The sequence below is a fragment of the Peromyscus maniculatus genome, chromosome 10 (genome assembly GCF_049852395.1).
Source record: "Peromyscus maniculatus bairdii isolate BWxNUB_F1_BW_parent chromosome 10, HU_Pman_BW_mat_3.1, whole genome shotgun sequence".
NCBI classification, from domain to species: Eukaryota; Metazoa; Chordata; class Mammalia; order Rodentia; family Cricetidae; genus Peromyscus; species Peromyscus maniculatus.
The window spans coordinates 36,629,191-36,701,279 of record NC_134861.1 but is presented as its reverse complement, the minus strand read 5'-3'; the positions used below and the strand labels follow the sequence as shown (position 1 = coordinate 36,701,279).

At 42.0% G+C, this 72,089-nt stretch overlaps 2 protein-coding genes across 3 annotated transcripts; one reads left to right on the top strand and one right to left on the bottom strand.

Moving 5' to 3' along the window:
• Nucleotides 1–16,119: 16,119 nt before the first annotated feature.
• LOC143267590 (uncharacterized) lies at nucleotides 16,120–22,118 on the bottom strand. The gene is made up of 2 exons (XM_076546195.1): nucleotides 21,070–22,118; nucleotides 16,120–18,317 (listed from the first exon to the last, which is right to left on the bottom strand). Exon 1 carries the CDS (start codon nucleotides 22,116–22,118, stop codon nucleotides 21,660–21,662), a length of 459 nt encoding a protein of 152 aa, XP_076402310.1. The 3' UTR covers nucleotides 16,120–18,317; nucleotides 21,070–21,659.
• Nucleotides 22,038–53,100, top strand: Hs3st1 (heparan sulfate-glucosamine 3-sulfotransferase 1). 2 transcript variants are annotated; one of them, XM_006992258.4, is made up of 2 exons: nucleotides 22,038–22,176; nucleotides 51,102–53,100. In XM_006992258.4, exon 2 carries the CDS (start codon nucleotides 51,208–51,210, stop codon nucleotides 52,141–52,143), a length of 936 nt encoding a protein of 311 aa, XP_006992320.1. In that variant the 5' UTR covers nucleotides 22,038–22,176; nucleotides 51,102–51,207; the 3' UTR covers nucleotides 52,144–53,100. The 2 variants fall into 2 exon arrangements, with proteins under 2 accessions (XP_006992320.1, XP_015841364.1); XM_015985878.3 differs by lacking the exon at nucleotides 22,038–22,176 and adding an exon at nucleotides 22,242–22,725.
• Nucleotides 53,101–72,089: the final 18,989 nt, after the last annotated feature.

The window sequence follows — 72,089 nt, the reverse complement described above, 5'->3', positions numbered from 1 at the left end:
ATGTGTTGAAGATTTGGTCCAAAATGCCATTTTCACAGGTGGGGTTTGGAGACAATGATTCAATCATGAGCACTCTAATTTCCTCAATAAGTTGATCCATTGATAGATTCCTAATTTTATGACAAGTATCAGGGGGTAGGTACTAGGAAGAAGTTGTGTCCTGAGAATGTACCATTGAAAGATATAACTCTTCTCCTAACCCTACCTCATCATCGACATCTTTTCCTTCCTCCATCCCATCTTCCTCTTCCTTCTTTTCTTCTTCCTCATTTTCTTCTTTCTTTTTCTTCCTGGCTCTTAGGAGGCAAGCGGTCACTGTCAGGTGATTCCATAGCCGTGATGCTCACTCAGCCTTATCTCAGCAACAATGGGTCTAGCCAATCTTAGAATAAAATCCAGTTAAGTCTATCCTCCTTTTCAACCGTTTTCTTTCTGGTATTGTTACTGTGATGAGCAATGGACACAATGGTAAGCCATGGAGATCTGATAAAGGGAAGTTTTGCCTAGGGCCTTGAATGAATTGTAAACAAAAATTAGTCAGTGGGAAAAACACCAGATTCTGAACCTCTGACCTCATTTTTCAAATCCCCCTCTCCTGTGTGTCCCCAGACTCCTTTATAGCCACCTGCCGTCCTAATGGCCTCAGAGTATAATAATCCTCAACGTTTCCAGCCAGACAAAAAATACTTTTCACTTAACTCCCCACTGTACAGCTGAGGTGAGGCTGGAATTAAAAATAATGAAAATCAATAGGCCTTTTACTAAATGCTGAGGAGCAGAAACGGGGAAATAAACAGTCCTATAATACCAAAGCTTCATCTAAGAGGTTTTCCCTATCCCCGTGGGACTTGCAGGAAAGGAGGCCGTGCCTGACTTCTTGTCCTCTAGGCCCTTGTCTCCCTTAATTTAGCAGTTGCTATTTTTATCCATGCCTATTATCTGGACGCCCCCAAGTCTAGACAAGCTGGTGGGCAATGATTCTCTTTGGATCTGGTGCCTGCCCTCCAAGGTACAGCCTCCTGTGTTAGAACTCATCCTTGTCCAAACAATTGGAGGTGACTGACTTTCCCTGATGGGCTACAATTTCTTTACGATCTTTCAGAGAAGTCATGGCTACCTTCTCTGATATCAGACCTGGATGTTACCATTAATTAATGGCATAAATTTGGTTCCAGCACTAAACCTCTCTGACTTTCCATCTTACTGTCAGCAAAATGAAGGGTTTGTGTCGGCACTAATTCAGCCCATTTCTGCCTTCCCCGGGGTTCTAAGGCATCCATTCACATGACTCAAGCTGTTCCCAACATATGCTTTGCCTCTGTGCTGTAATTCATCAGGGGACGTTCTGAACCTGAAAGTCTAGCACAGGACCAAGGCTCACCTCCCCAAGCTTGAAAGTCTCTTTTCTTTTAAAGAAACCCAGATGTGTAGGTTTGTATTTTCGAGCCCTTTATGGATTATATTTAACTACAATAGGGATAAGGAAATTTAGAAGATCAGGTTGGGGCAAGCTCAGCTGTGTGTTAAAGTAGCTGGTATGAAAACAAAGGCCAAGACCTCAGAGTCTCCCCCAGGCCCCATTGTGCAGTGACTGGGGCATCAGAGAAGACAAGCAGGATTCAGACCAACTCCTGACATAAAGAACTTTCCCAGCCTTCAAACTATGACCTGAGTCCTGTGTCATAAGACTATCAGTTCAAGCTCAGAAGTGACTCTCAACCAATCCCCGTGCTTAGAGTCCCATCATGTACTTATATAAAGAATTTTGTATGACAACAAGGATAAGCCTCAGACTGAAAGGAATAAGAATCCCAGCCATGCTCTCCCTCTCAGTCCCACCCCTTCCCCAATCAACCATCACAATCCCTCATGTTCAAATCCCACACCCCTTCCTTTCTTAGCACCCCACCACCCCCAGTTTACCCAGGTGACCTCATTAGTTCCTGTAAAACAAATTGCTAAATGGTCTTATTAATAAAAAACCCAGAGCCAGATATTGGGGTGAAAGCTGAAAGATCAGTGAAACAGAACAAGCCACAGCTAACCTCACCTCGCCAACTCCTCAGCCGATCCTGTTCCCATGAACCTTCAGACTGAAAACCTCTGAGTCCTCACCCCTGAGGGTCTCAGTTGAACTGCTGCCGCTAAAAGTGTTGGGATTAAAGGTATGTGCCAACATGCCTGGCTCTGTTTCTAGTGTGGCCTTGAACTCACAGATGGAGCTCTGCCTCCTGAGTGATAGGATTAAAGGCAAGTGTGCCACCACTGTCTGGCCTCTATGTCTAGCCTAGTGGCTGGCTCTGGCCTCTGATGCCCAGATAAGTTTTATTTGTTAGAGTGCAAATAAAATATCACCACAGTTTTCCTTTCCGAGAGCGATCCATGCATCCCTCTTAAGGTCCTCCTTGTTATCTAGCTTCTCTAGGACTATGGATTGTAGCCTTGCTTTACATCTGGTATTCACTTATGAGTGAGTATACACCATGTTTGTCTTTCTGGGTCTGGGTCAACTCACTCGGAATGATATTTTCTAGTTCTACCCATTTGCCTGAAAATTTCATGATGTCATTATTTTTTTTTTTAACCACTGAATATACTCCGCTGTGTAAATGTACCACCTTTTCTTTATCCATCCTTCAGTTTAGGGGCAAGAAATATCTTGATAAAGGAGGCCATTGTGGGGTTAGGGGAAAACCTGGTGTGAAAGGGAAACTCCCAGGAATCCACAAGGATGACCCCAGCTAAGACTCCTAGCAATAGTGGAGAGGGTACGTGAGCTGGCCTTCTCCTGTAATCAGATTGGTAACCACCTAATTGTCATCATAGAACCTTCACCCAGAAAATAGTGGAAGCAGATGTAGAGATCCACAGCCAAGCACTGGGCTGAGCTCCAGGAATCTAGTTTAAGAGATGGAGGAAAGATTATATAAGCAATGGGAGTCAAGATCATAAAGGGGAAACTCACAGAGACAGATGACCTGAGCTCAGGGGAGCTCACATACTCTAGACTGACAGTGAGGGACCCTGCATGTGGGTGACAATTGTATAGCTTGGTCTGTTTGTGGGGCCTCTACCAGTGTGACCAGGATCTGTCCCTGGTGCATGAGCTGGCTTTTTGGAACCTATTCCCTATGGTGGGATGACTTACTCATCCTAGATGCAGCCAGGAGAAGCTCAGTCCTGCCTAAACTTGATATGCCATGCTCTGTTGATTAGAATGGGAGGCTTTACCTTTTCTGAGGAGCGGATAAGGGGTAGGTAGAATGGAGGTGTTGGGGGGAATAGGAGGAGAGAAAGGAGGGGAAACTGTGGTTGGTATGTAAAATAAATTTTTAAAAAATTTAATAATAATAATAACAAAGAATCCCATGGAATATAACAAAATGTTTTAGGTAAACCTATTGATAACACTTGCAGGGGTCTCTGTGACACACCTACCTAATTACCCACATACTGTGTTACATTTAGCCATGCTAACTTTAATTTTTTTCACTTTAAAAGATAATGCTTTCTCTGCTGCCCAAAGGCACTTTGCATTAAAGAAGACACAGCTAAAAGTATGTGTTAAATGAAAAGATCTGAAAACTAGCCAAGGGAAAGGGCCTGATGTTTTTCTGACATCAATGTGAGGTGATGTTTGTGTCTTTCCAAAAATAAATAAAGTCTCAGATGGCTCCCACTTCAATGCATCTGACCAGGACAGAATCCCAGAGCCCACTGGAAAAATGAAGTGCCTGAAGGTGGATGGCACACCAATCAAGGGGGAGACATCAAGGCTTTAACTTGTCAAGCCGAGACCTTGGGGGAAACAATAAGAACACAATACAACTGACCCCAAAATGATGCTGTTATGTTTACTGACTATACTACATGTTAATTCTCAGCTTGTCAATGCAGATTCCAAATGCCTTTTGTCAAGGAGGATAAAAGTCATACCTGTAATAGGAGACGGTATGAAGTTATTTTACCATGCTAAGGATTGCTTTTATGCTTTTCTATGACCAGTCCCAGGAAAAAATACTGGAATATAAAGAGAAATTTCCAAAACTGGCCTCTACGATTAGTAAATCTACTAATATTACAACAGAAATATTAGCAGAAATTAACTAAGAGATGAGAAAATTATGAACTACAATTTTACAAAACAGGTCTACTCTAGATTATTTGTTACTCAAGTATAATCTTTTTTGTCAACATGTGTTGTTCTAATGTGTCCGATCTATATCATACTATTATCAATGGCCAAAATAATGACCCATATAAAGAAATAAACAAAATCTCACAAGTGACTTTGAATAGACATCACAGTTAAGATATCTATCCCTTTCCTTGGAGCTGTTACCTATTCTTATAATTCTGCTATGCTTGCCTATATTAGTTAGACTAGCCATTTAGGCAATAAATTCAACCTTAACCTCTATTACAGCCACAACTTTCTCTTTAAAAAAAGATTAAAAAGAAGATGCCAGAGGCATGGAGGTCCTTGTGCCCACAGATAAGTACTAGGAAACCTAGAATGTTAACTACATGAGGTTATCCCTTTAAAGGAAGAGATACTCAGCCTGTTAATCATGCAGAAGGCTGGGATCAGATGTGACTGATAGCCTGGTGACCTTTGTACTATCTGCATGGCCAGAGACCACACTGGATCTTCCCCTAAACCCTTAATGCAAGTTTGTTTTTCTTAGTCAATCTATAGAATTCATCTTTATGGAAGGTGTCACATGTACTTTACATAGAGTTTCAATGTAAATCACACCCTATTTTCATTTGTACACAGGATTGAGTTAATTATCACCAGGAAAGTTTTCACCAAATTGTGCTGTGCTTAAAACACCTGAAATGAACTATTCAGAGTCAGGACTCCCAAAGTTTGAACAAACACCAACTACTTAGTTGTGCTGAAATGAACTGTCTTCTTGCTTAGATCCTCACTCTGGTGGTCATGGCGGTCACAGAGATCCAGCACCCTCCCCTCCCCGCCCCCAACCCCTAGCATCTGTTCAAATTCTTACTATTGACTGAAGGCTTAGAGTGCGAAATGTTTCTCCTTGGGCAAAAGTCTGGGAAAATCTGAACTGAAAGAGATAGAATAGAAGCAAGATGGAAAAGTTTGCCTGAGACAGTAAGCACAGCGGAAATCACACTGGGGAACCCTACATCAATGGAGCCTCAAAATTAGGAGATCAGGAAGAAAGGGAAGCAGACAGATATTCAAATCTGGGTGAGAACCAAGAGATCCAAATGACAGGAAAGGATGAGAGCTGGGACTCCTCAAGCAGATGGGTGCTCAGATAGTTCATCTGGAGAAGGACTCCAGAGCCTCTAAAATGCTCCAGTAGTTGTTAATAACCAGTAGCATTTAAGCTGAAAGTGTGGGGCACAGGAATCATCACAGCTTCTGTGAATCAACTAACCCTCTAAAAAAATACAGTAATATGTTTACTTGGCCTCACAATGTTATAGGATTTCAATTTATTTTTTTTCTGCTATTTAGTTATATGCATCATAGTTACACATTGACAGAGAATAACAGCACGTATTTAGTACATCACAGGTTCTGTGGATCAGGAGCCTAGGCTGTATTTCATCCTCTGTTTCCAAACTCTTCTGAAAGCTGCAGTTCAGGATGAGCCAGGGTTGCAGCCTCCCTTCAAGGTATGACTAGAGAAGCATCTTTTCCAGGGCCTGTGGCTGCATGCTGCTTTTTTTAAGCTGTTAGAGTGAGCGTCTCAGTTCTTGCTATCTGCCAAATAGTAACTGCCCTCATCTCCTGGCCATGGAGCGTTATCCCAACACAAAACACCTACCAACTTAGAAACTGACTTCATCCTAATTAGCCAGGTGAGATGCCTGACAATACAAGGTTATTATTGTCTGTAATTTAGTCATGAGTGGGCAATCACATGTACCCCCGCACCTTTGCCTACCATATTCTGTGGGCTAGAATCAAATGACAGAAAATGCATTTGCAGTTACAGAGACTGAGATTGGGGAGCCATGTTAGAGTCTGTCACCTACAGAGACAATTAGTGTTGGTGCATGGTATCAGTGATCCTCTTCAAAAAATAGGATTCCACTGTAGTGCAAGGTGAAACATCACAAAATGAACTACAGGCAGCAAGACGAGAATGAGATGCTCAAGCCATGTCAAGTTAATGGGACAAGGTTATTTCTTTTTTTTTTTTTTTCTCTTTACTCCTCGGTGGATTTCTTTCCCAGAAATCAAAGCCTCTCTTTTCCCAAATAGACACAAACCACAAACACGATTAAATGATGTGAGTAATCTAGCAGGGACAAGTGTAAAGATCAAGATTTGGGTCTCTAAATTGACTTCACAAGTTGAGGCAGGACGGGGTAATAACGGCTTGTGAAGAAGGCTTAAGGGATTTGGCTGACTCAGTGAGTCAGCAGCATGAGGTGGTTGCCAAGAATAGCAAAGCAATTGTGGGCAGTGTTAGACAAGTATAACTCCTCATCCATCCAGAGGGAGAGAGCCGACCCTTCCTCACTGCGCTACAGTGAGGACACATGGAGGATGGTGCACATCGTAAGAGTCATATGGGTCAATTAAAGCACCTACAAAGGAAATGTCCCAGGAAACTGAATGGATTGAGATAACAGGACAATTATCAACTGAGACTGTCCAATCAGCAAAGAAAAAAATCCTACAGTGGACAAACATATCCTTGTCAAACCCCAGAGACTTTGTTCAAGGTATAGAGTTAGAGGGCATACCAATAATTTGTCAGTTTGCTGTGACCCGATGACTAATGAAAAAGCAGTTGAAGAAAAGAGGGGTCTGTTTTGGCTCATGTTTTAAGAAGTATGAATATAGGCTATGATAGCACAATAGACTTAGCAAGAGTAGAACTGGTTGTATTCATGCATTAGGCCCATGGTCAAGAAACAGAGAGATGAATGCTGGTACTCAGCTTGCTTTTTCCTTTTTATTTCTCTAGGACTTCATCTTATGGGATGGTGCCACATTTTGGGTAAGTCTTCCTTGCTGAGTTAAGTCTTTCTGTAAATAACCTCATAAACAAACTCACAGGTATGGTTTTGTGGTGATGCCAGATCCTCTGAAGTTGGCAGTAAAGACTAACCATCACAGATAATTTCATCTAGACAAAGAAACTCAAAGGCACAAGTAGAAATAAGACCTGCAGGGTCAGCTTTTGCTCAAGATGAAATCACTTCCAGTAGACCTTGATGTCCTAGCAAGAAATCTAGATTTCTCACTGGAGGATCTCAGTGAACCATGGATTTATTCCATTGACTGCCAAGCATATGCTATGCCTAACAAAGAAGACACGTTTCCTGCCACCAGATGTGTCTCTTGAATAAGACAAGCAAATAAACTCTTGGAGAAAAACTGGAACTGTTAAATGTTGAAATAGCCGGACACAACTCAAATCTCAGTTGCTTGTTTTATGTAAATGTCAAATGCAGGAGGCCAAGCACCAACAACTGTGGCTTCTGGAGCCTTCATCTCCTTCTTGGGATTGAGCTGAAGAAACTAAGGACACAAGAAGAGCAAGGGGGCTGGTGGGAGTTTATGCCTTTGGACTTTTCCTCAGGGATCTTGTCAGATCATTCTATTGGCTGAAGGAGGTCACATGGCCAATGGCAGCATGAAGGATAGAGAAGCATACTCTCACCATAGGTGGAAAGGGGAATACTTCAGATCACACAGCAGTGGACCAGTAAGTGCAACTCTATAGAGAACAGTTCCTGGGAGGTCAAAAAACTTCTTTTTCTCACAAGTCTGATGTTTTCTATGGAAGCAATAGCTCTTTCAAAGAAATGTCCAAGAATATCATTCTTCCCAGTCTTGGCCTAATTATCCAGTTTGGGAAACCTCTGTTCACATATACAGAGTAATAGCATGCTTCACTGTGAACATCTATAAACTGGTTAGCTCTGGTCTATGGGGAACACTTTCTTTGCCTGGAAGAGAGATGGAGGACATAAACTACTTGGGAAGAGAAATATGCAGAAATTCAAATCTTATAAATGAAACCCAACAGCTGAGAAAGCATTACTATGAAGGGCTAAATTAATCTGGGAGTGGGGGAAGGGAATGGATGAAAAGAAAAATGGGAGAAGCTGAATTTAATTAAGGGGCCTTAAAAGAAAGTATTAGTAGCTAGTCTCCATAAGGAATAATAAATGAAAACAGTCGAATTAGGCAGCATAGACATAAATTGTGGTACCTCTTATGTTTCCTTCCCCCAAATTGAATTTATTTATCTGTGAAATTTTCATAGATGGTGGAAGAAAAATCAGGCTGATTAAAGCTTATTTATCTGTTTTTTAAAAAGTCTTATTGTCTGGCCACCAGGAGTAAATCAATCCCAGTGGTGTAGAGAAGAAAAACTGTTCCTTGTTTCTTTCTTCAGTGTGCCCACAGTGCCAGGGGAAGCTGGGTGAGACAGAATGAACACTTATCCTAAAATACTCCACTGTTCTCCTGAGCATCCTCTAAGTTTAAAAAGATTTTATTTTGGTATTCAGAGGGCCATTTACTTGTTTGTTTGTTTTCCTTTTTTTCTGGTACCACTTTATTTAATCTCTTGTAATGAAGGCTAGGGATGCAGCTTAATTGGTAGAGTGTTGGCCTAACATCCATAAAGCTCTAGGTTGAATACTTAGAACCATATAAACAGAGTACTGTAGTGCATGCTTGCAATTCCAACAACCAGGAGGCAGGCAGGGGGCAGAAGTTCAAGACCATTCTCAGCTACACAGTGATTTCAAAAGCATCGTGGGCTGGGCTATGTGAGACCTTGTTTCGAAGAAGTAAAATAAAGCAAACTCTTGGAATGAGCAAGTTGAAAACTACCCACATTACACATAGCTTATAAGAATACAAATTACCAGGAAGCTGTGTTTCAAAATCAACTTTCTATCCTATGGGAAAAACATGTTTTAAAAATTGTAGTGTGGTAGCCAACTCAACATTATTCACCTCTAAAGCTGGCATTGTGGCTCAGGGTAACATGGTGGTGGTGAATGGGCAGAATTTCTAAATGTCAAGTCTTGATCTGGCCAATGGAAATTAGAAGGCTTAGATGGAGTCCTCTATCCCCATCGGAGCTCTCCAATCTTGGCTAATGCTATAAGCATTAAGCACTTATTTCATACTACATATGGCTCTCAGATTTTGCCTGTAGTGTCTCCTAAAGATATCATATGATATAGGCATTATTTCTGTGCCCAGTTCACATATATGAAAACAGAGACAGAGTGGTAGACTTGCATACATCGAATTTATAGAAATTAATTATTTAAAAAATCAGTATGCCAGGTGTGGTGGCACAGATGTTTAACCCCAGCATTCAAGAAACAGAGGTGTGGGGGGGGAACCTCTGCAAATTCAAGGCCAGCCTGGTCTAGAGAGCAAGTTCCAGACCAATTATGCCCTCAGTCAAGAGGGTGTCCAAAATTGAATGGGTTGCTGTTACCAAGTCCTGGAAAAAGAAAAGGGCAACATAATTGATGTAGCATGAGTAGATCGTGCTTCTTAGGAAGAAAGATCAGTCTTAACCACCAGGATGGGCTTTGTCCTGGTAGACAGCAGCCTCACTTGGCAGCTTCACCAATATACATGTTTGCCACTGTGCACCAAAGATTATATAAGAGTGCTCTGAGCGGCAGAATTTGTCAAAGTGTTAACTACCCAGCAACCACAGAAATGCCATCCACAGAAGGGCAGCTAAGAATACCCCTCACATTCAGCCCACAGCATTCAGCATTAAAAAGGAACTATAGCCATGTGCAAAAACAGGTGAATTTTGTAAACAGTGGTGAACAGGACTGAGAGAAAGAAAGAAAATATATGGTGGCATTTAAAACAAGGAACCATTTGCAACACCCAGTCTAACTGAAGACTTTAGGGGTTTAATGAGGAAATGTTGATGAGGAAGAGACCTCCAGCACCTCCTGGAATGACATCAGTGTTCCACACTTTGCCTGAGAGAAGAAAAGCTGTCTGTACCTTTGAAACATGCTTCTTGCATCCTGCTTCATGAATTGGGAGTGAATGCTGGGGATATGGCTCAGTGGTAGAACAGCAGCCAAGCCTCCATGAGGGTCTGGGTTCAATTCCCAACACCCAAATAAGGAACAATGATATATAGGAACGATAATGACTGGAGGTTGATCTACTGTTTGTCCTTCTTTAGATCTCCAAGTACTAGCATGCAGGTTGTTTAATTTATTACCTTATACAGTAAGTGTTGAAGTAATTGCTTTTGAAATGAAAATTTCTGCTCTAATTGTACCTGTGTCGAAGAAATCAGGAAACTAAATAAGCAATCAATGTTATGTTTAATAAAGCTAGCCATGAACTGCTTTAAATGTTAAAGACTTAACAATGACGAAGCACAACAGACCAAAGGCTGAATTTTCCTTCTCAGCCGAGCCCTGCTTCCTCTCCAGTTTTCATCTGTGAGTTGCCTTTGGGTAGTCGAATTACTGCTGTTTTCTTCTTTATTATTTCTAATTTTCCCAATCACCTTTAATGTTTAAGAGAGTACTTTATAATGAACCAAATACAGAAACAAACCAACCATTGTGTTTAATTAAGTCTTGAAAGCAAAGATCTGGGGGTTAAGAACAACACATAGTGCTCTGGGTGTTCTTCCCTCCCCTGGCACCTGCTTCTGCCCCCATGTCAGCTCACAATATACTCAGCAGAGAATGGTGTCATTTGAACATCCTCTCAAGACAGGAAGGCCATGCTTCATCTCTCTTGTGAGGACTACATTCTTTGACCAGCCAGAGGGAAACAGTTTACTGTAAACCTTACTGGTAAACTCAGAAGGATCAGGAGTTCATGCTCATCTTTAACTATATGGAGAATTCTTGGACAGCCTAGACTACTTGCAACCCTGTCTCAAAAAAAAAACCCTTCTATTTCTTTAAGCTCTGACCTGCATTTTTAGCACTGGTACACTTTCTTATGATAGAGTTATGTTCATATCTTTACTGGTTAAATGATTTACTAGTGCCTCAATTTTTTACACAAGGCTACTTACTATTTTACACTTATTATAATATTATTATCTATTATGCAATGTAGAAGTCACATGAAAAACATCTAAAATATGACTTCAAAGATTTTAAGAAATAATATATTGTAATTTACTGACCTTAAGCGTTTTTTTTTTAATATTTTAGTACTTAAGAAATTAAAATGTCTTATGACTGATAGCAACTTACTCCTGCCGCTGGCCAAGTGGTCATATGGTGCTAGTACCAAGGCTACTGCTGGTTCATACCTGCTCCCTTGTGGAAGGATGCTCCCCTGTGGAAGGATACTCCTCTGTGGAAGGATGCACCACTCTGGAAGAATGCACCCCTGCAGAAGAATGCACTCCTGCAGAAGGCAGCCTCTCTATTGCTTTCCAGTGATTCCCAACTCCCAGTATTTGTGCCGCTAAGTAACTTGTTCAGCGGAGAATGGGCTGGATCTGGTGATTTGTCTCCAACCAATTGAAAATGGCAAACGCAAGAAGACACCTCAGAGATTTGGTTACAAACACACTATAGCACTTTCCTTGGCGCCTCTTTATTGTCACCTGCTCAGTCACAAAGCTGACTACATTCTATGAACTGTCCTATAAAGACACCACATATCAAGGAACTGAAGGAGGCCTCTATAACAGCCATCAAAGAACTCAGCCCTCACACTAACAATCTGTCAAAACATGAGTCTTCTCAGTAGTCAACTTGGACATAGGTCCTCACCCACAGAGCCTCTGTAGCCATGGTCATATCTTGTGACTAGGATACTGGATACTTGAATTAAAAGACCCAACCGAGATTCTGAACCCCACAAAATCATAAGAGATGGTTTTAGGACAAGACATTAAAACATTTATGGTTTTAGGACAAGAACATTGGGGTTAATTCATCACGTAGTAATGTCTGCTTTGTCTAACCAGTACATGTATAGTAACATCAGTTCAATTTAGATACTGGCATATTTTGAGATATAAACATGAAATATAATCACTTGAATATCTTTAAAAAACACACAAAGATTTGACTTAACATAGAAAAGGTAGCCTATACGCAGAAATTAAAAGAAAATCAGAGATAGAAATGAAGTACTTTAGGGCTCATGTCCTTAGATATAAGAGTGACCAGGTATTCTGTGTTATTTTCTTAAGTCAAAACCAAATGCTTTGTATAACTAGACTGAATAGTTTGCCTGCCCTAATAAGGGCCATAGACAAGAAGACATAAACACGAGACATTTATTATCTTACAATTTTAGAAGCAAGGACTTCTGAGGTCATGGTCTGGGCAGCTTGGCTCCTTCTGAGGGCTGTGAGGGAGAAGGCCCTGTGCTTCTGTCTTTGGCTTGTTGATAGTTCAGTTCTCCTTGTGTCTTTAAAGTTTCTTCTGCTTCTTACTCTGTGTCCATATTTACTCTTTTCAAGGTTGCCATTTATATAGCATTTGGCCTGTTAACTGCAAGGTTCAGAAATGGAATCTATTCTTTCTGGCAAGGCTCATGACATCACCTTAAAATATATTTGTGGGGAGCCAGGCAGTGGTGGTGCATACCTTTAATTCTAGCATTCAGGAGGCAGAGGCAGGCAAATCTCTGAGTACAAGGCCAGCCTTATCTACAGAGCAAGTTCCAGGACAGCCAGGGCTACACAGAGAAACCCTCTCTAAAAAAAAGGACCCAAAACAATAAACAACACACACACACACACACACACACACGGAAGTGGGGAGTTCACTTCCTAATCTTTTTGTTGTTGTTGTTTTGTTTTTTTTTTTTTTTTTTGAGACGGGGTTTTTCTTTGTAGCTTTGGTGCCTTTCCTGGAACTCATTCTGTAGCCCAGGCTGACCTCAAACTCACAGAGATCTGCCTGGCTCTGCCTCCGGAGTGCTGGATTAAAGGCATTCACTACCACCACCCTGCTCCTAATCTTTTCTAAATATAAGCAGATATTAAAGGACATGGACTATGAACAGAGTGGAATTATAGTACCTTGAGTACAGCCACAGGCTGTGAACACAACTAGAGAGCTGGGTAGTGTTTAAGGGATGCAAATTGTGGGTGGTTAAAGATGGCACTGGGATCCAGAAATGAATTGAATCAAGGAAGTGCATCCGGGTTTTAGGAGGGCAAGGTGAGGGTATAAAGAGCCTCATCAATAGCATCACTTTCCTGTGCTGATGCTACAAAGACTAAAACAGTTGAGAGCTAAGCTCACTCTTCTTCCTTGGTGGAGCTTAAGCTGGTGAATGTTACAGCAGGATAGGCAAGAAGTCTGCTAGCTGACCCCACACCAGCCATACTTATGCTGGAAGAAAGCCCCACCCTACCCCCCCATCCCCCCCTCCCCACCCCCCTATCCCCCCCCCCACTCCCACCCCGCCCCAGATCAGGCAGACCTCTCTCCTGCAGGAAAATGTTCCTGAGTAACAGTCAGGAACCCTCGCCAGCTGGCCACTCCCTGAAGACACTTTGATCCCTAAAGAAGAGAGGATTGAACTGATGGAAGTATCTGCAGTGATCCTTTTCACATCTGTCAATAAATGCATTCCTCCATCCTCTTTGGCAGGCAGCACCCCTGCCAACTCAAAGTGGCTTCCAGGAAAAGGTGAAACCTTAGAGGCATGCCCTCTCCAGAGAATGAACAGGAGCTGGAGAAGGACCTGAAATCCTACATACAATGGGCCAACACCTCTCTGATGAGTACCTACCTGGGGACAGGGTACCACTGCTACTTCACCTGTATACCACTGTGTCTATTATCCTCTATACTGGGCTGAGTAGGCATGGACCTTTGTCACAAATGCTGACAGAGCATCACATGAAACCAAGGACCTCAAAGTGAGCTAGGGTATGCCTGGGAACTTGGAGACCATAATAGCTTTTCTAGTTAAAGGCTGATTATATGTGGGAAGAGGAGCCCAATTACACAGAGAACTGAGCTCTTAAGCCTAGCATTTTCTTTTGTCAATTAGTTTATGCAATGCAATTACAACAATATCATGAATATTGCATTTAAATACTTTATGGATAGTTACATTCCTGGAATGTAAGTACATTTTGAAGGCATGAGGAACTCAACTCTCTTTATTTGAGGAAATAATGTAGAATATACTACATTCCTCTCTCTGGATCTATGATACACACATACAAGGGAAACAGAATGTCAGGTTTGAATTTGGCCTGCCTCTCCAGCCAGCATAATGTTCATACTGGTCGCAGCTGGAACATTCAACCTTCAATTCTGACTTCTCCATGTTTATGTGTGAAATTGAGACATATACAAAATATACTGAAATCTCCTAACATGGAGTTAAATAAATCATTTATATTTTACCCACATGCTTTTCTTATTTTGCTTCATATAGTCTAATTGACATTTCTAATTTCATATGGAATATCTATTTTTAATTTATTAAAAAACTTACTTAATGATATGGTAAATAATGAAAGACATTTTATTTTAAGTGTAAATTAACACTTTTTTCATTTAGGAACTAATTATATAAATTTCAAAAGCATGATATAATGTATTTATTACTATCACAAAAGTATAGACAATAGACAGATGATAGATAGATAAATTATAGGCAATTAAATAGATTGATAATGGGCAGAGAGATAGAAAAAGGATATACAGATGATAGGTAGGTAGATGATAGAAAGATGATATGTAGAAGATAGATACATGATAGGTAGATGGATAGATCGATGATAGATTAATGATAAACAGATAAATAGATTGATAATAGGTAGAGAGGTAGACAGAGAGATATATAGATGATGGACAGTTAGGTGGATGAAAGACCGATGATTGGTATATAGATAAATGAATACTAGATAGATATATAGACAGATGATAGACAATAGATTGATATACAGATGGATGGATTCTGGAGAGATAATACGCAGTGGTACTTTTTAAGTGTAACTACAACTTATTTCATAAGAAATTTGTTCCCAAAGAAGGCAAATAGAAACCTTATCAGTTTTAGGTACCTGAAGGGCCACATGGAGAGAGAGAGAGACCTTTATAGTTATCCCCAGAGAAGAGAGCACTGCTAAGCTTCCCATACGCTGCTTAAAGCTGGCATTTGAAGGTGAGTTGGTAGGGCAGAGGGCTCAGAGCTCCTTTTGGCTTCTTGGCACCCAAAGGGTCAGGAGCTTGGGAAACTTATAGGATACAACTACAGATTTCTGTTCATCCCATTCACATCTATGAGTTCCTTTAGTAATGGAATTGAATTTCATCTTCTCCATAAATCTCTGCCCACATGCCCAGCACAGAGCTGCTGCTGCGGAGGGAGCCTGGAAAAGTTGGTTTGACGAATGGATGGGGTTGTAAGGAGAGGGAAACCTTTTTATTTTTATCTTTTTTAAATACAAGGTAATCACCAGTAGTTTTGAGTAAGATCCAAAGGAGAAACATCATCAAGAACCTCAGAGGGCCAGCTAGCTTTGGTCCCACCTTTTAGATATTTTAGGATATCTAAAATCAAAAGGAGTGCCATGTTTTTTTATTGCCTGAAGGTATTGCAGTTGAAGTAGAATGAAATAATGTGAACAAGGAGACCACTTAGATCCTGCCACGTGGCAGTTTCTATGGCACTAATGTGAATAATTTGGGGCAAAGTTTGACAGAAGATGACAAATCAAAGTAGTATGTTGTTTATAGCTGTTAATCCAACCCAGGAATGGGATTCTCAGCCACATGTGCAAAATACCCTTTGACAGCCACCCTTCATCCTCACCAGCTAAGCACCTCGGCTCCATTTTATCCTCCTCTGCACAGAGCCAACCTGGTCCTCAGCTGTCATTGGCTCAGTGTCTAGAGTTCAGAATGCATTGAGAGTCTAACAGTTTTACAACTTATTTTCAAGTTCGAAGAAAAGCAGACATGAAGTTAAAGAAGACTTTTAAATAAACAAGAATAATGAAGTTATCTTTACACTAATAGCATCATAAAGTACAATTTTAATTCGTGTATATCTTAGTCCATTTTTGTTACCCTAACAAAAGAGTAGAGACAGTGTTATATTGGTGAAATTATTAAGGCCACTCCACGTAGTTTAAAGGATATTTATTTAATGGCATAACTTACAAATTAAGGGATAGGTAGGTTGCGGGGTCTGGGGAAGGTGTATCGCAATCCAGCGGTGTTCTCTGGAGCTCTGCTGGGTCTACCTCCACTGTTCAGGGTCCCGGAACAGAGAGAGCGCTGGCCCATCCAGATCTCCAGTCTCCAGGCGCCTCCCCTGGCCCCGCCTCGTAGGTGTGACAGTTGCCAGAGTCTCAATGGGGGTTGGAACTTCCAGATCAAAGCTGTAATGGTCACCCACTACAGTGCTACTTACAAAGTGAACAAACTGTAGTCACAACAGAGTTCTGGAGACTAAAGCCCAAGCCTGTGGTACAGATTTCTTGTAAGGACTTCCCCTAGACTGTATCACCTGAAGTGAGTTGCAGTGGCCAGAGCAAGGGCTAGGGCAATCCAGCTTAGCTCAAACTATGAAGGGACTGAATAGCCTTATGCTTTTTCTTTTATTATTTTATTTTATTTGTGTGTTAGGTGTGTGTGTGTGTGTGTGTGTGTGTGTGTGTGTGTGTGTGTGTGTACTTATATAGAACATACCACTTAAGTAAAACAAGCCAGGTCTGTGTGTGGATGTGGTATATGCATGTGTGTGTGAAGATGTGCTTGCCTATGCCTACGTGTGCTCATGGGGAACCAGAGAAAGACATCAGGTATCCTCCTCCATTGCTCTCCACCTCCCCCCCCCACCTTGGGACATGGACTCTCATTCAACCTTGAGCTTGCCAGACTGGCTGATCAGTGAGTCTATCTCTGCCACTCTCACTGCCCCATTCTGGCACTGGGGCTGCAGCCATGCCCAGCATTTATCTGAGTGACACAGCAAACTCAGACTTGTCCTCAAACTTTTGTGGGCTTACTGCCATTTTAACCACTCTCAGGAGAATGACTAAGCATTCACAGAGAACCATCTTAACCCCTTCCATGGGCCCAACCTCAGTGGCCCAAAGACCTTCCCCTGGGCATCACCCATTAAAAACAACTTGCCAGCAGTGGTGAAGGCCTTTAATCCCAGCACTAAGGAGGCAGAGGCAGGAGGATCTCTGTGAGTTCAAGGCCAGCCTGGTCTACAGAGTGATATCCACGTCAGGCTCCAAAACTACACAGAGAAACCCTGTCTCAAAAAACCACCACCACCAACAACAACAACAAAACAAAACAAAAAATCCACCCTTTTTCTCCACATGAAGCCACCTTTGGGATTAAGCCTTTAAAAAACGGGCCATTTGTGCTTGTGGTGGTGGGAAATCCAACCATTTTTAAATCTTAGCAAGTGAAAATGAAGGGGCTTATAGAGTCACAAGTCCAAATTTAGCCCTGTGATCACACAAGACAAGAAGAAATCAGGTCACATTTTCAGAGAAAAGAAAATCATCACATAACCTCTTAATCATAGAAGGGTGGATTGTTTGTACATGAGTATCGACAGATTGGGATTTGGGATGGGCTGCAGGGCAGGCAAATGATGGTCATCGAGTTGGAAGGACATCCCAGCCTTCATGTTTGTGAACATGACCCTGGCTTCCTCTCTCCTAAGCAGACAACTCTGGCTAATTAGCAAATCAAAAGAAACAGAAACAGTCTTAGACCCCAGCACAATCGAATTAGTGGAGTGATTTGAGGGTGCCATTTCACACAGTGTAATCATGCTCTCTTTGTTGTGGTCCAAAGGAGTGAAAATTATCCTGCAACCCCAAAGCATTCCCTGTAACCAACCGGCTCAAAGGACGGCTTCATTTCCTATCAGTTTGCTTCAATTTTAGATGATGGCTTTTGATGAAGACAGGAATACACAATGCACAATTAAGCAATATCCATCAAGCCTCTCCTACAAGGAGGACCTTTTAAAAATACATTTGACTTTTAGGGTGATTCAGCACAGAGAGCCATTAGCACACCATCTAAATCAGGACCTGGAAAGTTTATTAAAATTGGATTTTTAACCTGATCCCAATTTCTACTGCTTGTAAAGAATCCCACTGGACTCCTTAAAATTCAGGCTATTAACCTGAAAGACTCAAACATCCATTATGAGAAGAGAGGATATAGGGCAGCCCTTTAGGCAGAGATCGTAGGTAAGATTCCTCTGAGTTTGGTCAAATAGTGAGTGTGAATCCTCAGTCCTCAGAAGAAGCAGGTTCACTCCATTCCTCCTCTCCCTGCCTCCTCTCCCCCTGATCTTCTCCTCATCCATCACATATCTGGAAGACAGGAAAAGTATACCAACAACAAGAAACATAATTAAATCATTCAGTTGTTGAGAACACTGGACTATGAGCCTAGTTTTAACTGGAAGGGGAGCTTTCTAAATTAACTGCTTTAGCTGGTGCACTAACTCACAACTGAAAAACAGAGAAGGTCTAATGATCCCTGGGAATGGCTAAGAGAAATGTATTAGTGTGTCACCTTAAACAAGTAAACAGGTTCCTTTCTGTGTGGAATAAGTTATCCTACTTGTAAAGTAGGAATTTTTTTGTTTCTAATAAGGTTGCTGTAAGAACAGCAGTAGATGCATGCTGGGAAGAGGAATCAAAAAGTGAAGTGCTTGCCCTGCAAGTATAAGGACCTGAGCTTGGATCCCCAGTGCATCTGTGACTCCAGTGCTGAGGATAGAAGGAGGAAGGCAGAGCCTTGGTGTGGTGGGGGAGGGTAGACCCTGGCCAGTCAGTCTAGGGAAGTGGTAATTTTCAGGTTTAGTGAGAGAACATGTCTCAAAAAATAAGGGGTCAAGACATCGAAAAGGTACCCAATCCAATCAACTTTTGGCCTTCATATATACTATAACAAGTATACCTGTATATCACACACACACACACACACACACACACACACACACACACACACACACACACACACACACACTGGGCACTTGCAGAGTACATAATTCATTCTGCACAGCACCTGGCTCAAATCTTGGCTCTATCTTAAATGCTATTATTGCAGATTGTTGACCAAAGTCATAGGGTCACCAGCCTTTGTTTCCTTCTCACGGCTTTAGCTTTGATCTGTGGACAGAGTTTAAAGTTTAGCCAGGATGAATGAGTCTCTGCAAAGGTGCCTTGTACACATAAGCCTTACCGCTCCTTGAGACGGTGACATCTTAATGTTCCATTTCTCTCTCATATCAAGTTTCCAGAAACTGTAATAGCAGCGTGAATACTAGTGGTGTAGAAATCATTTGCAATACACTCTTGTTTTCTAGTTGGTGGGACTGGCTTGGGTCATAGCACCATGAGCGACAGCTGGTTTTCTGAAGTTGGTTCCTAGCATATCTCTTATGGGCCTCCATTCTCACACCCACCATACTGATATGGAAACTTGTCAGAACCAAATCAAACCATCTTTAAAATATCAAATATGTAAATTTAAAAAATTTATGTTTAATTTTAGAGGTGTGTGTGTGTGTGTATGTGTGTGTGTATGAGTGTGTGTGTGTGTGCTTGTGTGTGCACACTTGCATGTTAGGAGAGCAATGCCTGTCAGGTTAGAAAAGGGTGTTGGATGCACTAAAGTTACAGGTAATGTGAACCCTCTATCCTAGGAATAGAACACTTGTCTACTGCTGGAACAATGCTAGCTCTTAACTAGTAAGCCATATCTCCAGCCCCTACAGACTGCTTTTATGTTTCTGTTTGTGTATTTGCTGGGGTTTTTGTGGATGTTGTTATTTGGGGTTTTGTTCGTTAGTTTGCTTTTGTTTCTTGTTTTATCCCTTAGGTTATATGTCAGACAACCTACAAAGGGTTGGTAAGAGATAATTATGTCATGGTTGCTCATGCCCAAGTCTCTTCTAATCAACCGGAGAAGCCAGATGCAAAAGCAGCTCTGTTCAATGCAGTATTAGAGCTGATACAGCAGAGCTGAGATCTATACTGAATGAGCAGAAGCCAGGCCCAGAAAACATCTAGGAGAGGGCTCAAAGTCTAAGCTCATGCAGCCAAAGAACAGCAAAAAATTCCATTGGTATTTTTATTTACCTAAATCTAAGAACATTGATATTGATCAGTAAGTGTTTGAGGAAATTGTGGTGGGAGGGCAATTGTGATGCCTGTGCTTCAACTCTTACCACTTGAGGAACATGCCTAGAGTCACTTCTGCAAAGGGAGGTAACTAACGGAGACTCAGAGCCCAGGGCTGGGATTTTAGCTTCTTTTGAGGTTTTGTGGTAGGTAATCAAGAAAGCTGGTTAATTGGCCTCTGACTTCCAGGGTGTGGATAGAAGAATCCTTTCTAATCTCCCTTTGTGTCTCGGGGATGACTTGTGGAATTCTTACCGTGTGTGAAATACTTTGAACTCATAGGAAAAATGACCTTTACCAACTTAGGGCATCAATACCCCTCCCTGTGTTTAAGGACTCCAGATCTTCACTGTGCTTGGCGTCTGGTAGAAGCTTATGGAGAACATAATTGATAATTGGCTACCCTATAATCTAAGCTCTCCATTTGGCCACGACAGCCATTTATAGGATTTTACACAACTTGGTAAAATGTCTCTAAATCTAATGTAAACTAATGTAAATTTTACATGACGAGACTTTTCAAGATGCATACTTAAAGTGACTTTTGTAAATGCACTTTTTTTTTTTTTTTTTTTTTTTTTTTACCTGAAATGGGCATGTCAGATTTACATTTCCTCAGATTAATTGGCCATGGTCTCCAAGATGCTTCTGGCTTTATCCACAATATACTGTACTGGGTATTCCTTTGCTTTCTAAAAGGAATGAGGCTAACCTTTGCACCAGTTAAGTGGTCAATTTCCTAAAGAAAATTTCCCCCTCAGATGAGAGAATATTGATTCTAGAAATGCAAATGATAAATGTTTCTATTCTAATTTTTAAGATATGGAAGATATTAAAAGCTAAGGAAGTTGTTTTGATTTGTATCTGGCTCCCTCTTGAAGACCTCCTCCTTTTCACCCCCACCCTCTTCCCGCCCCTCTTTTCTTTTGGTAACCTGCTTTGGAAGGCGACTTGCTTTGGCTGAAGCAGTTCAGTGTCTCCAAGGAGATTCCAGCTCCGCTGCCCTCCACTTCTTAAATTGAGTCACAATATGCAGGGTGGCTTTCACACAAAACCTCTCAGCTTTGGAACGCAGGAAGACCTTGATTAGTTTCAGAGGTGAAATTTGCCAACCTAGTTACTTTTGCTAAAGGAGAGCTGAATCCTCCGCGCTCGCCTTGTTAAGTTCCAATCATCTTTTTTTGAGGCGAAACCGAAGCAGAGAGAGTGTTTTATCGCGGAACTGCACACTCTGAAGCTAGCTCTTCTAACGCCTTCTGTCCCCGCTGCAGCGCAAGATGGAGCGAAGGGCTCAGGAGACGTCCAGGTCTGTGCACCAAGCACAAGAAGCCTAAGGCGAGTCACCTGGAACGCTGACGCGAACACACGTGGGTACTGCGAGGGTCTTAGGGACCACGCGAAGTTTGCGAAAGGGGTAATGGACCCCGGTTCAGAGCCAGCGGGGGTCAGAGAGCGCACTGGGAGTCCAGGGTTTGCAAGGTTGATGAAGTCACCCAAGCCACACGTCCCACCCTCTAAGCTGCGCTAGTCTCTCCCCTTAAACTGAAATCCAAGGAGCCGCCGCACTGGGTGAGCAGCGGAGACCGCTCCTTCGGGACCGAGAAGCGGCAAAAGCCAGGTGCTAGGCTGGGTCGCTGGAAGTCGGCAGGCAGGGACACACGGGGAAGCGGGACTCAGGGCAGCACCGGAGCCAAAGCGGCAGCAGTGGGCGCTAGCGATCCTCTTCTGCCCTCCGCGCTCTCCCCGAGCGTCGGCCTCCACTGTCCCCTCCTCCGGCTTCTGCTCCTCCTCCTGCTCCTCCCATCTTCGGATCCCGGCACTAAAACGTCTGTCTGCAAGGTCCTCTGAGCGCTGCAGCCACGAGCTGCCGCCACCGCCGGATCTCTCTCGGTGAGTGCTTGTGTCCTTTCCCGGCTCGTCCGCCTGGAGGTGACTGGAGATTTGCTCCAAGGGGATCAGATGCTCGGAGGTGGTGCTGCCCATGGCCCGGCCGGAGAGAAGATTGAGGGCGCCTGACCGGCTGGACGGGTAAACGACTCAGGTGAGCGCTGCGCGCAAGGGGTAAAGGTGTCAGGCTGGGGAGTGGCCGGTGAGGGTTGCCTAGGCGCCTTCTTCTTCTGGCGTCCCGACTTAGGGCAAGTGTAAAGCCTAAGAGGAGTGAAGGATGAAGCAGTTAGAGTGGAGAGTACACGGAAGGAAGACTCGGGGTTTTCGAATCCTCCTGTCTCCTGCCCTGGAACTGCATCTCTAGAATTCACGAGATGGACTCTAAGGGACCGGAGTTTCTGACTCTTAAAAGACGGGAACTTGCGTCCCTACCTGACTCAGGAGGGTCGTCGTTGTCCGTTGCTCGGCGCCGCTGATTCTCTCTAGGACCCTGTGCAAGTGCAGCTGGAGCGCAGCGCTTGCCGAACCGGGGTACCACTAGGGGCGGAGAACTGGGCAGCGGGGACAGCTGACTGGAGTCACTCCGGGATGGGGCATCTGGGATGTGGAAGCCTTGGTCTGGTGTGCCTTTGCGTTCAGTAGCTGTAATGGGGAGACCGATCATCTCCCGGGGTAATCGAAGAGGAAGGTGGCAGGCAGGACTGTAAGTATTAAGAAAGCCAGTTACAAACCGCAGTTGAATTTTCATGTTACTTTTTACTTTTTTTTTTTTCCCCACCTGGGTTTCTATTTCGGGAACCGCCGACTGAGGAGGTGGATGGGCGGGGGTGATGTTAAAGGATGTCGGGACACGAACCAGAGAAGCCTGTATTTAGAACGAGCAGGGCTTACTCATAGCCCGACATCTTCAGGTGAACCCCATACACCCGCCTTTGCAGCAGTGGACTCCACTGCTTCCCCCTCTGGAACCTGCCTTTCCTGGAACTGGAGGGCCAGCTCTCCGAACCTGGGGCTCAAGCCAGTGGTGAGATGGAGAAAGCAACGCTGAAGCCAGATGTGGGCCAAGGATTGGTGGGTTGTGACAGACTCGGCAATTATTTGTGGGTGCTTCAGATCATGTATTGGCACAACCTGAGCTAAGGGGGCACCTGATCTTATTTGCACAGGCAGGGCTTTCCTCCGGACCCGGAGTAGCACCTTTTCTCTCTAACTCCCACTATGCAGAAGCTGTGGTATCCTTGCTTCGCCTTGCCTTGCGCGAGACTTACTCCTCCTCTTCCCTCTGCGTTATGTTATCCTGGGCTATTTTTATCCATAACTGTGCTAAGATGCTCTGGGGGGATCCCAAGGAGGCAACTATGGATCCACCGTCTTGAAGCTGCTCTCCAAGAAGCAGTCTCTAGTAAGCCAGGAATTGGGGTGAGGAGACGAGAAAGTGGACAAGAGAAAAGGGAGAGCGCGCATCCCTGCTTCAGTCTGAGCTCACCATTCTCAAGGAGAGCTCCACCAGCGCCCAAGCCTGACCCAGCCCCTAGCCCCTGCCACCCCTGGGGAGCAGGCCCCAGCACAGTCCCCACGTGCCCCAGCCCTGGGTGTTTGACCAGCTGCTGGAGAGAAAACAAAGTCCTGTGGTCTCAGCTTTGCTCTCAAATCACGATGTATTTGTTGAAATTCAATTACCAGCTTACACCTAGGAGTTAATTCCAGGAAATCTATATTTAACTGTAGTTTTTAATAAAAGGAAATAGAGAAAGCTCAACTTCTGCACCCCCAACCACTGCCTTTCTAAAGTACTCATTCCTTTTGACCCTAGGAATTATTACTCTTGCTTTCTACTTTCCCAGCCAGTTAGAATTAGCCGGACCTTCCAAAATTCCAGATGAACGCTTAAGCTTCAAATCATTGTGCTGTTCTTTTTTCCAGCATGCTTAGATTTTTCCACTCACAGAACTGGAAAAATAATGTGGAAATGGACCATTGTGTTATGTAAGGTTACCCCCACCCCGAACACCACCCCTCTCTACAGCCAGGTATGAGAAGGTGAACTTTTCAAAGAGCCTCCATGGCGTCAGTTACCCGTCTAACTCTTGTTCGACAGGGATGGACAACTTCCTGACTAAGCACTCTTAAGTCTCTGCAGTTAATTAGCCAGCAGCCAGAGAAGATGTCTTAGTGAGCAGGGCCGAGCTATGCTTCTGGGCTTCACATCCTATGCCAAGCTGCTGTGCATTGCATGTCTTTAAGATGGGAAATTTTGAACAGGGAAACTGGTGAGGAAGTGATGCCTTGGTCTTGCAAGGGGAATTTTGGACACATTGAGGGCTCTTGCTGGTGTAGGAGCAGAGGCGCTCTCTCCAGCGGATTATCCTCTTCCTACAGCTTGTTAAGCAGAGTAAGCTTTGCCTTACTCAAACTCCTTTATATAGCTGAGACCTGTGTTTTCATCCTCAAGAGAAATTCTCTGCCTTGAAAAATCCCAGGGATTCTCTGAAGGGAAAAGCTTCATGGGAGCTTTTCTTGTCTTAAGTAAAAATTCAGTGGCAATTTGAAAGCAGCTGGGAATGGCTTGGCTGGTAGGTGCTGCTTAACTTTGTGCTCTGCCTTTCTGAGACCAGGAACACACACTGGGTGGCACACAGCTACCAGCAGGACTGAGACATGTTCTCTCCTAGGTGATTAGATTTGGAGGCAGGGGTGGTCAAACATGTGGATGCTTTCATGAGTTTTAACCTGTGCCTGTCACGCACAAGTGTCTAGACACCAGTTCCAGGGCCCGAGTTTCGAAGTGTAGAACTTTCCTGGCCACTCTGTGACAAGTGTACTAGCTTCCTCGATGTTGCCAAAGGTAGGGACTTTCCAGCTGAGGTTAGAAAAGGCTAACACCGCTGTTCCCTAGTCCCCCGCCTGGGCATGGGCCTTCTGCTTTCTGCCAGGCTGCCCTTCTGGAAAGAGAAAACAAGAGACTGCAGACTGGGTAAAGCCAACTTCTGGCCCTATGACCTTAACCCAACTGTTTTCTCTTTCTAAACCTCACAGTCTTTCCTGCAGATTAGTGACTGGAGGATGATTAAGAGGAAGTGATAAAATACACATGAAAGATACTTCGCCGACAATAACCTACTACAATAACACTTGTGAAATTTTGTTTATCTAAAATGCCTTTCTGGCATTTTTATTTTATATCTGCTCAGTGTTCATGTTAATTGTAATTGAAGTATGACCGAGTTATCACAGGAACTAAACATTAAATGAGGACAAATTTAAATAAGCTTCATCTTATGGGCTCTCTACATGAATTACATCAACACTGAGCCCTACTGTTTCTAAGAATTATAATTTTAATTTTCAGGATCAATATTCAGTTTTAGAGTTGCTTTGTCTTCTTTGTCTTTGTGAGACAGTCATGTATCCTGGCCTTGCCTCAAATTTGCTATGTAGCTAAAGATGACCTTGGACATCATCTGGCCCTCCTACTCCCAATACCAAGTGCTGGGGTTCTAGACATGAACTATAGCACCTGGTTATTGTGTGGGGCTGGAGTTCAAACTAGCGTGCTAGGCAAGCACTCTACCAACTGACCTACATCCCTTGCCCTTTAAAGGTTTTTGATGTAGTTTTGCTTTTAAGTTCAGTATGTACACGTGTCTTAAGGGAATGTATTTAAAAGGAGGGACATAATATCGCTTAATCAAAAACAGAGAAAAGTTAGCAATCAATGACTAAGCTTGGGGAGAGTGAAGCATGACCAGTTTTGTGGGTATCCCTTATCTAACTTGGTCATCTGCACAAAGTGCTTGCTTTTCTTCCGTTTTCTTTTTTCTTTTTTCCAGAATTTGTCCCCAGAGCCTAGTTCAGTATGAAGCACTTAATAGGCAGTCCATAATGTGTTTGGAAAAGTGAATGAATGATTGAACAAAATCTTCACAGCCATTCAGGAGAGCAGATGGCATCATTTCTATTTTAACAATTGAGAATCTGCAGATTAGGAAATGTTGTCAGTTTTCTAAAGGTACAGAGGATTCCAGATTGGAATTCAGATCTATGTGTTCTCATTACAGCCTTCATACAGGGTGCCTCTCCCTGCATCACCACTTGACTCCCTAGTACATGGATGGAAAGCACTCAGCAACCAAATATCATCTTCTATAGAGAACCTCATTGTCTTGCTTCAGATAGATGCTCCTCATTGGAGGTGGAGTTTCTTTTCCTAGTTTGTACCTCGCAGCCCTGAACTCAGGTTCAGTTAAATGATCCCACCAGAGGATTGGAATCTGGAGGGAGCAGGTTAAGGACACAGGAACTGCTGAGTGTTTATCACCCACTTGGGTCATAGATCGAGTGGCTGGCGTCAGCAGCAGCAGCATCCAAGTCTCAAGATGTGCTCCCAGTGGAACTATTCCTCGGGCACCATCTTGACATCATCCCTGGAGTCTGGTTCCCCTTCATTCCTTCTCATTTTCCAATCCTGGATTTTCAGCATCTCACTAGTTCCTAGAGGCAACACATAGTCTTCAAACAAATTCCTTTTTGTGTCTGAGTCAAGCAACATTGTAAGCAGCTGATGCATACAGCCTCCACGATCCATCTTCAGGACTGCCTCTGGCACGAAGCCTTCTCAGCTCCCTCCACCCACAGGGAATTAAGTCCATAGCTTTTGCAGGCCGTTAGAATAATATTTACTGGGCCATAGTTTGTCAATAGTTATGTGCTACCAGGAGAGGACTAGAAAAAATGAATACATTATTCTTCCAAGGAATGGCTTAAACATAACAGAAATAGATCCCAAAGGACATTTTTTTTTTCCTAATTTTTTTCTCCTTCATGCTTCCTGCTTTTTGGTAGCTTTCCAGCAGGGGTCGCAAATGGCAATGCCTTCAGCTGCCAGGCAAGAAGCAGCCTGGGTAGAACACCAACGTGAGCCTAGAGCTCAGATCCAACTTCGTTGCCAGTGAAACCTGTGGCCTAACCTCGCCAGGTTTTGTTTACTGCTTAAGATAAATTGCAGGTTCATAGTTTTACGTAAAATTTACTGACATCAGGTTCTAGCAGCTAATTCAACATGTCTAAATAGTATACGTGGGCCCAACAGAGCATTTTTCTATGAAGGGACCCCAGAGTTCTCCCACAGGCCTGCAATCTGTGGTTTCTGGTGCCTAGGATAGAATGGAATTTGGGTTGTAATGCGACACTGAAGATCTTACCTGTACAATCACAATAGGAATGTGGGAAAAGGGCTAGAGACTGCTGTAATCACTTCCTTCCACATGGGTGAGGCATCTGCTTCAGTCACTTGGGGATGCCTCTGGTCCTTGTCTCAGTAAGCAGTTTCAGAATCCCATTTACACCTTTAAGTCATTTGCTGAGTTCCAGCTCGGCAACACTCACTGTTCTTCCTACCAGTAACACAGCAGGGAATAAAACAGATGGACCCCCCCTCCCCACTCCCCTACCCCCCCCACCCCACCCTGTACACATCTTCTAGGGGAGGAGACACAGGGAGAGAACTAATGATTAGATTGTCATACACTGAGAATTTAAAAAGAAACCAGGGAATTGCGATACAAAATGCCAGGGTATCTGGTAAGTCGGGAGGCCTTTGGCATGTAGCCTAGGTGCTAGTTCAATGTAATCAATATCAAGTTTCACTATCTGACGCAAAACTATTTTCAGTATGGGAATATGGAGTCTTGATTGTATTTTGCAATTTCAGATTAATCTCTGATATTTCTCTGAATATCTAACTTTTTTTTCAAAGTGATGTTGATTGTTTTTTGGCTCTTTACTCTTTGAGGGGGCCCGCTACCCAGCTCCCAAATAAATCACACATATGGAGGCTTATTATTATTTACAAATGGCCAGCCTTAGCTTGGTTTATTTCTAGCCAGCTTTCCTTAAATTATCCTGTCTGTCTTTGGCCTCAAGGCTTTTTATCTTTTTCTCTTCCTGTATACCTTTTCTTTCCTTCTTTCTCTGTGTTTGGCTATGTAGCTGGGTGGCTGGGTGGCTGGCCCCTGAAATCCTCCTCCTTCCTATCTCACTCCTTGATCTTTCTTTCCTTCCAGATTTCTCCTTCCATTTCTTCTCTCTGCCTGCCAGCCCCACCTATCCTTTCTCCTGCCTTACCATTGGCCGTTTAGTTCCTTATTAGACCATCAGGTGTTTTATACTGGCAAAGTAACATGGCTTCACAGAGTTAAACAAATGGAGCATAAACAAAAGTAATACACCCTAAAACAATATTCCCCAACAAAGTGATGAGTGGGCATGTTTGCTGAGCATCTTCCTTGGACTGGACATTGCGTTAAATGTGATGATGGACTGCCAAACCAAGCAATGATGCTATAGATTAACATGGAAGACATCCATACAGGATCACAGCTGATTGGGTCTCTGGAGCTATGCAGGGGAGTGGGGAAGATGTTCTTGTAGAGAGTCCATGCTGGGAGCACTGGTGTTCAGGGCCTTTTTAATTGAGCAGCGAATATGTATATGTGCCAGAAATAGTTTACATGCGTACTTTCCAATTTGCTTTGCATTCCTAGATTCTGTCCTTAGTGACGAGTTCTTTGGAGCTTTAATTTCTTTGTCTGGCATTGACTTAAAAAATATGATTACAGAAATTAGCTTTGTCTTTCAGGAACCAATTATTTATTTATTTATTTTTCTAAGTATGAAGTGTGCTTTTGACCTTGGATACTCTGCCTTTCCATCTTCCAAATCTGCCCAAACTTTGTGGATAGGCAGTTGTCCAGGAGATGAAGAAATGCTTCAGGTTCCTGGTAAACTTACAGTTCAGGGAAGTCAGATAAATTAGCAAGGTTGGGCACAAAAGGTGGGGAATGTAAAGCCGTCTTCAGTGGCCTCATCTCAGAGATAGGTCTCTTTCGTCACAGTTCCCTTTGTTCACATCAGTGCTTTCTTAAGACAATTGTGTAGCTCTTGAATGGGCTTAGCTGTCCTTATCCTGCTCCTTGCCTGACTCACTTGCTTACTATGTCACACTCCCCCACAAGGAGATACGCTCCATGAGAGCGAAGACCTGGAGGTGTCTGTTTGTTTCAGTTTCTCGAACACCAGGTCTGCTCCCAAGTACTGGCTCAAAGAGCAACCCTGAGAGTCTTCATCTGGGGAAATGACAGAGGACTTCATGGGGGAAGAAATATTTAAGGAAAAAAAAAAGAGAGAAAAGTATTAGAGAGTAAAGAAAAAAATCAAATATAGTCAAAATTGGTATAGATCCAATTCTTGAGAACCCAACAAATTGTTTTAAGGTCTCCAAAGTGTAAATTCAGCCAAGTAACTGACCCTGTAGCAGGAGCCCATTGCCGAGGCTACCATAGCCTTGCAAACCCCTCTGACGCAGAAAGAATGTAGAATGATAAGCCCTAGCTTTGGCAGCTGGTGATAATTCCAGCTGCCTCCTTTCTCTCCCCTCCCAGTCCTGCAAAGGTGGAAGGAAGAGCTCTCGGTTTCTTCGATCTATGTTTAAGGAAACTGAGGCCTGGAAATGAGTCACTTTTTTCCCCCATTCCCTGCCAGAAGCTGGTAGGTGTGGGACCTGCAGCCAGAATCCTCTACCTGTGCCGAGCAGATAGCTTAAGATTATTCAACCCCTGGAGGACTGAATGAGTAACCCACACTCTGTAAGTGAAGAAATACACTTAGGCTGAAAACTGTTCACGTCTTCTTTTATCCATCAAGAACTTCCACTTCAGCATTTTTACGTCTTGTCGCCTTTCCCCTAGAATTCCTGCAGATTCAGTGCATGTAAGCCCTGCAGTAGGTTGTTTTATGTAAATGTCTTCATTCTTCATTTAGGAGAGTCAATCAAACTCCTATATCAGCAGTTAGAATACAGTGAGAGAAAGGTGATTGCAGATGAAGCTGAAATGAAAAGGCATGCTCGCCTCGCTGTGCTCAGAAAAATAACTGCTTCAGAGGCAGGGACCAGAGTAGGCTGGAAAACTGGTCTCCTCTAGAAACCTGGTTTGCCCTTGATTCCCACTGCTTCTCAAAACAGACCCTCCCCAGGCTAGGGTGTCACAGAAGATAACTTGAGATTCTATTTTGGAATTACTTATATTTTGCTGGAAATAGACACTCCTGTTTGTTTTCAGTATGGGTTACTTTTCAAGACCTTAGTTTTCTCAACATTATTCTGAAGAGAAAAGGATGTAAAAGTGACTGGTGCCATGCTCAGAAAGTCATCTTGTATAAATTTGATAGACTTTGCAGATGGAAACCTAAGACTGCCATGTAAATTTGAATTTTAGATGAATAATAAAGAACAGTTTAGGTATATCCCAGATACTTAAAAATTCATTTAGTATAGGCTCAGAGTGTAGGTCAGCAGTAGGGTGTGTACTTAGTACCCCTGAGTCCTGAGATCCATCTGTGGTCATATCTGTCTTGGATTCTATGTCTTACAAATTCTCACTAGGTTCTTGACTCTCCTTGGAAATTATTTTTCTGAAAACTGAATCATATGACGCTAAGGAAAGGGTTACACTGTAATCTCAAAGGTGAAATGGTTTAGCCTGAGGGAATGGTCCAAGATGAAAAAGAAATGTTGTTTTCCCTGGTGAGCTAAGCAGGGAGCAGCCTAGCCTAGCCTAGCCTATTTTAATATAACTGTTAAAATAGGGAAACAGAACCCGGTATGTAGTTAGTAACTGAGACACACATTCTCTCTTTAAGCCCGTGGTATCATGAGCCATATCTTTCTCAGCAGTCTCTGGGAAGAAGAAATGTCAACCTGTGAGGCTACCAGAGGAGTACTGGGTCCACTAAGGCAGGGCCTTATTAAATGCAAAGATGGTCCCAAGCTCATCTCTCCAGACCTAGTATTAGAATCCCTAATTCTGTGTGTTTAGCTTGCAGTACCTGTAGAAGCCAGAAAACTAAAAAGAGGCCGTTGGGAGGATTATGGTACAAAGGGCAGGAGGATAGAAGGACACAGGCAATGGGGAAATAGAGCAGGGAAGATTTAAGTAAAAATGGGTGGGAGGATAGGAGAGATAAGGTGGCAGGGAGGAGGGTTAACCTGATGAAGGGATATTAAAAAACCACATGGAAACCTACTATCCTCTAACCAAATTAAAATATACAATTTATTTTTTTAATAAACTGTTTGAAGGGAAATGTCCAGCATAGCTGGAAAAAAGCTGCCCCTAGTAGCCATGGGTTATTAAAACACAAACCCCGTGGCAGGGGTGGGATACTTCCTTATGAGTTGGAGGTCAGGGATCCCCCAAACAGGACACGCTCTTATCACTCTTTTCTTTGTTGCCAGCCAGCACAAGATGGTGAGACAGGGTTGCTAAAGACACCATGTTCCCTCGGATGCACAACAGAGACATTAAGCTGGAAGGCTGTCCCATCTGTAGGCTGGTCCATCGTAGTTCTAGAAGGTGCTGTACAGGCTGCTGGAGAAGTGTGAGGAGACGTCAGTCAATAGTCTTAGACAGCTGTGAATCTTCCTGTCTATGAAACCAGCCTGCCAGGCAAGACGTATCTACTTGTGTGACAGCAGTACTACGGTAATGTGTGTAATCAACTGTTCTCTAGCTGGATTTGAGACCTGCCCCACCAGAGAGAATCCATGCCTGGTACTGTAAACTGGATTAAAAAAAAAAAGCATAGCAGGGGAGACATGGGAACTGAATACCATTGCTTAACTAAATTGACAGGGTCAAGCTGTCCTTCTAAATATTTATGTTTGTACGTGTAGATGTTGACCAGTGAATCCTCTCTTTCTAGTGAACAGCAGTGTTTGCGAGGGGGCTCATACCTGCACAGGGTGCTGAGAATAAGTGATAGTTGAGTGCTTAGCCTGGAACAAATAATTTGTATCAGCTCCTCTGGGGCAAAGGGAACATTATGGAAGAAAAGGAGGAAAGAATCTACAAGCCAGGTGATAGGGAGTAGGACTGTGAAATGTTGTCTCCTCGGCAAGACAGGGCCACTGCGATCACAGCCATGGCCTCTCAGAGCAGCTGAAGACACAGGCACTGGTTCTGCCCAAGTCAAGCAGGGTTGGAGGAGGGACTCTGAGGGGCCTGTCTCTCACTGCTGAACTATTTGCTCCCGTCGATTTAGGGAGGGCAGGGAATCATTGCCTTTAGATACATCTCCATGGGTGACCCCATCAGGCTCCGGTGCATGGTTCCAAACCCGTGGCCACACTGATAACCCTGGTTAAACCTAGTAAGTCACAAAATCAACCCCAATCCGTGAATCTGAGAAAGCGACTGGTGGGGATGGTGGGTGGTGTTCTGTAGAGATGGGAGGGAGATAAGGGGCCGCGAGTGATTGCAATACTTTATATACATGTAAGACGTTGTCAAAAACAGTACTAATAATGAAGGAAAGGCTAGGTCCCCACAGGACTCCACTGGGGCCAGTGTCCACTGCTTTGCAAGCTCATCCCTGAACTTGCTATTCCATCAGATGACTACAAAGTTCGTCAGCCTATTGATGGCCTTTCTGTTGTGCTGGGCCTGGTGTGGTGGACTGGGATTAGGAACTGAATGGCGGATCTCCTTAGGATTCTTGGAACATGTGGTGAGGATGGATGTGAGCATGTCTTATCAGGCAGCCACTTGACAGGGAATCAAATTAGCAAGGAGTTTGTTGCTTGTATAGTTTCTAATGTGTTTTTATAGCTTCCTCAGTGGTAAAATATTGCTTAAGATAAAATAATACATTTCTGTTACATGTAATATTAGTACCTGTGTAACATGAACTTCATACTAGCAGTGTGTTTCTTTAGAATATTATCTAGAAAAATATGGGCACAATGGCATTCAGTTAACCAGCCAGTTGGGTTTGTTTGGAATTTGCTTTACTATGTATGAACCATGCCATAAAAGGTAAGTTGTGTCACATGGCTAAACCTCAGTCTTCACATCTGGGAAATGGGCATGCTTGAATTTATAACAGGAGGTTGTTTAATGCTCAGCTAACCAAATAAACTATGTCAAGAGATACAAGGGGCCTGACGGACAGTGTCACATGAAGCTCACAACAGAAAGTGATAATGACCCTGGATAAGAAATTGAATACTGTGTCATGGGGGCCGAGAACTAAAGCTCATACATCACATTTATAGGACAGTGTCTCAGTATTTTGCTTTTCAAACCTTAATTTATCTTTCTCATGTGAGGCAGCAAAGAAGTAACGGTATAGGATGAAGGCAGGAGAAGACTCAGAGTGCATGTTGTGGGAGAGAAGGATGGAGACAGGGAGGAGCAGAGGGTAGAAGAAGAAAAGAGAAGGTGAGACGACAGAAAACCCATTAGGAGCAGACAAACAAAACTCAGGGCCAGGGAGTCTAGTAATATATGATAGAAATGTCCTCAGCAAGCCCTGCTTATATCTTCATGCAGGCACTTAGGTTAACGCCACCTCCATACTGTGTCCCAAAGCTCAGGTTCCCAAAGTAATGCCCTTAATATGCAAGGAAAGAAATAAAAAGCTCAAATTGTCAAGCTGGAGAGAAGCTGGGGGGGGGGGGATCCTTGTGCAGTGTAAAATTGCAGATGAAAAGACAAGGACATGGAGTGCCACCTTGTGGAGGGACCAGCCACTGTGCCCCTGTTGGTCCTCTGGGGAGGTGGGGCTCCTCCTTGGTTGGGCTTTACATTTGCATTGTTTAAATAAACTCTTGGAGAAGCCTTTCAGAGTGTCTTGCTCTGTGCTCCATGGGAATGGCTCTTCAGGGAGAATCATAGCCCCCCCCCCCCAGCGAATCTGCTCCATCTGCACACCTTGTGTGAATGATCCATTCATGGGGCTAATAGAGCCATCCTTTATCACCCTCCTGGGAAGTAAGACCACACATAGAGCTAGAGCTCTGTTCCAAGAGTAGTTTTGAGTTCACAGTGACTCTGGGAACAAGAAAATATCCCTGACCAGAAAAGAAGTGTTTTTCCATTATATTTCACATTTGGAAAGTGATTTTGCATTTTAAAAACCTTCGTTGTTTTATCTGTAAAATGTCTTTCTATTTGGTGAGGAATTTTATTTGTAATGTATGTAGAGCATCCATTAGGAAGCCTGGCACATAGCCAGTATCAACATGGTGGCACCCAATACTCATTATTAGTTTCTCTCTCTGGAAAGGCAGATTTTGGCTGAAAATCAGATAAGAGTACCATCCTGAGTATAGATGATTGCCCCATCCCTGAGTGATGAAAGGTCACAGTGTCCCTCACACAGGTGATCTCATCACTTGGCTCTAAAGCAGGAAGATATGGACTTGGGGGACCTCACTTGTCCTTTAAGCAGGAAGGGAAACTTCAAATACCTCTTGATTTTCCAAGTAGTCCCTAGCAGCCAGAAATTAGCCCAAAGGTAAATAGGTGTGTGTGTGTGTGTGTGTGTGTGTGTGTGTGTGTGTGTGTGTGTGTGTACAAATATAATAGGAAACTGAGGCACAGAAACATTTGAAGCAATGAGAGCAGAAAATTAATTGACTATGGCAACCCTGAATCGATCTCTCCTACTCTGAGCAACTATTACAGCTGTGTTTGTCCACAGCAGCCGGTGATTGATCAGGCTGAGGCTCATAACTTCTTTTTTATTGCTATGTTCAGCTGAAATACAGATCTTTTATCCTCCTGCTTTCCTCTCTTTTCCTCCTCTGGCTCCATAACATTGGCCACCGTTTGCAGTCTGCAGCATCTCTCCCTGTTAGTCTCTCCCTATGCCCTGAGTAATCTTTGCAAAACTCAGGGATAAAGGGAAACTTCCATGTCCCCCGAGTGCAATGGAGAACTCCGGGAATTGTGTTGGACTCTTAGACATAGATGTGATCTCATCCCACAACATAAGGTTTCAGTGCAAAGGTCACCTTGGGCAAGTAAATAATTTCACTCTTCCTTAGGTATTCACTCATAATTTCAATTACACAGTTCTCTTATATATAAGTTCTGCTCATATATTTAATATTAAATCTATTCCAAGAGGTGAAGTTATAGAGTTTGGGGGATTTGTCTAGAGCCTCCCACCCCCAAGCCCAGCAGACGGTTATTGGGAACTGTTGAATGAAAACACAAGAGACCCTGCCACCCTCCTTTTAAGTCTTCAAGATTAAGTGCAATGATGCATTTAATGGTGATTTAATGACAGTTCATTTAATTAGTTGGAGCATATAATGCATATAGTAGGTGTGTAAAAGCTTTTTCTTCTTATTATGTTTTGCTTTTAAAAAGTGGAAGTATCAATGAACTTCCAAGTTGGGGAGCTGGTGTGCCCACTGAAGTCCTTTACCACTCTATTCTCTGGAATCTGATGTTGGGACCCCGTTATTTCAGTGATGTGAGTATCCCCACATTTGGTGCACACTGCTTCCTGTGCAGAGATTCTATGTCTTCTTTTTCTCATCAGGTTCACACTGGGTCATTCTTTATGTTCTCTCTGGATTTTCTTCTGATGGCGTCTGTATCCCTTGGCAAATTATTTCCTGTATGGAGAACTGCAGAGATCTCTGTTCTAGGAGGACAATGGATAGATTTCCTGTCCTGTAAATTTAGGAGCCATTTTGTGTTTGCTGCATTGGAGAGTATTTATTTCTCTTCAGGCTGGTGACATGCTCTGCTTGAAACAGTGACTGCTTTCTTTCAGGATCCCTGAAAGACTTGAGTGTGCAGAAGCCTGCCACCAACCTGCACGAGACAAGAAATTCATGGAGGAGATGCTGAGAAGTAGGCACTCCTCTCAAGCTTAACCACTTTGAATAAGTATGGTTACTTCTCCTGTGCTGAGAGAGCACTGCTCGTCCAGGTGACATAGTTATGACCACTGTTGACTTGGCTGTATCTCTGAGGACTTGGGTCCCAGATGACAGGACAAACAATTCTGCATGCTTCTTGATGCCTTGCACTGAATCCAGGTACAACAATGCAATAGAGAATGAAATATATATAGATGGATTCATTGAACAAGGTTCAAGAGAGGGATGTGGTCCTTGCAGTTGGGAAGTGAAAGTGCTACTATTATAAATTCAAAGCTCATTTGTTATAAATAGACACACCATCTTTGAGAGCAAGCACATGTGTTAGTTTAGACTTCCTGAGTTCAGATGCACAGCTGCCCTTTGTCTCCTAAGCAACTTGACACAGCCTGTGCAGATGTTCATTGTGTGGTCAAGGTCATTCCTCCCTGTGCTCTCTTTGGCTGTTCTCACTCAGCAGAGCGTTTCTGTGAAGCAGATCTCCCAGGGCTCAAAAGCTTCTGATCCCAGAACACCATTGCTTTTTCAATCTTACAGGTTGAGCCTGCTCATTCTTATCCCGGTCCTCAATCTCAACTTCATCACACACATTTCAAAGGAAGCTATGGAAGCCCTAGGTTGACATCAAGCCAGGGAATCTGGTTGTATGGCCTCCTAGGGTTGGGTCTGGCTGGCTCAGGCAAACCAGTGTATGAGATTATCATCACCTACTTTCTTTCCTTACCTGGATAGCTTTTAAGATTTTCCTATAATGACTAATTGTCTTCTAATAGCTGTCCTTCATAAATACCAGGCTAAGAACAGTTGTGTTCTGTAGTTTGCTTTTTACCTGTTACTTTTTTCTTTGTAACTAAAAGTATGCAACATTTTTGTATTTTGAGAAGAAAAAAAAAAACCTTTTTTTTTTCTGCCAAAGTGTTAGTGTTTAGAGTGTTTCAACTCCCTGCTATACTTAAGAAAATTATCTAAGGAGACAAAAAAATAGTTCTTTAAACCTCAAATTATTATCATTATTATCCTTTGATTTTTTTCTCAAGTGTCACCAGCTTATGAAAGATCATATATCACAGAGTTCCTGTTTATTGAAAATCTACCTTGTATCAGGAAAGTTAGCACGATTCTTAGAACAGTTCATTTAGTTCTTATATCCACCCAACTAGGACACCAGGGTGCCCTTTCTCACTTTCTAGATGAAAAACTGAGGCCCTGAAGGAGAAGTAGAACCCCCAGGGAGACAGACCTGAGCCAGGACTTAAACTCGAGGTATCTCAAGCACATCACTCTATTTATACATTTCCCCACCCCTGTGCTGTAGTCTGGACATCACTCGAATGTGTTGACCTTTGTTCTTATTCTCATAGACTCCCAAGTGGTCTCCAGTGTCTTCTCCAAGAGGCATACTTCAAACTTCTTTCAGTTGTTAAATTCTTATCAACTCTAGTCTTTTGCCTCTCATTGTTGAAGCTGTTGTTTCACTGTCCACAGTTTTCTGGCACAGAGGGCTCTTGGGGAGGGAGAGTCAAATCACAACCTGCCCACTGTCAGTATCATACTATGGCATTGTATCTTACTTTATTCTTGCAACAAGTAAGCCTTTCTTATAGCCTATTCTTTAGTGTATTTGATCTATCTACTACCAGCTGTTTGTTTCACTAATATTCATTAAAAAAGTGTTAGCTGTGATCTGAAGACAGTAGATTTACCTACTAAAAACGGTGTTATTCCCCTTCTTCTCCTCATCAAGAACACTTTAGCAGCTTAGAAATTTGCTACATTTAACCTATGCCTGTTAGGCTGATAGTGGGTTAAGTGATAAGGCTTTATGACTAGCTTAACAGGAATCATCCTGTTTGGAATTCGGTAATTACTAAGACATATGAGTATGTCTTAATTTTCTGAGTATTTATCTTTTTAGGTGTGTGTTAAATAGTTAGAACCTGTGTCCTAATTATTTCCCTCCTCAAATGAGGTCTAGAATGTCCCCAAATCTTGGGCAAGGTCACAAAGAGGTCAGTACAACAAGGCTGGACTGGATCCCAGCTCCTGACAGTAGCTTAACATAGATCCATTCCCATGCAATGGCCCTTTCAAGCAAGGGAGCTTTTGTGGAGACCTGTTGTATGTGGCTGAGATTATCTAGGTTAGTTACTTAGACTACCTGAATAGAGCCTTTATCAGCTACAGTGGAGGACAGAAGTCAGAGAGTGACAATGGCTGACATTTCATGAGGATTTTTCTCTCTGCCAGGCCCTCTCTTTAGCCTCTTCTGTACTAACACTTCCTTTGGTTCTCATGACAATCACACAAAGTCAGTACTGTTGCAATCTTCACATCTCAGATAAGAAAACGAGGCACACAGATCACAGGATTTGATCTGGGTTACACAGGGGAATGTCTGTGTAGCTGGGATTCAAAGCTAAACTCTTAGGTCTCGAAAACTTCCCATTGTGAGTGCCAGGATTCATCTAGCTGATTGTAGAAATCTTCCTGTTGATGCCAACCTGTTTCAAATGCCTTATCTAAATAAAAATAAATAATACTTTAAAGGTACAAAGTGTAAGTCAATCATTTTGTATTCACATTCTGAAAGAATGAAAGATGAGACTCATAATAATCTCTCTTGACAAATGTCATCATATTTGATCTGAAGATATTGAAATTATAGTAAGAAATAATAAGAGAACTTCAAAAGAGTTATGTCAAGGGCAGCAATATATAGATAGATGACACGTCTTTTAGATGAGCAGTAAAACAAAATAGGTGTCCTTTGTTTACAGTAGATTCATTATGGATAAATTGAAGTTGGAGTCAGAAAAATTGAGGCAGTAATTAATTTTACAGTACCAAGGCTGAACGTATCAAAGAAATGTTGAACTCAAGTAGCATTTAAATGTGGTTGTTTTTGTAAAGTGTAATTCACCATGGTTTGTGTGTGTTTATGAGTGTGTGTGTTTATAATAGGGGAGGTCAAAGAATGTTGTTTCATAAGTGGCTATGGGTTTATTCAGAAAAATATATAGTCACTATGAAATCACTGCCTGCTATGGTGCCAGGTTTTGATTATTTCCATTCCAACTTCCCTCCTGAGTTCCTCATGGGCATGGTTTTGTCTTTTTTTAAAAAACTCTGTGTGTGTGCATCTATGTCTATGATATGTCTGTACATAATATCTCTGTGTGCATCTATGACTATGATATGTATTTATATGATGTGTGTATATCTATGTCTACGATATGTCTGTATATGTCTCTGTGTATGTCCATCTATGTCTATGATGCATATGTATATATCTGTATACGTGTGTATGTGAATCTATGTCTATGATATATGTCTATATGATCTGTGTGTGTGTGTGTGTGTGTGTGTGTGCGTGCGCGCGCGTGCGCGCACCATTGTACGCATACCAACACATGCATGTTGAGGTCAGAGGACCACGTAAGGTGTAGAATCCCACCTTTCACCTTGTTCCAGACAGGGTGCTTCTTTTTTTGTTCATAGTTGTGCATGCCAGATCAGCTGGCCTTTGATCATCTAGGGATTCTCTTATCTACACCTCCCATCTCACTGTTGGAACACTGGTATACAAGTTACCATGCTGAGCTTTACATGGGTTCTAGGGATTCAAACTCAGGTCCACTTGCATGACAAGTGTTTTATACACAGAGACTCTCGCCAGCCTGGGACTGTGTCTGTGGCATTGTTCTGTTTCTGATTCATTCATGGTACTCAGCGGTACAGATAAGATGTGATATTAACACAGGACTTTTCAACTTTGGTGAGAAAGTGATATACATCCAGAAGAAATTGTATTTTCATTTTAAATTTGGAGTTGTTTTTGAGCCAGCAATGTTTGGATCCATCCTCTCTTGGGATGTTGGGCAGCTCTCTGCTGCACCTCCAAGTCGGGTGTGAGGTCACCACGGAAACCACCAACACTCTGTGGTGCACCTTGCTGCTCAGCTGGGATGTTCGATAGGATATATGTATTCAACATACATTTTGCAGGGATGTGCGAGGGCAGCTCCCCTGTCAGTGCAGAAGCATGTATACAAAATTCGAGGTTTTCATTTTATTTTGATTTTGAGGCAGGATCTCATTATGCAGCCCAGTCCTTCTCCTTTGCGTACTAAGCATTAGGATTCCAAGTGTATGTCACCATGCCTGACCTAAATACTTGCTTTTAAATGTCCATGATAAACCAAGCACACATGTAAACAAAATCTCTGGGCAGAAAATTTCCAGAATTTCCAGTAATTTTCCCCAAGTTGGAATCTATCCAATGAAGTGGCCTTGCAGGAATTCAAACTCAGAACGTTGTGTTCATTCTCCTATTGGACTTCTACACCATGGAGTCCCAAGCTCCTGAAACTTCATCTCTGTCAACACTCATCAATAGCATGTGAGCCCCATAGCAAATGCTAGGTTAGAGGTTACACACACACACACACACACACACACACACACACACTCCTATTTCCTGTTCTAAAACTTCTAGAATGAATGCCCTGTTAAGGGATCTGTAAAGCAAGCCCTATGTCTCCTTCATGATTGTGCTCAGGTATCACCTCTCCTGTGGCCTCTTTTTAGGTACACCCTGCTTTTCTTCAATTCTCTACAATTTAAACCTCTTATTTACATGTCTTTCTTCACATTCACTCAGAAACTTTGCAATTAGCTCCTTTATGTGTGTCTTCCACATTAGAGAGAACTCTCGAAGACAATGAGTAGATTGTTTATGTATCTCCAGAATGCTATGCAAGCTCAGAAATCTTGCAGAAGCCACTGGGGAACAGTGAGTGCTCACCTGCAGGAGAAAGGGAGATCCCAGTATCAGAACTTGCAGATTTGATTTGCTCTCCATTTTTTTTCTTACCTTCTCCTTATTTAGCAACAAATATTCACATATTACATTAACAAAAACTAATATTTCTCACATTAATATCCATAGTCGAATCCAGAAGAAAACAGAGTATCAGATCATTCCAGTCCTTGCACTTGAATGGCATCTGCCAGAGTGGACAGCAGCTGCCTCTTTAGACAGATCATGTGCACAGCTTGCTTGCCACAGCCCCTAATAATCAACTAACCTGATACATGATGTCACCTGCCTGGATCCAGCAGGCAGTCCTGTGCTTACACAGCAGAAGGGCTTCCAGCAAAGAGCTTAGTTCTGCTGTTACGTCTCTGAGGACTTTGTGCTAGTGGAGCTGTTCTACACAGATACTAGGGATAGGTGCTTAAAAGGCAAGCATTCATTGCTCACAGTCCTAGAGGATGAGAACTCAATATCAAGGTGTTGAGAAACTCACTTTTTTTTTTCGAGACAGAGTTTCTCTGCATAGCTTTGCGCCTTTCCTGGAGCTCACTTGGTAGCCCAAGCTGGCCTCGAACTCACAGAGATCCGCCTGGCTCTGCCTCCTGAGTGCTGGGATTAAAGGCATGCGCCACCACTACCCGGCCAAAACTCACTTCTTTATAGGGTTTTCTCCCTGGTCCACAGACAGGTTCCTTCTTCCTTATCTTCATGCATGTTGGACACATAAAGAACTCATTTTATTTTTGTCTCCTTAGAAGGATATCTGACCTTTCAGATCAGGACCCAATCTGCATGACCTCACCGAAATCACTTCTCAACGACTCTGATTTGCAAATACAATCGTATTGGGCATCAGTGCTTCAAAGCACAAATGCTGAAAAGACACAGATGTTCATTCCTTTAAAGTGTCCTAAGAAATGAGACAAATCCCTCTCCTGAGTTTGTGTTAGAGGAAGAATTTGCTTTGCTTTGCTTTGCATGTATTTGTTTACAACTGTAAATTGTTCTGGTCTCTCTTGCCCAACACACTAGTAGCACAGATCCAAAGTGTAGCTTGTGTCCATATGTATGGGGTCAGGACACTGTGTTTTCCTACTGGGTGAAGCACCTCTGTGCATGAATTTGGGGTTCTTGTTCTCTGCCTATATCAGTTTCTCTTTCTGTGAAATGTTCCCATAATATGACAGCTAAAGATGCTGGTACATGCATGGCCTTTGTGCCTCTCATGTCTCTTATATCTTTGCATTTTGGGAAAAATACACAGAACTCATGAATGAGGCATGATGGATGTCTCTCTGCCCTACCCAGGAAGCCCCTGCAGCTAAAAATGCACCTGTCAAAGGTTGAGCAGGACGACAGTCCTGAGCATAAGAGTCTGCAGCACCCACCTCCAGCCTCCTATCTCCTGGCAGGGTCTTATTTCCACTCGGGTATGCAGTAATACGAAAGGCTTCCTATCACAGAGCTCTGCCGTGTGCTTCCTATGCCAGGGTGTTTCTGTGTGCAATGAAGGATTTATTTAGGTCATTGCTGCCTTCTGTGCCCAACAACGACGCATGAAGCACATTGAGAAGGAACTCTGCCTCCGTCCCTTCTCTGGAGCTGCAGCTACTTGTACCTGCTGTTCCACTTTTGTCTAGGGGACGGGGTCTCTTATCAAGGCCCTGCTCTGTGCTCTCCTCAAACAGAGATCCTGATCCTGTTTGCCTGTCACTGTCCTTTCTTCCTTGAGCTTCCGTCTGGTTGAGTCAGTGCAGCAGTTTGGCTCATGAACAAATGCATTTGACTAATTATCATCCCTAGATCCTATTTCTACCATGCAGCATTTTTAGGGATAAAATTAGCTACCAATAGCACAGTGTCCTAAGTGCCCCGTATATACCATTTTATTTAATCTTTACAATAAAAACACAGGGTCAAAACTCCGGAGCATTTCAGGGCTTTCCTGCAGGTTTTAAATTGCAGAGCTGAGATAGGAACCTGGGCTTTGACTGGAAATCCTGTTAATTCCAAATTCTTGTTATCCTCTTCCTTGAATAGCTCCGCCTCTGTGGCCAGACTGATCCCTCTCTTTGTTGTCTACCAGGATTGTTCCTAATCCTGGATTTAAAAGCAAGCTATGTCCATCCAGTGAAAAACAAATGGGAAACAAAGAACAGCCCTTCCACAGTGAGTGTTGCAGTGAGTATTGAGGTTTCAGGTCTGGTCCACAGGCTGGTCAGTAGACCAGCGCCCCCAGAGAACATAGGGATGCAGAAAGTCACACCTGTCCCTGGACTTTGAGAGGACCATCTTCCTCTTTAACAAGACCCTAAACAGTTGCCGTGTAGATCCCCACTTGGACAGCTGTAATTCTTTAAATTGTGAGGTAGCCTGGACTGCTGGGTGAAGAAACTGGATTCACTTCCTTCTAACACCTCCTCAGGGTTTTTGGGTTCTAATCTTGTATGTGGAGGGAAGGACACTACTGTGTTGCTTGATTTCTAGTTAACCTGTGGGGGAGATAGGATTCCCTGATCCTGCAAGGGCACCTTCCTATCCTTGCCAAGGTACCCCCTCCCCAACTCAATCCTATGGAGCAGTGTTCACTACCCAGGTAACCTTTTATGGGTTTGGAACCTTTCGACATTGTGGAGGACTTCAAGGAACTCTGAAGGCTTGGAAGAACTGCATTCCAAGAGTATGAATCACTTTGAAGGGAACTTGGGCCCACTTTTACTTGTTTTCTTCAGATAGCAAATGTCCTCCCAAGAATACTTATTAACATTATGTGAGCTGCCCTTTGGTCCTTTCTACCCTGCATTCTTACCAGCTCATCCTACCACACAGCAATTATCATAACTCCAAACAAAACCGAATGTCAATGTTGGCTGAGGAGTGTCATGTATAGGCAATTTCAGGAAAATAAATATTTATGGAGGTCTTGAAATACCCATGTCCTTTCACAGACTGACAGGCACAGACTGAATCTGTTTCCTATGCCTTGCTTTCCAAGATGCCCTGCCAAGGATGGAAATTTGACACCACAGCAACAGACTCTTAAATCATTGTGCAAAGATGAAAGCAAAGACATTTTTGACTCTTCAGGATGAACAAATAACCTGATGCTTTCTATGGTCCAGTTTAGCTGCATTTAAAAAAATGACAGTTCTGTTGTCCAAACTGTCTCCACTCAGGTTTCAGTACAATTCAGAAAATTAAATCACTCCTCGCCATGGGAGACTTGAAAGAAGTAGATTTGCACAGCAGTTTATTAGAGCTGGTGCCTTCTGCCATTTTCTCTGGCTTTTTCAGGAGTTTCCGCCTCTGCCTGGAATGCACTTATAGTGTCTGCAGAGAAGTTGCCCAACCAATGTAGGGGAAGGCAAAGCGAGGGCCTTAGAGAAGGACCCTGGTGTTTAGTTTTGATGATTCCTAGTTCTGTGGCCTTGAAGACGCTCTTTAACCTTAATAATATACTTCCATAACAGCCATAGGGATAAAAGCAGGACAATGGTGTTTATTGAGGACCTACTGTGTGCTAGACACTCACTGTTGCATATTAAGCATGAGTAATGATGTTATACTGATTGCCCACATAAGCTGTAGGCTTAGACCCATTTCATAGAATTTGTATAGGCATGGCTCTGAGTCTCAGGGTCACTTACTGAAGTATTCCAGATCCTGTGTCCAAGGACAAAGAATTAGATGTGGGACATGAGGCTCATGACTCTTTATCAATATGCTACATAGTACCTGACTCTGTCATGTTTGTGAAGATCTGGCTTCTCTCAAACATGTTCCATTTAGTCCACCTATGCCAGGTCAAGAAGTATTCCCAGCCCTTCCCTGCAAACTGTTTTCTTGCTCATGTTAATCTTGATGCTGCTGTCTCCAGGCCCCACTCTCTTGACACAGCACCCCACCCTGACAGCTGTGGTTCCATACATTTTTCTGGAGAGCAGAGGGGATGACACCCTGAGTCCTTAAGAGGTGATATACTTACATAGTATCACTTAGCTCTAAGAATTCCCATTTGGATCTGTCTGATTCCCAGAGCTTCCTTACCTTTTCATCATTCTCTACCACCTTTTCATTGCTTAATGATATGAAATAAAATGAGAACAGCCACTCTTGCTGGTAGTGGTGTTGTAGGTCTTAGAGGAGACCTTTGGTTGGGTGCCTACTGTCTGGCACACAGTAGTTGCTCAGAAAATAACCTCTTCCTTTCTATTTCTTTTGTTAAATCTCAAAGTCCTTTACCCTAGAGAACATACTTGCTTGAGCAAGCTGTGTTCTTACATTAGGTGGAGGGACTGTGACAGTATCTTGAAGACAGAGGCACATGAACATCACTGTTTCTCTCGTGCACTATTCTGCTTATTTCCTCTGATGGTGAACATGTTGACAATCAGACTGTTGGGACTGTGAGGGTATATTAAAGTTAATTACATTTGGAGTCTGAGTCATAATGTGAATTATGTAATAAGGAGACTTATGAAGGAAATTTAAATATTTTTGAAGGGTTATTTAATAGATTCCCTTCCTTTTTAATTAAGATATTTTCTAGACTCCTGGGTGAGCTTGTCCAATCACTGAGCGATATGAAGCCCCCTTTCAACATCTGGCTTCTTCTTGACTCTCTTGGAATATAAGAGATGTTGAATTCTGGCAGGCTTTCCAGTGCATAGACTGTTATGTTTCACTTTTTGTTAAATTAAAATCTGTTCTCAGTAACTTATAGCCATTGGCCTTACTGGCCCCTGTACTTGACATGTTAGTGGAGGAATAGGTCCCTTCCCTCTACAATGTGCCAGGAATCATGAACTACTCTGGAACTGGCATCTCAGGAAGATAAGACACTGCCAAGAGACTCAGTGGCATGCATGACTGAGTGGAGAGGTGGATGGAAGATGTGATTTAGAACAATGGATAGGGACTTTAAAATGGGATAATGTAAAAACTGTTGAGAGAAAACTGACATTTGAAGTAAAACCTGAATAGCAAGAAAGAGACAGCTTTTCAAAGCCAGGGGCACAACATTCTGGAAATAGGGAGCTGAGAATGCCAAGTCCAAAGCTGAGATGAATATGGCAGACTATGAAGGAATATGGAAGACTATGATTGAGAAACTAGTGTGGCTTGAGCTCAGCAAAAGGAAGAAACTGAAGCCTGAGAGGCATGCAGGTCCCACACTAAGGGCCTCCCCAGCCTGCACAGTGTGGATTGAATTCAAAGGATAATGATGGAGCCTACACACTCTGTTTCCTTTACCTGGTATTCAGTATTGTCATAGTGGGGCCTAGGATCTCTACAACCTTCTGATTCTTAATTTTTCATCCAGCACACAGGAAACAGTCTCTCTGATTAAAGGAGCAGGGATGTGGATGACTTCTCTCTTAGACCTAGTAATCCATCTATAAAAGAAGAGGGTTAATTTTGTCAACCTAGCCAGTCTGAGTTTTCACAGAAATTTTGTCCCTCGTTTGAGGTATATCTACACAATGGGACTTAAAACCAAAGATTGTTAGATACACAGGGTTTGGCTAAGATTCCAACAAAGGAGTTGGAGAGATGTCTCAGTGATTAAGAGCACTTCCTGCTCTTCTTGAGGACCCAGGTTTGATTTCCAGGACCCACACTAATTCAGGCACTGTGAAGGGGTGAGAGGCACAGCAAGGCCCTGGGTCTATTTGCTCAGATTTCATTTGGGGGCTAGCTCTCCTCACTCTTTCTTGACAGACTTCTGATACCTTTGAGTCCAACTTTCCAGTATCAATGCTTGTTGTCTTGAGGGCTCATTTTCAAGACTACAGACATGCTATGTGTGAAGCTGCCAGTCCAAAGCCTAGTGCCAATGGCAGCTGGGGCTGCTGTCACTGTTCTTGCCAGGGTGCCTGGCCTCAGGTCTGGGTGCTGTGGAATCTTCTGTCTGTGCCCTTGGCAGCTCCAAGCTTTCAAATAGCCCTCTGTGTTCAAGGTCACCTGGTTTGTTTCCTGTGGGAGAATAATGAAGTTATCAACAGATAGAATATGAATGTATTTATGTCACCTGCAAGTTTAGGCTTGCCTTTCTTGTCCTTTTTCCTGCAGAGGAACTTTTTCTCTGTGACTGGGGAGGAGACCTCTCTATGAAAGTGTCAGGTGAGGAACTATAGCTTCCCACCCCTCTGTCCTTACCCACCTCAGTCACCCCAGGCCCACAGGGCCCTGGAGTGGACTGCTGTTCTCAGAGAGAGAGGCACACTGAATAATCAAGTCTTACTACAAAGTACTGAAAAATTGCTCATTAATTTTATAACATGATTTTATTCTGGAACAATGACATTGTGTATACATTGGGTTTTTTTTTAAAACGTATTTCTCGGGCTGGAGAGATGGCTCAGAGGTTAAGAGCACTGACTGCTCTTCCAGAGGTCCTGAGTTCAATTCCCAGCAACCACAGGGTGGCTCACAACCATCTGTAATGAGATCTGGCGCCCTCTTCTGGCTGTGCAGATAGAACACTGTGTACATAATAAAGAAATTAAAAAAAAAAAAAAAAAAACAAACAAAAAAAAAAAAAAAAGTATTTCTCTCAATGTATACACAATGTCATTGTTCCAGAATAAGATCATGTTGTAAATGTGAATGAAGAAGTGTGTACCAGAGAGAATTACCTAACAGAAACAAGCCACATTTGTCCTTTAAATTTTCTGTTAGGTAATTCTCTCTGGTACACACATCTTCATTCACGCTTCAAAACAATCATTTGGGGTAGACTGAAACACACTTATTTCACAGTTGATCAGACTGAGGCATAGAGACAAAGTCACTTTTACAAAACTCAAAACTAGAGATAGACTCCTGGCTCCATAGGCTGTAAAGATCCTGTTGCTCATCTACTGCCTAAAAGCAATAAATGGATTTAATACTGTGCCAAATGTACTCTACATATATTTGACTTCTAGAATTGAGAGCTGAAGGATTGTTATAGTTGAGTCCATTACATTGGGTCTTTCTTTTAAACCCTCCCCCCATCACTATCATTGTTACATATCACGATCACCTGCTTGGGAGACAGTTATGATAACACCCAGACCACTAGACTGGAACTCAGGGGACAAAAGTTTCAGACTCAGAGTTTCCCTGTGGCTATAACCCAGTCATCTCAGAATCTCCTCATGTGTGAAATGAAAGGCAAAGACTAAAAGACTCTCTTCTTTGTTATTTGGAAACCCATTGTCAAGGTCAGGATGGCCCAGAGACTGTTTGCAGGTTCATGTGAGCTTGGAGATGTTTTTCTTTCCTGTGAGTAAAAGACCAAGTAATTCTGGTTGTATCACCAGGAGTCTGAATTATCAAAGCACAAGAAACATAAGGCTACTGTATGCCTATATATTATATATACAAATGTGTTCATATAGTAACATGTATATTCTATGTTTACATATATAATATGCATAAATATACATGCACATATCTTAGATACATCCATGGCATTTGTACAGCATATAGGTAGCTATAAATATATGTACTCTATATATTTGTACATATGTGTCTATATACATATATATATGTATGTATATCTTGTTCAATCTGTATAATGTTACTTGTATGTTTGTTTTCAGGGCTGACCTACTGGTATTGTATAACCAATTGCACTATTTTTTCCCACTCTTAGCACTCCAGACAAACTATATTTAGTGTCTTCTCTGCTGTCCGCTGGTAATTCCCAGTTAGGGAGAAGTCTCAGGTGTATGCTGTGCTGACCAAATTGCTTCAAGTTAAAGTGGAGAAAGCATGAGCAGACAGATAATACAGATGGTAGTTGTAGCCTGTACATTCGTCACACGAGTGCTGAATGCTGTGAATCGTTGGTTGTTCCCAAGTCCTGAGTTCAAAGGCAGAAGGCTATGAACCTAACCGTAGTGCCACCACACAGGGAGAGGCACTCCAGCATGTCCGAGTTAGTGCCACCTATGTTTCACCTGTATTTCATTCTTCCAGCCTGACCTTCTGTGTCCTCCACCCTCAAATGTGTAAAAGGCAGGTATAGATGGCTCATTAGCTTCACCCATTTGAACAGCGGAGAAGGAACTGAAATTTGGGTAAAGCTTCCTGAATCCTTTCATTGAGGAAAGCAGTCCTGTCACACTGAGGTCACCCCCTTCACAAAACCAACCCAACCCACACTGAGCAGTCACACCGCCCATGAACAGCTTTCCCCCAAGGGCTTGCTCAATGATCTCAAGTTCTATCTTGCAATATTACATGGTCCATAAGGCCATTTTTCTGTATGATTGGCTCTCTTTAAAGGCTTCTGTCTGGTTCAGTGCTCAAGATTTTTGCTTTGTTTTATTTTTACTTTTATTATTATCATTAGTAGTAGTAGTAGTAGTAGTAGTAGTAGTAGTAGTAGTAGTTATTGTTATTGCATTTTAGTTTTATTTCAGGTGTATGAGTGTTTTATCTTCGTGTATGTATGTATAACACTTGTGTGTCTGATGACTGTGGTGGTCAGGAGAGGGTATCAGATGCCCTGGAAGTGGAGTTATAGCCAGTAGTGAGGCATCATGTGTATACTGAAATTGAAACGGGGTCCCTCTGGAAAAGCAGCAAGTACTTTTAACTGCCGAGCCATCCTCCAGTTGGGTGCTTATGTTTTTAACCTATGTTTTTCATACTACATAACCTAGTGTCTGAGGGAAACAGATCAACTAGTATGGCCACTATTTTGGAAGTCCTAGATTTGCAATTTGTCCATGAATTCTAGTGAGTAAGCAATAAGCTTGATATAAAGAAGAGGAAAACATTTCCTGAGTGTAAAACCCTACAATCCCAATACTGAGACTTTTCCAACCATTTGGGGATGACCAACGCAAATCAGTGCCTCTACTTCTTAGTGGGAGAATGAAGAACATGGGTCCTTGTGTGTCCACTCTTCAGAGTGGCACCCAAGGCTTGTCTTGAGTCCCTGCATCTAGGCTAGCAGTTAATGTCCTGGAAGAACTTTATCCTGACAAGTGATACAGTTCAGACAAGTGGTGGGAGGAAGTTTGTAAGCATAAAGGTCTTCATTTATAGCTTCTAATTTGGTTCCTGCATTTTGAAATGAATTATGACAATTTTTTATGTCCTTACATAAGACCATCATCAATAAACTGGTGATGACAGTAGCCTTGATTTTCTTTGTCACACTGTGTGGTTGTGGTGACAATGAACTCTGCCAGTCATGAGCCACTTTATAAGTAGTAAAACTTTGTGCCTAAGAAAGCTTTGTGCTCTTCTGGGTAATGTTACCTTTCTAATACCATTAGTGTCTTCCTTCAGTGTCTTCCTCTGTTATGAAGACTTTGCAATTGCTTAGGCAAATGAGTAAACATCTTTCCATATAGTATAATCCTAACCAACCCCAACCTGGGTCAGCCATCCTGATGCCTACTGCCCACAGTCAGTGCATACACATTGACCTTTGCCAAATTCAGCAAACCATCTCCCAAGCCAGTGATTAAACCATAGCCATTGGTTCTTGCTCATGAGCAAGGTTGGATGTCCTTCCTCCCATCAGACCTGTAGGTGGCCAGATCTGTTCTTATTACAAGGGTGTAGCTTCAGATACAGATTCAGCATATTGTTGTATCTGCAAGTATACCATTGGTCAAACCCAAAGCTGCAAAGTATAGTGCCCATGATGAGGAAGCAGCCAGAGTCTGATGCTGGGTGAAGCATTCATTCATTCACACCTCCACATAGGCTTATCCACCCCATTGGAATAGAACCCCCTGGTGCCTCTGCCAAAGGCTGACAGGAGGGATATTTCTTAGATGCTTTTTGGAGTCTGAGGATGTTTCTAGTCCTTTTCTTTATACCAGGGATTAGCAAAATATGGCTAATAGGGAAAGCCCTTTCTGGTACATCTATATGTCTGGCTAAACATATAGATTATTTCAAGAATAATAATTAATATTAAACAGGTTTAGAAGATGGCCCTGCGGTTAAGAGCACATAATTCTCTTACAAAGGACCTGAGCTCACTTCCTAACACTCACTTCTGGATGGCTCACAACTAACTGTCTGTAACTTCAACCTGGAGGGAATCCTAGGCGTCTTGCCTCTGCTGCTACCTGCACTCATGTGAAAAGACCTGCAAACACACACACACACACACACACACACACACACACACACACACACACACCTAAAACTGAAATAAAACTTAAAATGGAGAGTAATACTTAATACCACATGATAATTATTTGGCATTCATACTTTTGTGTCCATAAACAAAGTTTTATTGAAACACAGCCACACCCCCCGCTCTGTCTATTGTCACTGGCTTCTTCAAATCTATAAAAGCAGTTGGAATTGGAGTTGCCATGGAAACCGTATGTCCCACAAAGCCTAAAATATTTACTCTCTAGCCCTTTACAGAAAATGACTGCCACTCCTACTTTTTAGAATAAAGAGAGAGTTTGAGAAAGGTAAGGGCAGGGCTCACGACTATAGATGTTTGTTGGATTACTTCCATGTTTACTTGGAGTTAATAGTTTCTTCCTTTCCTTCCTAGTAATTGGCAACTGGAGACACTCATGTTCCAGTAATCAAGAGGCATCCCTGCCGCCACTTCATGATCCAGGGGCGTGTGGCCCTGTGAAGTTCCCGAGGTGTACAGCATGACCTTGCTGCTCCTGGGTGCGGTGCTGCTGGTGGCCCAGCCCCAGCAAGTGCCTTCCCATCCAGCTGTTCCTGGCCCGGGTCCCAGGCAGCAAGAGCCTCTGCGGAAGGTGGGTACCCTCCTGGAGGACACTCAAGAAGGTGCAGCAGCCAATGGTTCCACGCAGCAGCTACCACAGACCATTATCATTGGGGTGCGCAAGGGTGGCACCCGAGCATTGCTGGAGATGCTCAGCCTGCACCCAGACGTGGCGGCAGCCGAGAACGAGGTCCATTTCTTTGACTGGGAGGAGCATTACAGCCAAGGCCTGGGCTGGTACCTCACCCAGATGCCTTTCTCCTCTCCGAACCAGCTCACTGTGGAGAAGACGCCGGCCTACTTCACTTCGCCCAAAGTGCCTGAGAGAATCCACAGCATGAACCCTGCCATCCGCCTGCTGCTCATCCTGAGGGACCCTTCAGAGAGAGTGCTGTCTGACTACACCCAGGTGTTATACAACCACCTCCAGAAGCGCAAGCCCTACCCACCCATCGAGGACCTTCTGGTGCGGGACGGCCGGCTCAACATGGACTACAAGGCTCTCAACCGCAGCCTGTACCACTCACACATGCTGAACTGGCTGCGTTTCTTCCCACTGGGCCACATTCACATTGTGGATGGTGACCGCCTCATCAGAGACCCTTTCCCTGAGATCCAGAAGGTCGAAAGGTTCCTGAAGCTGTCACCGCAGATCAACGCCTCGAACTTCTACTTTAACAAAACCAAGGGCTTCTACTGCCTACGGGACAGCGGCAAGGACCGCTGCTTACATGAGTCCAAAGGCCGGGCGCACCCCCAAGTGGATCCCAAACTACTGGATAAACTACACGAATATTTTCATGAGCCAAATAAGAAATTCTTCGAGCTCGTGGGCAGAACATTCGACTGGCACTGATTTGCCTTCAGTTAGGCTCGGAACTTTTCCTGTTGTAACTTCTGGTGTACATCTGAGGGTGGGGGAGGGAAAGAAATTTTAAAAAGGCATTTAAGCTATAATTTATTTGTAAAACCCACAAATGACTTCTGTACAGTATTAGATTCACAGTTGCCATATATAGTAGTTATATTTTTCTACTTGTTAAACGGAGGGCGTTTTGTATTGTTTTTCATGGTTGTTAACATTGTGTATATGTCTCTATAATATGAAGGAACTTAACTATTGCACTGAAAAAAAAAACGATTTTTTCTGGAGACGTCTTTTTTTTTTTTTTTAAATATAATTAACTTGCCTCCAATTCAAATAGCTCTCTGTTTGCACCCTCCTTGTCAAATCTATATTCTTTTTCTGCTTAAAAAAATTTTATTGGCACTATGGACTTCTATTCTTTCTGAATTTGTTCTTTTAATTTTTAATGTCTCCCTGTGGTCACCGGATTAAGTTTTTATTTGCACTTTAAATTTCCTCTTCACAGTGAGTCGTTATTATTTTTGGAAGTGGCAGTTGTATCCATTCTTAAGTCAGCCTGCATACATGTTTAACTCCTGTAGCTTGCATATGAGTTTAACCCCAGTAGCCAGCATATGGATTTAACCCCTGTAGCCTGTATATGGATTTAACCCCTGTAACCTGCATAGGGGTTTAACTCCTATAGACTGCATAGGGGTTTAACTCCAATACACTGCATATGGGTTTAACCCCTGTTAGCCTGCCTATAGGTTTAATCTTTGCCAGCCTGCATGTAGATTTAACTCATATAAATTTCAAGGGCAGAAAACGGTGCTGAGGAAGGATCCCCAGATGGTAATTGGCAAGAGATTCCCTAAGATCCACTTTTGTCTCAGAGGTTATATACCTCTGATCTCAGCAATGGGAATGGGCAAAACCTGTAATAAACAAGATTACACCCTTGGATTTCAGAACGATCTTGAGACTGTAAACTCTGCCTTTTGGAGCAATTGGTCTCTGAAAAGCTACTTAGCAGAGAGAAGGAAACATGCAAGGTCTCTTTGTGTGTGTCTGTCCATTCTGTAACTTTCATGAGGAGCAGGAGTGAGCCTTTGCTCACTCTGGAATTTGTTTCCTGAAAGATCAGTATGCACTTGTGATCTTGTATTTTATACTCATGGACTTTGCTTCAAAATCAGTTCCAACTTTAAGGTTCTGAATAGGAAAGAAAATTAAAACTCCAGGGTTGAAGTTAAGATATGAAAAAGTCACAACACAAAGCCTGTGCGTGCACCTACATACTTATATGGGAGTTTCACATCTGCCTAGAACAGCCACTTAGCAGAGACTGGTCACAAAAGCCAGTTCTAAGCTCCTGGATTGCCACGCATACCTGTCAATCAGCCTTTTACAATTAAACAGACTAGGCGACTTCCATAAGAAAGTATCATGTCATTATAGTAGGAGAGAACAGCAGTACAGAACCATTTCCTGACAGTTTGTTAGGAAGAAATGAAACACAAATAGGCATCATTGAGTGTCTTCTCTATCCAAGAACTCTTTGAAACTTCCTCCAAGCAAACTCAAGATGAAGGGGTTACTCTGACAAGTTCAGAAAACAGAAATAGGCCCCCAAGCACGAGGGACTTGCTGATGGTCACACTGTCAGGCTTAGAGCCCAGCGGTAGCCAATGCATAAGTAACCTGTTCCCCATTTATTTCCCTCTACCCCGCTCTATCTGGACTCTAAAGAAATCTCTCAAACTCAGAAGCAATGTTTTCCTGACTTGACCTGACATGTCTTTCCTGGTGCCGAAAGTCTTCCGCCCTAAGAGCTGTGTTTGAGCTAGAGGAAGAGCAAAGGGGAAACACAATTTTTCTCAGCAGTCTTCTGAGGGAAATGAATCACCTTGGTTGTTTTGGCAGTCCCTGCCTGACTGACCTTAGTCTGGCCCACACCCCATTCCTGGCCAGGCCCTGACAGCAAAGAGGATGCCTTCCTCTGCAGAACCCATTAGGGTTGTCATTCAACCACTGTCTCCCCAGAAAGAGGAACAGAACTATTTATAGCAGATTTCTGTAGACTTTGTGATATGCAGGGTGCTTCCCTCTGCAACAATGCATCTGTGGATCTTTTATGTCATTTAACCTGAAGAATGAGAAGACCCAGAAAGGTTACATCCATTTTCCAAAGCTGACCAGGAATGTGGTGGCTGAAAGAAACCTCCAGTGGGAATCCCTGGTGCCCAAGAAGATGCCCAGGTGGAGATGGTATGGTTGGAGCCTGGTCTCTTGCAACCAGAGGTGCTAGTTAGGAATGAGGAAAGTCAGAACTGGCACCAGGGGTAAGCTTCAGCTGTTAGGACTTGCATAGCTAATGGCATGGGGTAACACAGTATAAGTGAATGGCAGATGTACATTCAATGAATTGCTTTACTGGGGGCACAGAGTATTGATTCAGGGAATCATATTCCTGCATACCATCAAGGAAGATACCAGGAGTTCCAATGACAGCCTATATTCATTCTTTTTTTTTTTTAAAATCTATAAAACTCCAGCCGGTCATCAGTATATTCTAAAGAGCAAAAAACCATTACTTCCTACTTTGCACCAGGTATTTCAACTCATCCAAGCCCTGTTACTTTCAGAGGATGCTGCAACAAACCCATGGCCATTCTTGTCAAAATGCAGTGAGGCAGGAGCCAAATGATATCTGGTTCTTTCTAACCATGCTGAATGCCAATCCTGTTTACAAAGACAGTTTCCTGATGGGAGGTGTAGGTTTCTACCCCAGCCAGGTCACAGCCACCTGAGAGTTCTAGAGAAGCAGCTGAAATTTGCTGAGCCAAGCACCACCTCTGGGGTTGAACTCACACCTTAGTTGTTGTTCCAGAGTAAGAATAGCATCGATTTTCCTTCCTCCAGAACCAGGCAGTGTTCAAATCCTCTTAATATTATGTGACTATCGGTTAAAAGCCTGGAATTTGGTTAATTTAGGAAAAACCATGAGAGGCCTCTAAACTCAGGCTGCCTTGCTCTTTCTACCCTCAGCAGAAGATACACGAAGGGTAGAAGAGGCCAGTGCCCATCATGTCTGTTGCTTAGAGATGTGGAGACAAAGGTCATTATATTCATTAGAATGACCTTTTTCTTGAGTTCCTATTATGTGGCCAGTGTGGTGCTAATTCTTCAAGAATATAAAATGAAAAGCCACAGGAAATAATAGTCATGAACTGTATAGGGTATTAATAAGAAGCAAAGAAGTGCTAAGAAGGCAAGAGAAGTGGCCTTGAGTTGTGTACAGGCTGGACAGGACAATATGTTCTATAGTTTGGCATCAATTCAGCCACATCCCCAGAAGAAATCAACTAGCCCATTTTAAGAGGATGAATGAAGAATGAAAATGAGGTATGAAGTTTTCCTGATTGCCAATGCTTTGCTTTTTTTTAGAAAAAAGAAAGAAATATTACGTAAAATTTGCACTAGAGCTATGATCAAAGTCACTTAATTCAAGGGTCACCAAGACCCTGCTCTTTTGTAGGAAGGTTTTGTGGAGGAATTGTCCTGGAGCCAGAAAATGGAAGTCATTGATGTTACCAAAGGGAAAAATCCTGCATAAGGACATGTCTTGAAACAGCAAGTGGTGATGAGGAATCTAAAGGAGGTAGGGGAAGCACAGGAAAAGTCTTGTCTAACTAGTGTATAGCTTGGATTAAACACATTAAACAACAAAGATGTATCAGCCACTTATAGTCTTGGAAGACAGTTTCCAAGATGAAGGTATTGAAAGACTCACAGCCCTCTATATGTCTGAATCCTGTGCAAGTTTATTGATTACATCAGAATAACCATCATTATTACATACCCACTATGTGCTTGGTATCTTAAATACATTGATTCAAACCTACATATAAACTCTGAGAGATAGGAAATAGTGCCTTGGTTCACAAAAGAAGAAACTCAAGATCAGAGATTAAAGGGTTTGTCTGTGATGACAGAGAAAGTTATTTACTCCATTTGCATGTTTTTTTCTAGTGTCTTGAATCTGGTCAATTTCCATCCATCCCATTGTGAGTAAAGGGAAGAAGTAATGCATAGATCTCTATCAAGAGGCAACATCTAACACAGAGGTTATAGGGTATGAGGTTGGGCACAGGAGGATCTTGGAACATCACCTCCCAGAGAATTGCACATGTAGGATGTCCTAAGGTGTGTTGCAACTGGCAGAAGTTAAAAGAAAAAAATCACTGAGCGTGAGATAAAGGGCTGACCAAGTATCCCTCAATAGCATTGAATAAGCAGAGGGCCCATAGCCCATCATCTCATTCAGTTGCCTGATTGAAGTACACTCACATAAGAAGTAGCCCTGAATCTTCAGGTCACGCTTGTGTCAAGGTAGCTCCATTTTCCTCAAATTCTACAGTTAGGTAAAAAGAAAGAAAAAAGCAATTATAGTCAGGAGACTTGGGTGTAAATCCAATTTTGGCCATGTGGCCTTCAGCTCAAATTCTCAGAGCCTTAATTTCTTTTTTTCTTTTCTTTCTTTCTTTCTTTTTTTTTGTAAAAATGGGCTGATACTTCACTCAGTTTTGGGGAAAAGTCAAAGAGATGAACTGCAAAAACCATCAGGTTGGTGCACTCATATGGCTTAACTGTGAACAGGGTTTAGGGATTTAGGAGACAGATTTTAAAATAGTCAGCAACACCTCACTGTCTTTGTTCACTCACCCACTGCCCAGCTATGTGACTATAGGCTTTGCTGTTAGTGGCCCAGGCAGATCCTATTTTCCAAAGCTTCTCCATCTTCCATCTCCCATAAAGGCAGACTACTAACAGCTATACAAAAATGTGTTCCTGAAGTTTTATCATAGCAAAAGTCATGTCACCTAGAGAGGGCTGCACCCCCTTCTTGCTGGGAGCAAGTCACTAATGTTTGACTGATGTGGTGAGGAGGTGGGGGGACTGGATGGTGAGGGGAACTGCTCAGCTTCTTTGCCTCTGCACAGGTGACTTTGTAGTACAATGTCTGCTCATAGTTCCTCCTGAAATCAGCCTAGATCCAGACTTCTAAAAAAAACGTGCTTGTTTGTTTCTCCTCATACTTTTCTGCTCCCCTTATTGTGGTCATTTTTTTGTCACCTTATCATCAGTAAATGACCCAGCTCAACTTTTGCTTCTAAGACACCTAGCATCAGATAGTTAAAGGTGCATTTATGTCTTGTTCTATGTGTATAACATAGTTAATGCAACCAACCTATAGACATTTTTCCAGTTAAATAAGGAGTGGGAAACATGTCTATTTTATTGACTAGCACATAGAAGGATTAAATACAATAGATGAAATTGTTACCAAGTAACTTTTTTTCTTGGATTAATAGACTATCATTAAGATACTATCAATGCAGCTAGGCATGTTGGCACATGCCTATAATCTAGCATTTGTGAGTTTGAGGCAAGAGGATCATTAGTTCAAAGCCAGCAGGAGCTACATAGAAAGACCCCATCTCAGGAAAGAAAAAAAAAAGTTTCCACACATCATTATAAAACTTCAGGTTCAAGTTCATGAAATATTTCTAGATCCTGTTGACAAAACTGCAATTTTTTTTATCAAATTGTTCTGATTTACTTCTGTTCCACAGTACAGTATTTCTATTCATTTGCAATGTTCCTCTCAGGGTCAGTACAAGCGTGAGTCTTCCTCTTGACTGCAGCATTGTGGTACTTAGCATTGTGCCTGCCTAGGTAAAAGGAGGATAGAATGTACTTGTTTGTGGATTGGATGATGAATCTTATCTAGATGTCAATCTAATGTGAAAATTCTATCCATCGCATCCCAGCCGCACAGTGTGGCCTCCCTTTGGGAGTCCTTTATTTGGTCCAGGAACTGCTAGGCACTTAACAATATGGTGTTTTATTCAGTTCTCAAGAAACCCTGGGGAAACAACCAAACCAAGTTCTATGTGTTTACTTATTAATATATTGCCAGCAAATAGTACAATACTTTATGTTGAAGTTGCAAATGTTTATTAACTAAACAAATCCTCCTGCTGCCCAGCCTTCTTCCACTCTGCTATACTCTGCTGCCTCTTGAATATTCAACTAGTCGATAATTCAGTATTCTCCTAGGCAACCCATTATATCTTCAAACTGACTATTCACATTCATATTCCCTAGACTTATGTTCTCTAGCTTCAGCTCGTGGATCCATGAATGAATATTCCAGGTATCCCAAATACCTGGATTCAGAATTTATTTATGTATTTATGTATTTATTTATGCATTTTCTTATTCATTTATTGTGTGAGTATGCAATGTTACAGTTCATATTTGGAGGTCAGAAGACAACCTGTGGGAGTCAGCTCTCTCTTCTACCATGTAGGTTCTGGGGATTGAACTCAGATCTTCATGTTTGGTGGCAAACACCCTTAAACATGAGCCATCTCATCAGCCCAAATTTAGAGATTTAGAGCAGCCTTGTTCATAGCTATGTGAACTTCAACAAATTCCTTAATTTCTCTGAATTTCTAGCAGGAGAAATAATGCCTTGCCCAAAATATCTATGCATAATACATGAATAATAGACAATTGAACACTTTTGAAGTAATAATTCCATAATCATTAGGTAAGTAAATATTTCAGTCTTCATGTCAGCTGACAAGCCTTTGCTACCATTAATCTTGTTTATGCATGAGGAAACCAGAGGACAATGATAACATTCCTAGACTCCTGTCTACTAAAAAAGAGCCAGAACTCTCCCCTGGGTAGTCTCTAGTATGTGTGGGCTCCAGAACTCTCCTCTGGGCAGTCACAAGCATACTTGAACTCCAGAACTCTTCCCTGGGTAGTCTCTTGGCCTCCAGAACTCTACCTTTGGTGGTTACTAGCACACTTGATCTTCAGAATTCTTCCCTTGGTAGTCTCTAGCACACTTCACCTCCAAAACTCTCCCATGGGTAGTCCCTTGGCCTCGAAAACTCTCCCCTTGATGGTCTCTAGCACATTTGATTTCCAGAACCCTCCTGGGGTGGTCTTTTGGCCTCCAGAACTCTTTCCTGGCTAGTCTCTAGCACAGTTGGCCTCCAGAACTCTCCCTGGGTGCTCTCCAGCACACTTGATCTCCAGGCCACACTCTTTTTCAAAGAAGAAGAGAGATCCTTGGCCAGTGGCAAAAGTAAGTGCTAAGAAGTCAAAGAAAGAGGTGAGGAGCTCAGGACAAACACCTCCTGAAAGTCACTTGCAGAAGGAATTCTAAAATGGTCCCATGATACACACCCCCTTTGGTGTATATATCTTGTTTAGTAACCTCCCCTCACATCTGAGTAACATTTGAAAAGATGTGCAATTTATTATCTTAATCAGGTTGCTCTGTATGGAAAAGGCAATAGTATGTGATTTAATAGACCCGTTCAGGAAGAGAGAGAGGAGATAAAGGATGGGGAGAGAGATACTCCTGGCTTTGCCTGTTATGTATGACAGGACTCTGAGAAATGGCAACATAAAGGACTATTGTGAATAGTAGTAGCTAAGAGTGTTTCTAGAAAAATCCAGCAGAAATGTTTGCAAAAATCTCATTTTTTCCAACAAAGGTGAGCAGGGAACAAGATAGTGATTAGAAAATGATCTGGCTGTAACCTTGTTTGTTATGGGGAGAACCCCCCAGGGCAGACTTGGGCTCCTGAGTCACCTACATTGAGCTACTACAAGTATGTTGGTTTAACCTGCTGGTTTCTAGTAATGTGCTTGCCTTCATGCCAATACAAACATTTGAGTCCATTTTTTTTTTAGTTCACTCAAATGGCTTGTGTTCATTTTTTCTGTATCCTTCTTCAAAACAAACAAAACCCATGGGTTTTTTTGTTGTTGTTACCAAATAAATACATGTACATGGTATAATAACGAGAGTCTTCATTTATGAGCACTCAGAAACAATTATTTGCCAACATTTGTGTTTATATCCTTCCAAATTATTTTCATCCTGAAACCCACACTATCATGTTTTGTATCTACATGGTTTTGATCTTATCACTCACTACCTAGTAAAGGCCTGTAGCTCCCTACACTGCCTATTGAAGCCTGTATCTCATCCATGTTTCTACATAGAGCAGGAGCTCAACTAGAAATTTCCAGTTTAAGTTGTGCTCCTTGGAATCAAGGGAGTATCACTCAGACCTGGTTATTCACTTCTCTGTGACAACATACCTGAGCGTTGCTGGGTCAGTGACATGTGGATAATCCCATAGAACCGGAAGATTAGCTGGGCAAGTCTGACCTGGCAAAGCCTCAAGTGTAATCAGATGTTGGCTATGAAAGAACACACTGGAGGGCTGACCTGGATGAATATCCAATATGATGTCTTGAATCACATCTCTGAATCCTAAGTTGGGATGAATGTAGCACCATCCTCTCCCCCAACTCTCTCTTCCTTCCTTCTCCCCTCTTACCATATTGTTCACTTGGGGGTGTTCATAGCATAACAGAGCTAGGATACTAGGGAGACATTTCATATGGTTGTCTTATTCTAGAGGGTTCCAAATGAGAAAGCAAAAGTTATCAGGTAATAAAGTAAAAGTGTGGTCACATTCTGCTGTTCCAAAAATACCAGCTGGGAAATTCCTGTGGGAAAGGACCACATAAAGGGCTAAATAATAGGAGGTGTAGTTCATGGGGGTCCATTTATAGAGACTATCTACTTATCTGCCTACTATATATTCTTTAATAATAAAATGGACAGCACACTTGCTTAATGGATCATTGGCCATACTTTAAGGGGGATTAATATAGGTTTTAGCTTTTATGATACCAAAGTCCATTACACTAATGCATGTTATTATAAGTCCTTGTGCCTCCTATGTAATTTCAGCTATTTTGACCTCAGTTGTTTGACTCTTTTCAACCCAATTCTTTGATGATATTGATGGTGATTAAGTGATTTTATATAAATCCATTCACAACACAAGTAGAATACAGGATTGTTGCTGTGTTGCTTCTTCTGAATTTTGCTGTGTGATTCTATCGAACCATGTAAAGAACAGACACACTTAAAACAAATTACAGGTTGAAAGCCACTCAGGAAACTGCTATATGGAAGCACACAATCTGGCAGACCTACCACACTTCTTAGACAATTTGTCAAACACTAAAAAGTGTTGCTGAGACTCTTAACACTGGCTATTAAAAGCTATGTATGGCATTCAAAAAACGAATGCATGGCAGGTTCTATTTCCAGCTTCCCAATTTGGAAGTTCTATCTTTAGCACCAATTTACATTTTTCGTACAATTAAAGACTACCTAATTCTGATTTGCTCTTCAAGTATACAATTCATCTGTAATTTACATTTTTTCTTTTATTTATCTGTTAATCTCCTCAGAAACAACCATCACAAAAAAATCCTAGGTTTTAAATGTTGGTATAATAGCTTAAAATCTGAGGCATACTAGGAAAGTTGGACTAAGCATTTCAGAGCATCATTCTGCTGGTAATTTGAATGGGTATTAGGAATGGCTATAGCCCTCAAAACCTATGAGCATATCTAGGCACACAGGTACACCCAATATTTATACATTTAATAGTCTTTTAATATGGAAACTTTCAAACAGTCTTTAAGTAGCAATTTACAACTGGCAATACAACATTCCTTTAGCCATAACTGAACACTCTAAATACTAACACCAATACATCTAAATTTTTATTTTTTAAATGCACTGTGCCTATAAATGTGAATATCCACACAGATTAAACTGGGGTTCTGGATAGCTGTGATATAGTCAGAAAATGCATACTGTATTTTGGTTTCACCTCATTCTTGACTAATAGTTTCTAAACTGTTGGATTTCCTGCATATTAAGAATAATAAAGGAGAAGTCTTTGATTATTCATAACAAATCATACTTTAGTGTGTTTTAATGAAAAGCCTTTGCACTGGACATTGATAAAATGGAAGACAGTTGCAGGAGGGGCCAGCCTTGTCACTAGAAGTTTTGAATTTCCTCCCACTACCCTGCCTTTGGTCTTCTAGGGTACAGACAGCAGGCAATGAGGGCTGCATTATAATCTATATTCAGCAATTTAATTAACTGAGCCTGCTAAGCAAAACTTCTATAGCATTCACAAAAATTGACCCAAACAAACAGATTCTAGAGAGGTCCTGGGCTTGTGGCGATGTGGAAGCCATGGGTGGGACTTGCTGAAATTACATGGAAGTTTCTTGACCCTAATGTCATTACTTTCTTTGCCCATTCCCAAACTGTATCATTTGTAATGACCTGTTAACCAAACGAGGAAGCTATTAAATTCTATTAGCTGTTCTAGAAAATGATGAAATCCAAAGAGAAGATTTAAGAACATTTAATTTGTAGCAAATGAGTTAGAAATGCAACTGGCTATATGGATGTTTGTTGCCATCTGCAACAGGGATGGATTTATGGAACTCATATCTTTACCTGTGCAATCAGAAGTATCTCAGGAGATTGTTAGAATTAAAATAAATACCAGGACACCCAGGTAGTATCTGCCAAGAACTGGAGAATTGCTTGTTGTGAGAAAAAACTCCATATATTTAATGACCACCAGAAAAGAAACAGTGGGTAAATTGATTCAGAATATAGACAAATACATCTTGTTTTTACTGTGCTATCAACAAATGCAATTTTTAGAACCAACTATCTGAACAATAAAGGTCATTTTGTTTCTATATAATATTCAATAGTGAAAAGGTAAGAGTAGGATATTGTCTGTTTTTTCTCTAACTAATACAGATAAGACATTATTTCTTAAGTACTTCAACTAAACCATTTGGACATTTATTTTTATCCCTTTGGAAAGTAGAGGTTGTTAACTATCCCACAAATATACATTGCTTTTTTAGCAGTTTATTTTTTAATCTTGCCACAGTTATTCCTTGAAAATTAAGCTATTCTCTCTTCTATAAATGTACAGCAACATATTTAATTTTCTTTTCCCTCCCTTGGGAGAGAGGATGACAATGTGAAAAGTACCCTTAAAGAAGTTTAAAGTGCAGCAGTATCATAGCCTCAACATCTCCATATACAGTCAAAGTGCAATTTTATTTACAGCCAAGAGGAAGAAACAGTCAATTGTATTAGTAACTTTTTCTAATGCTGGCCAAGGCAACACATGAAAGAAAGGGTTTATTTGGAGCTTACAGTTACATAGTGTTAGAGTCCATTATAGTGGAGTAGAGGTAACAGGTGAAAGGTGGTTGCAACAGCAGCTGAGAGTTCTCAACTCGGACCACAAATAGGAAGCAGAGAGTGAACTCAAAATGTTGGAAGCCTTTTGAAACTTCAAAGCTCATATCTCCTAAACTTCCCCATACAGTCACCAACTGGGGACCAAGTGTTCAAGTGCTGGAAGCTTAATGTGGGGCATCTCTTTCAAATTACAACACCAAGTGTCCTCAGTAAATGACTGAATGAATAAAATGTGATGTATCCATGTGACACGATATTGATCCCGTACTAAAATTAACAATGTTTTTGATATGCATGGATGGATTTATCATGAGCCCATTCCAAAAAGACAAATATGGTTCCCCATACAAAATACCTGGAATAGGAAAATTCACAGAAATAGAAAGTAGACTATGTTGCCAGCGAGTAGGAGGAAGGACATGAAGAGTTGTGGCTGTGGAGACATCGAGTTTGTCCTTGGGACATGAAATGTTTTGGAAACAATAGTGTTAAATGCACAGTATTTTGACTAATTAATTTCTGTAAATTATATGCTGAAAATGAAAAAAATGGCTAATTTTGTATAATATAGATCACTTCAATTGTATAAATATGTATTATACATTCACTGTATATATGCATGTGTGTCTTGTACATCTTTACATCTCTCAAAGGGGGAGATATATAGACTAATCTTGATTCATTTGCAGTATATATGAAAAGATTCCCATACAAATACTAAATCCATATCTTTTCTATAGGGCAATTTCATTCCATTTGATACATTATTAATCAGTTATGTAGATTAGAAATTGCCATGATGTCTCATGTGAAGCCAACCTACACCACTTAACTCATGCCTACCTCATGACTTAGCTTAAAATGAAATAAAATCATTTTACATTCATTATTTAAGCTATTGATAGAGTTTTCTACTTCACCATATCAGGAACTGTGTTCTTGTCTCTGTAAAGTATGTTCTTTCCAAGCTACTCATGAAATGTTCAATATAACAACTTTAAGGTTAGGAGACCATCACTCATCTTTTTCGAGGATGGAAGTTAGGCTTTGCCCTGTCAATTCTATTGGATAAAGATTTCTAGTCTTTGATTGAGCACCACTAACTGAGCTGTTTAAAGTGATCACCAAATGTCAAGCTAAATAATAAATAAAAACAGATGAATATTGAGTCTATTAAAAATTAACAAAAGAATGAATTTACAAGGGGGTGTTGAACAACTCCACAAGATCTGGAATCACCTAGGAGACATAGCCTCTGGACATTTCTGTGATTTTCTAGAATGGGTTAGTTAAAAAGGACAGACCCTCCCCTAAATGTGGGTGACACTGTTCAATGAGGTAGAATCCCAGACTAAATGGAAAAGCGAAAGTGAGCTGAGTAAGTGTTCCTTTCTCTCTGTTTCCTAACTGTGGTTGCATTATGATCAGCTGTGTTGTGTGAAGTTCTGCAACCATCATGATGAACTATACCCTCAAACTGTGAGCCATGATAAACCCTTCCTTCCTCAAGTTGTTTTGGTCAGGAGAGCAAGAAAAATAACTATTAGAAGGGGAAGAGATCCCAACTTTTTTTGTTTTATTCATATCTACTTGGCACATGATTTGATCAAGCAGATAGCAGAGCATTTCATTCCTAACTCCCTCTAGATATCAAGTGAAGCCTGTGACATCCTTAAAAACTAGACTAATCCTCTGTACTTAACATTTACAAATATGTGTGGTCTTATGGAGAGATACTGATTCTTCTTTTTCCCGAAACTCATAAGTTGGAAACTTAAACCCTAAATTCAAACTTTCACATAGTTGGAAGGAGGACATCAATGAGGTAATTAGGATTAGACAAGGTTTGTATTGAGTCCTCTGTGCCAAGCCACTGCCATCTAGAGATGTTTGGCTATACCTACTGCAAAAGGATTAACCCAAATGGGCTTATTGACTGTTTATACCACCTCATGGAGGGCTTGCCTGAGTATCCAGCCACTTCCTACCTCCTATTTTATGAAACCCCTACCTTAATTGCATATGACCTTGGGGAGGGGTTAGAGTATAGAGACCCAGGAGGAAGTCTGGGTCTTTCCAGAAGGAAAACATTAACACAATGTTTTGTTATTTACATGACCTCTAAATGATAATGTACAATGAATACTTTTTTTTTGAAAACCCAACCAAGAATTACAATTTCATCAGTGAATATTCTCAACAGTCTCGAAAAGTTAGGGAGGTTTGAGAAGGTTCAAATGAAGAGACAAGGAGGGGTAAGCATGCATAGGTCACTCTTACCTCAATGGGGAAGATCATGGATGCCTCAGATGGGAACAGGCCTACCTCTGCTAGGCCGGGAGGTCACCACAAAGCTTGGTTGATTTTAAACAGCTGTACCTGGTTACCACACAGATATCATCCTACAAGATAGAAATTTTTCTCATTATTCTGAAACTTAATCAAATATTTATGAGCTAGAACCACACTGTTGTCAGGAATCTATTTTTCCTGGAGGCTCCTGGGGAGCATCTGTTCCTTGGAATCCCAAGTCAGTGTTATCACAGAAATATTTGCACTTTAGCTATTCACAAGAGCTAAACTACAATCTCAACTTAAGTGTCCAACAGCAGAGGAATGAACAAAAAAAATGCAGTGAATATATGTGTGTGTTTATATAGTGTATACATATCCAGCTACATGCAAATATCCATATTAATGCAGTTTTATAAAGAAAGCTGTCCAATGTCCAATAACCTTTATTTAGGATCTGCCTTTTGATTGCTTTCATAGTGCCCTAGAGACAATTCACAACAGGCTCTCCCCTCAAGATTCTTAACCCCCTGCACAAATTCCTTTCCCATATAAAGTAAATTAGTCAAAGAATATTATAGATTAGGACATGGATATCTCCAAGGTCTTTATCCTGCCTCTTGGCAATCTCCAGGACAGAATTCTGATGTGCCTCAAGGTGTAGACTCAAGGTAAGCAGCTTCAGGTTGAAGACACAGTAAGAAGACTTCCTCCAAGGAAGGCTCCTCTTCTCATCTAAGGAACCCAGTTCTCCAAGGGAGCCCAACTGTTCATTTAAGAGATTCAGGTTTATAGTTTTGATAATTAACGCTCATAGCCCAAGGCTGATTTCTGACTTTAGGCCTGGTCCATACTGAGAAGTGAAGCCAATATGGTCTGGCTTTTCTTGGTTCTTCTGACCTCAGAGCACATTTGACACCTTTTTGTCTGAATTCCAAAATCCAAGTTAAGGGCAAGTATCTCAGATGCTTCCTCAGTCCTAGAGGTGACCATGGCCCAGTCAAGGGGGCAGAAATGTAAATGGAGACTGTATTTCCTTCTGACCACCTAGTAAAGCCTTTGCTGCTGCTAATATGTTGGATATAACTGTGATACGGCCAACTCCCCTCAAAGTGAAAAGTGGAGTGACTGCCACCAAGGGGATAGCCCATTTCTACCATACTCGAGAAATGCCCTAGAAGTAGACTGCAGTATTCAGCCTCATGCTGTACACAACTGTCTGTCACCCAGGCCCAAGTTTTTCATTCTACCAGCTGTTCATAAGGTAATTCTTGTGAGGCCACGGGCATAGGTAGGTAAGAGAGTGAAGGGAATGGATTGGATTTGTAAGTAGCTTACAATGGCTTTTAGGACCTGTCCATTCTAATAATTCTGGTAATGACAACACATACATTCTGACCATGCAGTATAATGCAATTAGTTATGTCAGAGCTAAATAGTCTTAATATACTGAAAAATTCAAGAAACTGCTTCCATAATCAGTGACAATTCCCTGAGATTGCTACTGTACCTGTGTGTACCTTCCTCCTCAGATAATATCTACTGATCAAAGGTCTGGGAAATACAACCTCTCCTTGTAATAAGTAGACACACACACACACACACACACACGTATATACATATATATATGTATGTGTGTATATAACACACACATATATATATATTAGTTTTAATGATGGAAAATGAAGTTCAGCTTTAAAAATACATATATACTATATATATATAGCATGTATATATAGCACGCTATATATACATTATGTAGCACACATATAGTATGTATGTATACATAGTATGATATAATATGTGTAGTATAATTGTATAGTATAATATGTATAATATATATAGTAGACATTTATATTCATAAATGGAATCTGTTTCTATTTATTCTGCCTTGTTTTAATTTCTGTTGCAAATAGCACTCAATTCTCAAGGTATTGTTTATAGACTCAATACTGTCTAGACTTTCCTGACAGAAGCTTGCCTTTGTAAGAATAGAGACATTGTATTCCTGGTCATCAGTGAACTCACAGACCCTAGAAAAGCCGAGGTCTATAAATTTGAAAAGTTGCAGGTGAAGGAATGGTCTTTTTACCTAGCACTGTAATTGTCTCCAGGAAATAAAGAACACATGTTGAAGATCTACAGAAGCAGAGCATTGTGATGGGCTCTCATGGGTTTGTGTGGTTTGTGTCTTTTTCTCAGTATGAAAAGTGAGACTTGGACATCAAAAATGCATAGACAGGGATAGAGTTGGAATTATAACACAGGTGTATCATACCATCTCCTCTGCTACTCAACGCATCTGAGCAGCATAGACTAGTTGTGCTAGTAATCTGGATCTGTAAAGGGTCCATTACAACCATAGTAAAATGAGGCCCTTCTTAAACCTTAGACAGAGCTGTAAAGTGTTCACAAAGACCATAGGAACATGAGTCCCTCCTTACATATTATGTATCCCACACTGTCTCAAACAGATGCTGAATGCTTTTGAACATCCAGGGTTGAGATATGTGAAAAACATCAATCCCCTTTGTGGGTAGTAAATGAAGAAGAAAGAAGGGATGAGAAAGACTGGGAGACACGGAAGAGAATGAGGGAATAACCAGATGGAGCATTTCATTGACTTTTTATTCACATCTTCACATTGATATTTCATCCTTGGCCAAGGGTTATACAGTTATACACTTGAAGTTGTTTACCTTCCTAGAGGGATTCTTTTCTTTCTTGCTTATTTTTTTTCTTCTTTTTTTTTTCTTTCTTTTTTTTTTTTTTTTTTTTTGGTTTTTCGAGACAGGGTTTCTCTGTGTAGCTTTGCGCCTTTCTTGGAACTCACTTGGTAGCCCAGGCTGGCCTCGAACTCACAGAGATCCTCCTGGCTCTGCCTCCCGAGTGCTGGGATTAAAGGCATACACCACCACCGCCCAGCTTTTCTAGAGGGATTTCTTCATTAGCTTCTTGGGAAGGCATCCTTTGCACTTGCCAAGGGAGAGTACAGAAGCCCCTCTCTGCTGGGAGACTCCTTTAACTAACTTCACACTAAGCTAGCTAAGCCCCAGGCTGCCCTTCCCTGGGAACAGGGATCAGTGAGCTCTCAGCATGGGGGCAAAGCACCTTTGCACACACAGTATCAGACTGTGTTCCTTAGACAGGCACGGGAAGGAAGTGGCCTTCCTCTCTTTGAGTTTTTGTTTATCTACATCTCTAGATGGCAGAACACAGGAAGTGATATATCTAGTCTCAGCTTATTTACCAGCTCTGGGATTTTTTGGACGAGGATCTTCACAAAGCCTCAAATCTCCTCTAAAAAACTGTCTTAAGAGTGGATGATATGCAAGGTCTGTGCAGCTTCAAATATGTTATGGACTCTTCTAGGTAAGAAAAAGAGGAAAGAGGTTAGGGGAAAGGCTTAGTGGTTAAGGGAGCATGCTGCTCTTGCAGAGGAACTGAGTTCGATTCTCAACACCGGCATCCACCTGTAACTCCTTTAGGGGATCGGATGCCACAGGCTTCCCCAGGAACCTGTACATATACCACCCCCACATACACATAGACAACACCACACACACACACACACACACACACACACACACACACACGTAGTTTGAAAAAAAATGCCCCCCAAAGGGAGTGGCACTATTACAAAATGTGGTCTTGTTAGAGTGGGTATGGCCTTTTTGGAGGAAGTGTGTCACTGCAGAGGTGAGTTTTGAGGTCTATGCTGAAGATACTGCCCAGTGTCTCAGTCAGTTCTCTTCGTATTTCCTGTGCAAGATATGGAACTCTCATCTACCTATCAGCACCATGTTTGCCTGCATGCTGCCATGTCCTGCCATGATGATAATGGACTGAACCTCTGAACTGTAAGCCACCCAATTAAATGTTTTTCTTTATAAGAGTTGTAGTCATGGTGTCTCTTCACAGCAAGAGAAACCCTAAGACACACACACACACACACACACACACACACACACACACACACACACCACATTCTTTTAAAAGAGCATTCTGCACACTATTATATTATTTTCAGGGTGGACCGGGCTTGTGACATTTACCTTTTCACACCTGCATAAAAGTGAGAAGAAAGCCGGGCGGTGGTGGCGCGCACCTTTAATCCCAGCACTCAGGAGGCAGAGCCAGGCAGATCTCTGTGAGTTCGAGGCCAGTCTGGGCTACCAAGTGAGTCCCAGGAAAGGTACAAAGCTACACAGAGAAACCCTGTCTCAGAAAAACCAAAAAAAAAAAAAAAAAAAAAAAAAAAGTGAGAAGACAATGGAGATGGGCATTCATGGGAGATACCACTCAATTTTCCAGAGGAAGTGGGATTTCCTTGGAGTCCACCAAAACTTTAACTCTTAGTATGAATGACATCTGGTATTCACATCTCCAACTATGTAGAAATCATGCACTAGTGGCATATTAGGGGCACTAGCACTAATGCCACCTGATCTCTCGGGAGATCCAATGGCTTAAAGCACTTTTGTGTATAAAGCCTGTGATATTTGGAGGTGTTCCTGTCAAAAGGCACTCATACCTTATCCAGACTAAACAACCCACATGGCAAAGACAAACCCTTGACCAATGATGAGCACAAAAGGCTTTGTTGTTGTGGGAATAAAAATATGCAAAGACATGGACAGGGAGCTGAGACCCTGAAACTGAGCCCAGAGCACTCAGCAGCACAGGAACTTGGAGTGGACTAGGGGTATGAACTTTCTTGGGAACGGAGCTTACATCTTTAAGGTGTTCCAGCTCCTTAAACCTGAACAGTCTTTCCTTAGAAGAGAGGAAACCACACTGTGCCTTAAGCTTGACTGTCTTGAACAAAAGTTAATGTTCACCCAGCCAACAGCACTGAGTCTCTTTTCTCCATGCTCTGTTCCCTGGTCTTGCAACACTTTAATGTACATGTAATCATATCATGCCATGTGTTTTTACTACACTAGAAACAATGGGCTTTTCCTATGGAAGACCTTGACACACTCATAGATGAAACAGCAACAATGCCTGGTTAAAATACTCTAAAACTGGTTGCTCGGTCTGTGAAAACTATTTGCACCTTGACAAATTTGTGAGCACTTTCTCTGCAGCGGTAGGAATGTAGGAACAGATAGAATGACAAGAGTGTCAAACATGGGAGAGGTCCTGTTTCCATGGCTGATGAACCTCTATTTCAAAAATACTTTACATGTTTAAATGTCACATTTGAAATGTGCTATAGATAGTCATTAATAAATATCAGTGGTATCTGAGGTCCAGAAACATGGCAGTACTAAAGATACATGAACCTCTATGTAGAGAGTAGGTGCCTGAGATGGAACTCTCCCTGTTCTCTGAGTGGCTTTAACTCAGACTGAAGGTGGGTCCTTTGGCCATGACTATTCTAGCTATCCGGAGCATTGCAAGTTTTCTGAAATCATGCAGATTAAATCCAAAGCCGTAGCTAATGGCATTGAGAGGGCGGAAAATGAATCTGGGAGTGGAGTGGTCTTTGGAAAACAAATAAAGTTAGGTAAGCTTGGGTAAGAGTACCCAGGATTAAATCCTGGTGACTTATAACAGGCACACAGACACACACACACACACACACACACACACACACACACACACACACACACCAGACTTGCCAAGTGATATCAGGTAACATCATTAAACTCTGACAGCAAGAAGGTCATCATTAGCCCTAAGCTTGTAGTTGCACTAAACCCTTGATTACCCCAAACTGTGAGCTAAAGAAAACAATCTCTCTTTTTTTAATTACTATGTGAATTTATCTCAACTATTTCATTATGGTAACAAAAATCTGACTACAGAATGGTTCATTTCATTTCCTGTCCTAACCTAATAGGTTAGACAACTAAATATTGGAGATGCTGCTGAACTTGGAGTCACACAACTACCCAGTGGCCATATGTGAGTTAAAATTTTGTAATACACTTTCTTGAAAAGCAAGCATATACTAAACAATGTATTAGCTCTTCTCATAGAATATGCCCTTTCTCTACAGGACTATATGTTAGTGGCAAAAAATGAAGTGGAAGAGCTTAGTTAAGCTTTCATAGAGATATTCTAGAGAAAAGGTTTTCTCCACTATGTAACTTATATTGTCTCAAGATGTATGTTTTTCAAAATATACAAACCCATTTCTACAAAGTACTTTTGGGGATTCTCATAGATTCATGTTAGATTTGACTTGTGTCTTTTAAGTGCCCTACAGATAACCAATACATGGACTACACTTCACAGCCATCACAACTCCAAGCATCCAGGTCACTAGTCACTCGTGAAACTGATTCAGAAAGAGCTATCTTTCTGAACACACACATTGGGTTTGACACACTTTGAGAACTACCTGCCACCTGACATTTCTTCTTGTACTCTTTGTCTGCATGGATTTGGAGAGTAGAAAAGTGAGAAGCTGTGGAAGCACTTTAGTAGCAGATCAGTGCAA

Bases quoted from the DNA above. Each gene is read 5' to 3' on its own strand.
- LOC143267590 (XM_076546195.1), bottom strand. From the start codon at position 22,118: ATGGGCAGCACCACCTCCGAGCATCTGATCCCCTTGGAGCAAATCTCC.
- Hs3st1 (XM_006992258.4), top strand. From the start codon at position 51,208: ATGACCTTGCTGCTCCTGGGTGCGGTGCTGCTGGTGGCCCAGCCCCAG.